The sequence below is a fragment of the Quercus lobata genome, chromosome 3 (assembly GCF_001633185.2).
Source record: "Quercus lobata isolate SW786 chromosome 3, ValleyOak3.0 Primary Assembly, whole genome shotgun sequence".
Classification (NCBI taxonomy): domain Eukaryota; kingdom Viridiplantae; phylum Streptophyta; class Magnoliopsida; order Fagales; family Fagaceae; genus Quercus; species Quercus lobata.
In genome coordinates, this window is record NC_044906.1 from 3,197,742 (window position 1) to 3,269,830 (window position 72,089).

The 72,089-nt window shown below is 36.1% G+C and overlaps 1 protein-coding gene and 1 long non-coding RNA gene across 11 annotated transcripts; both read right to left on the reverse strand.

Annotated features, from left to right (window-relative positions):
- Positions 1 to 290: 290 nt before the first annotated feature.
- Positions 291 to 40,370, reverse strand: LOC115981724 (disease resistance protein At4g27190-like). 10 transcript variants are annotated; one of them, XM_031104049.1, is made up of 13 exons: positions 39,826 to 40,370; positions 39,586 to 39,740; positions 34,546 to 34,700; positions 28,968 to 29,039; positions 28,696 to 28,837; positions 20,715 to 20,787; positions 9,633 to 9,704; positions 9,340 to 9,510; positions 8,599 to 8,682; positions 5,707 to 8,499; positions 3,710 to 4,450; positions 1,759 to 2,616; positions 291 to 771 (listed from the first exon to the last, which is right to left on the reverse strand). In XM_031104049.1, the coding sequence occupies exons 10-13, from the start codon at positions 8,461 to 8,463 to the stop codon at positions 691 to 693; spliced, it is 4,437 nt and encodes a 1,478-aa protein (XP_030959909.1). In that variant the 5' UTR covers positions 8,464 to 8,499; positions 8,599 to 8,682; positions 9,340 to 9,510; positions 9,633 to 9,704; positions 20,715 to 20,787; positions 28,696 to 28,837; positions 28,968 to 29,039; positions 34,546 to 34,700; positions 39,586 to 39,740; positions 39,826 to 40,370; the 3' UTR covers positions 291 to 690. The 10 variants fall into 10 exon arrangements, 6 of the variants coding, with proteins under 6 accessions (XP_030959909.1, XP_030959912.1, XP_030959913.1 ...); XM_031104052.1 differs by lacking the exon at positions 9,633 to 9,704; XM_031104053.1 differs by lacking the exons at positions 9,633 to 9,704; positions 20,715 to 20,787.
- A 25,994-nt stretch (positions 40,371 to 66,364) lies between these two features.
- LOC115982410 lies at positions 66,365 to 67,739 on the reverse strand. The gene is made up of 2 exons (XR_004089614.1): positions 67,618 to 67,739; positions 66,365 to 66,991 (listed from the first exon to the last, which is right to left on the reverse strand). It is a non-coding gene; the product is annotated as an uncharacterized LOC115982410 (long non-coding RNA).
- Between the last annotated feature and the right edge of the window lie 4,350 nt (positions 67,740 to 72,089).

The following is a 72,089-nucleotide window of genomic DNA, read 5'->3' on the forward strand; positions in this document are numbered from 1 at the left end:
TTTATGTTTTAATACTGTATTTGATGTGTATAGAAAAAGATACAAAAAACAAACAAAAAAAAAAAAAATGGCGGATGTTGTGGTTGCTCCACCAGCTCCTGAGAAACCTATCACAATTGCCGTGAGTTGTGAGTGGTTATTTAAAATACCATGCCGTGAGTTGTTATTTACAAGGTGAATGTCCTAATTTTATTTTTGAATGTTAGGTACTACATATAAAGTTATCAAACTCAAGATCTCTTATTTGATACCATTGGTAGTTTGTCATAGTTTCAGAGTAAGAGGTATTTGTTTTTCGCTCCTTAGATATGAGTTAGAGATCCTACTATATGTTTTTCACTCCTTAAAGATGAGAATGAATGAGTACAAAATGCATTAATTTGTCTATGAAACTACAAGATTCACTAATAAAACTTCATATGATTTCTTCGACTATATAATAGCCTTGTCTTAGTTCCAAAGAACCGTGACAAAGCTACTACGAGTCTATATATGAGTCTCAACCTTATCCATAACACACCAATACATTCTGACAAATTTTTTGGTCCAATCTAATAAAGTCTACATCACACCTCAAAAAAAAAAAAAAAAAAAGACTACATCACACGTTCAACAGTAGAACCTACGTTGAACAACTTCAATATAAATTATTTAAATGTTCTAGAATTGAATCATTAATAAATTAAAAGATCAATCTTCCTCTGAGTCATCCTCCGAGACATCCACTGAGTCATCCTCTGAGTCATCCTCCGAGTCTTCAACACCATTTTCCTACAATAAAGGATCAATTCAAAGTAATGGCCCAAATGAAAAATTAATCCAAAAACATGAGATGAAAGAAAATTAATCCCAAAACAACACAACACTACATCATAATCAAATAAACAATAACATTCTTAATTTCTTGTCTACCAAATATACATGCAATTGACACCTAAGTCAGAAGATCCACAAGCAAAAAAACAAATATCACTGCTTTTCAAACCAAATTCCTTAGAAGCAAAAATAAGAAATTAAGAAGATTAAATTTGAGTTTTTATATCAGTGATTCAGTGATATAAGCGAATGATACAATGCTTATGTAAAAAAGTAATATCATTTTGTGATTACATATGGGAGAGATGAGCATTTTCATTACCATAGAAGAAATAAAAGTTCATATATAAAATGGAAATTTATATAAGTCAGCTTTTTTTTTTTTTTTTTGGTTGAGGGAATTATATAAGTGAACTAATTGGTAATTTGAAAGAAAATAAAAAAGCCAAAGTGGTGTGTGTATTTGTCATTTATTTATTTATTTTTGATGCAAAACTTAAGACTAAGTTAAATTCACTGTTTTAATTTAATATATAAAGAAATCCAATATCAAACAAACTCTGATTAAATTAGGTTTAATGTTCTCCTAACAAATTTTAATTAAATTAGCTATATTCTTTCATACAAATTCTCTATTTTAACTTTTTATTTATTTTTTTATGGGAACTTTTTTATTTTTTAATACTTAATAATTAAATGTATATCATTTTTTTTTTATATATATAAATATTTACTATTCTAGTGCATTGTACCTATTAGCGACCATTAGTGACAAAGCAATATTAAGAATTGCAAGTGTTATGCATATATTTAATAACCTTATGTTACCTTAGAAATTAGGATATGTGACCATTGGGTCCACAGCGCATGCCACTTTCCTTATGTCTACTCCAATGAAAATGCTTTTAAAAATTACATAAAATAAAAGCATTAGAACATTACCTTCTCAGTGAATAGTTGTTGCACGCATGGATCATAGTTTTCCTCCCAAAATCTTTTTATGGCGCTATTCACATCTTCCTCTGGTAACAGTTTTCTATACACTGACCATCCGTTTTCGCCCAGTCCAACTACCTTTAGCTTCGGCATGCTTAGGACTCCATTAGAGAAGATCTTCATTTCCGGGCATCTGGTCACATATAGAGATTCCAGTGATGGGAATTTGATGGTGCGATTACCCAAGTGGAAGCTTCTCAGACTGGGTAAATCATCAAGATGCAAAAAAATCAATTGATTGAAACAAATCTCATCTCCTGCTTCACCTTCTCCCTCGTTTGTGACTATTTCTCTCATTCTTTTGCATTCAAATATATTCAATTCTTTGAGTTGGACCAAACTTTTGACTGTTGAGGAAGTTGCTAAATTAATCAACCCATGACATTTCCGTACACTCAAAAAGTTTAAATTTCGGAAATGCATTGAGGATGGAACTAAATTTTTTAATCTGCCGCATTCTGATACACTCAGAATCCCCAAATTTTGAAATGCCCTACCTTGTTCAGAGTTTTCCTTCCACAAAAGCATCAACTTGGGCATTTTATATAGATTCAACTCTGTCAAACGATCAAACGTCCCAGCATATTGTCCTTCGTTATCGAAGAAAAGATTACTGACGGAAAGAGACTTAAGATCGCGTAATCCTTCAACAAATACCGAAGGGCCTGCTATCAATTTATCATCTTTGCCGTCCAATCTGAGAACTTCTAGTTTGCAAAAGAACTCTCCAAAAAGTCGACCATTTGTCTGATTCATGGTTTCATACCAATCAAAATTCAATTCTTTCAAGTTAGGGAATGTATCCTGGGAAAGATCGAAGTATTGAACAAAAGAAAGCAGAAGTTAGTGTTCTCTAAGCAAGTTTGGGATAATATTCCCAACAATTTCAAGTGGGACTGAATGTATGTAAATCGAGTGGCTATCTAGACTCTAGAGAGGGAGAGCAATGTGCATCGATGCATCTCCATTTATTATCCTATGTAATAATTATATATAACATTTTCTCAGGTGGATGTGAATTCTCATCTCCCCCGTAAAGGTAACCCATTTCTATATAGTTGTTATACAAGATACTATCTCTTACATGTTTTATAGTTTCTTTTTAAGGGATTTGCTTCCAAAAAAGATAACTCAAGCACAAAAGTAGGAGTACATGAATGCGCACAATTTTTTATTTTATTTTTTTTAAATTATTTTTTGGAAAAACAAATGATAAAAAAGGGTCCCATTGATCAATTCAATATACTAAATTTATTTTTAGTTTAGCTCAAATTTCTTATTTAAGAACAAAATATTTTATCAATTAAACTAATTGGAATCTACTAGAGAAATTCTAATTTAAAGACATTAATAACCACATATGAAATCCTAATTAGTTTGAAAGAAAATCTTCTTATATAAGGTTTTATCATTTAGACATCTCAATTAAGTCTTCCTTAAATTTTCCAAAAAAGAAATCTAAAATTTATTGGTTTTTTGGCAAAACAATAAATATAAATATATATATATATATATATATAATATTAAGTGGTCATGGACTTCCCCAATACATATCTGCTAATTTCTTGTTCCGAGCATTTACTTAATGTAGCTTTTTTTTTTTTTTTTATTATAATTTTATTTTGTTTGGAGGTTGGCTAAATGTAGCTATGTTTGTTTGAGCAAGAATTGCTCAGTTAAAAGTCAGTATGTAATAGCTTCAACACAACTATGGTACTATATCCACCAAAAAAAAAATACAACTAAGGTACAGCTGGAAATTAGTATGTAGTCCGACTAGTCTTTTTGTTTTTTGTTTTTTTGGTAAGCCGACTAGTTTTTTAAGTATTAACAAATTGTTATTAATTTTAATTTCTTGGATATCCATGTTAATGAAGAAACAAGTACAAATCCATACCTTTTGAATAAGAAAGAGCGGCTGCTGAACTGGAACATGATGGTCCAAGCCATCTGTATTTGGGAAGCTTAATTCTTTTGAAGCAACAATCCTCACTTTGTTGCATTTGCATATCTTCAAAATTTTCAATGATGGCCACCTTGAAGTGTGCTTTCCGGGATAGAAATACTTGAGTTCAGGCAACAATTCAAGACTTAGAGAGGTTATTCGCGTGAACACAAACTCAGTCGTTGTTTCCAATCCTTCTTCCAAAGCAACAATTTCCTCCATTAATCCACAATCATTTATCTGTAGACTCTCAAGCTGTTCAAGATGTTTGGCCAACGAGATTGGAAAAAGACTTTTTAGAGTCTCACATTTAGAAACTTCAACTTGTCGCAGATTTTGAAATGTTAAAATCGCTTCAGGATCTGAAGTCCATACATGCTTAAGTTTCGGTAAATTGTTTAAAGTCAGGTGTCTCAACTGAGTGGATCCCTTATCACATATTTCATCAACATTTTCCCCTCTAACCTCAAAGACCTCTTCTACCAAATTGCAATCCTCTATCGTTAATTCTTCAAGATTCCGGAGTCTTCTCAACATATTAGGAGGAAAAATGTTCATTAGATTTTTACAACTGCCAACATGCAACTTTTTTATTTTGCAAAAGGAATCTGGAACGACTTGATGATTGTGCCATAACATCTTCAGGTTATCTATGCCTTCGATGTATATTTCCTCCAAGTTAGAAATTGCAACCTACATTTCCCATGTATTTATTGAGTCAATAGCAAACCTTTATATTACCAAACATGGTGAAAAATAATAATTAGAAGATAGAGGCAAAGTTGTTAGGAGTTGATTAAATTAGATTAATGTTGGAGATAAAGACATAATAAAAATAAACATCGGAAAACGAACTACATTATATTCTTAAAAAAAAACGAACCTACAAGAACAAGAAGTAAGCTAATAAAAAAAAAGCAGGAAAAAATAAATAAATAAATCAGCCTTCTAATTGAAGAGACTAGAAAGATTGTTTGGCTGTACAAAAGGTTCATTTCTTCAGGTTCTTTCTAAAATGTGATGTTTGTTCTCACAAAAAATTTAGATAATAATATTTCTTTCGAGGATAAAAATTTGATTGAAATCTCAAGTAAAATCTGGTTTGGGCCAAATTATTTAGCACAGAGATTATATATATAAAACGAATATATTATGAATTGGGTTTAAGTCACATAATGAGAATTTGTTAAATCGGTATGCACTAATTTTAGAAAAATTATTTGGGATATGATTATCAAATGATCACTAATATTCTTCTCCAAAAATAAAATGATCACTAATATCACATTTACTCTAAACCATTATCTCTAATTTTTTATATCCAACAATTATTTCTAATACAAACTTCATATAAATTACTAATATTCTGTAAAACGAAAACCCATTTTAATTTTTTTCTAAACAAATAATTTGTGGTGTGCCACACTGCCACCCACCAGCATTAACCCATTGGACGCGTATCTATGATTAAGGCATTACAATTTACAAACAACATACATAAAAGTACCAACGGATTCAATTTGCCATCTAGCCAAATGTGGTCTTGTAACTTTTGTTAAACACCTTGTGGGCACTATTTTAGGAACCCTGGATCAACAACATATCTTCAAAGGTTTATGAAAATCAATGATAAAGAAATTTCAATTGTGAAAAATCTCGAGAATACATGAAGAGAGAAGAGGAGGGGGGAAAAGGGCAAAACTGAAATATTGCCAAAAAAGAAAAAGCAAAATAGGAGTAGAGAATGGCTAAAATGATAGTTATGATCTAGTCTTGGTTTTTAAAAAAGAATCCATCACGATCTTTTTAATCTTATTGACATTATAAACATATGCATGAGACGCTATTAAGTATTAAAAAAGCAGTCAAATTCTGGTCTCATGCTCAACCAAAAAATGTGCATGTGGAAAGGTCATCAAAATCGGTGAGGAAATCAATCATAACAATACCTTTTCATTGAAAAGCAGCTGAGAATCAGCATCAGGATGGAAACCCACCAAATTTGGTAAGTTTTGCAGATACAAAGAACGCAATTGAGTGAAGTCAATTATATCCGTTCTGATGTCGTGGTTGACTTGTATCTCGTGTTTTCTTTCCTTTGAAAAAATTGCACACATGACCTTGCAATCTTCAATCTTTATTTCTTGAAGTTGAGAAAAGCATCCAAACATAGTTAAGGAGAAGACAGATGTCAACTTTTCACATTTCCTTACTTTTAACTTTTTCAAGCTAAGGAAAGACCCCATAGGAACTTGGTAATGGCATATTTCTTCAAGATTTTCTATATTATGTAGAGAAAGTGACTGTAAAACAGGAAATGCAACACATTTAAACTCCATCAAGTTAACGATGTATTGAATCTCAGTGCTGTTTCGAACGTAGAGATGCTTCAATTGTGGAAAACCTTCCTTGTCAACTTCGTAAAGAATATTTTTAATACCCTCCTTAGGAGTCAGTTCAAGATATTCACAGCTTTTCAATAAAACTTTAATCCCGTCCTCTACTTGCAAGCCTCTATCAAGTTCAAGTTTCAACGTTCTTGAGATTCCAAACTCAACACTACCAAGATACCAATACTGATCCCAATTATTGCCTATTAATATTTCATATCTTTCCAATTTCTCAAAAAGCGAGGCTTTTGGTAGAATCTTAGGATTGGAAATATTTATATCTAATGTGGTCAAGAGTGGCATATGGTCTAACTCAGAGACCCTAGTATTGTTTCTTTCTGTGATTTCTCCATCAACATGCCATTGATTGAAGCTGCGACTCATATACAGTTCTTCTAACCCTCTCAAATGTGAAAATACATTGGATGGAATGACTTTAAGTTCGGCGCGCTTCAAATTCAACAATTGAAGGCGAGTCAACTGCCTTATTTCCATGGGTAACTGCTTTATGTTGGAACCTGATAGGGTAAGAGCTCTCAAATTCTTCAATTCTCCAATTAAAGCCACGTCTTCCAACTCACAGCTATCCAAAAATAAACTTTGGAGGTTGTGAAGGCATGAAATGGATGAAAGATGCGGAAGACTTGCGTTAATCAAAACTAAAACTCTAAGCTCTTTCATTCCTTCAAAAACGTTATTAGGAATTGGTTGCTTAGGAAATTTTTTATTAGCCAAAAAAATGAACTTAAGTTGTGGACATTCGAACCTTTCAGGAAGCTCATTAAAGTCAACATCAAAAAGTGCGATTCCAAAAGAATCTTTCCATTTTTCCAGACCTTCTAAACTTCTTATGGTTAACATTTTCTCCTCTTTGTCTGCAATATAAATGGCAACATCACGAATGACGTCATGCATTTTAAATGTACCACTTCTATTACCTTCCAACAACAAGCAAGCATCTTTTAGACTATTGACCAATGTGTGGACCATATTTCTCACTTCTTCCATTTTATAAACATCTTCAAAGAAGTCCAAACCCACCAAATATCTCCATAAGAGATCTATTTCTATGACCTTATCTTCTTCAAATATACTGCAGAACAAGAATAAAGATTGCGCTTCCTTAGTTACAAAATCGTAACTAAACTTTATACTTGAGTATACCTTCTCATGCATCCCTTTGATCTGTGTTGGATTTGCCCTTTTTAATTGTCGCACGGCATTCTTCCAAACATTTGGGTCCTTTTTACTTTTCAATGCATTTGCAACTGTTGTAATCGCAATCGGTAAGCGGGCACATTCTTTGACAACGTCAACCATGGTAGATTGTAAATTCAAATTTTCAGCTAAATCACCCACTATCTTTGAAAACAAGGATCTTGCTTCTTTGTCTGATAAAACTCCAACCTCAAATTTCTCTTGAACATCCATATCCGTGACTAATACATCAAGAGATCTAGACGTCAACAATAATTTGCTTCCTTTATGATCACCCTCAAAAGAAATTCCAAGAACGTCCAAGTCAAGCTTGTTCCAAATATCATCTATAATAACAAGGATCTTCTCTCCCTTCAACCTCTCACGTAGCAAACGTGCTTTTTGAAAGTCTGTATTCTTATCTTCAAAACTCAAACCCAATTCATTCGCAATGTCTTTCTGGATCTTTTCCAAGTCTGGAGTTTGAGATGCAACTACTGTAATAACCGTTTCAAATATCTTGTCTTCTATGGCTTGTGTGGCAACTTTCCAAACAAGCATGGTTTTGCCCACGCCTCCCATCCCATAGACCCCAATGGCACGGATATTATCAGCTTTCAGAGCCCTCATAATTCCATTCAAAGTTGACTTTCTTGATTCAAAGTCCTCATAACCTTTAGTGAAAATTGTGGTACCTCCTCGCAGATCGACACGATGACCAACTGTATCGAACGTGTCGGCCGTATCCTTGAGTTCCTTGACGGCCAATCCCATCTTGTGTGCTCTTCTTCCGATCTGATAACGGGCCTTCAAATTAAAACACTTCAACTTTGCTTGACCTTCCTCTTTAAGGAATTTGGGGGCATCTTTAGTGATCGTTTCAACACGTTCCAGCCACCTCAGGACCTTAGCATCAATTTCTTGTACGTTCTTTCTAGCAGCTTCAACCTTATCTTCCACACTCTTTCTAGCATCTTCGAGATCGTCAACTTTGTTGCTGAGTTTCTCAACATTTTTTTTGTAGCTAATCAGATAATCCATCTGACGTCCCACTGCTCCAGTTGTGCAACCCACAATTGTTTCAACGATCACTTTAACGGTCTCCGTAAGAATCTCCATTTTCTGCTTTTTTGTGTTTTCGGGTCGGGCTGCTGTCTTGAGAGTACATGGCAAAAGAAAGGCCCAATAAAAAACGATGACAACGTAAGTGTAATCAAATTGAAGGACAAAAGAAGCCAATGTAATGATATATACCTCTGTCTTTGGAATATTAATTAATGAAAGATAATTAGTCTTCTAGACTTCTACTGTCTTCACGCAGGTCGGGAAAGCTGAAAGCTGACAATTAATTTAATTAAGAAAAAAAAACCATTAATCTAAAATAAAATGATGTAGTAAGGTGGGGAGCAGATAGAAATGAATATGGATGGTAGGCAGTAGGCATCTACTTTGATCAATTTCTCACTAGTTTCATTACAAGGGGAAAAAAAGTTATGTCCATGTTTTGATGTGGAAAATGGAACAATTTTATTATTCATTGGAACTACCTGTCTCATGGGAGAACTAGAGTATTAATCCTTAATATTCCTTCTCTCCAAAAAACAAAAACAAAAAACAAAAAAAAAAAATTGAAAAACAAGAATTACTTCATTTTTTTTCCATGAAATAATGTTTGATGGGGAATTTGCAAGATTTTCAAAATCATTCATTCCTTTTTATAGGTGTCAAGAAAAAACAATCTCTATTCTTGCTTCCAATCTTTCTTTCCTCATTTACTCTTTTGCCTTTTTTTTTTTCTTCTTTTTAAGGGCAGCTAACACAACCATAATTAATTAAGCACCAACTTAGGAACAGTTATTAGAATCACAATTACTCAGCCAAAAAAAAAAAAAATTACAACCACAATAAACCAAGAACAATGTCAAAGGAAGAATGAGAAATTCTATCTTATATAAAAAAAAAAACAAAAAAAAGAAAAAAGAAAAAAGAAGGTACCTCTCTCTTTAGGATTTCAAACTATTCCAGAGTAGCTTGTTTTCACCTTGGACAGTCACTTTTTTTTTTTAATCACTGGGACAGTCACTTTGCTAATGAGTATCAGTAAACTGAATAGTTGACGATACCCTTTCCTTTTCCCTTTGTACAAGTCTTGATAAGTAGAGCAAACTAAAATTAAAGGAAAAAAAACAGTAAATCAGAAAAACAAACTGCAACAAAAAATCAAATTGAGGAATGAAAGGATAGCATAAGTGAAGAAAAACGAGCAAGGACAAACTAAAAGGAAGTACCTCTCTCCTTCACATTACAATTTTAGCAGGTTTCTCTTCTACTCCTTTGACTTGGCATAACAAGGATGGTCGCTATAATAAATGAGAGCAGTGGTGAGAAGTTGAAAATAATTTACTTTTATTTATTTATTTTTGGGTAGAATTGGAGGAAAGTAAAACTAAAACGATAGGATACTAACACAAAAAACTGCAACGGAAATTAAGGTAAAAAGTCGGATTTCTTTTCTTTTTTAAGAATCGGATCGAGCAAAGAAAATCCAAACTAGGAGGATGACCGCAACGAAACTTAATGGCGTAAAGTAGAAAGTATTAAACTCTTCTTCTTCTTCTTTTTTGTGAGAAGTGGAGCAAAGTAAAACCAAAATGAGGGTTTCTTTAAGACCTTCTCCTCTCTATCTATGTGTATGTTAAAAATACTAGTGTACTTTTGACTTCAAATTAAAAAGTCAACTTATTTTACTATTCAGCTTATTTTTGCTACTATCATGAGCCCCGCTACAATTTTGATACTATTCATGGATCTCACTATATTTATCTACAGTATTTTTAGTAAAAAGTTTTCAATTTCAGCAAAATAAGCAGATCTTTAGTATTCTCCCAAAAAAAAAAAAAAAAAGAGTGGGTGAAGAGTGACAACACAAAAGCTACTGCGAAAGTTAATTTAGGCTATGAGAGAAACGAATGAAAGTAGAGTAGGAAAAGGTTTTTAACTGGACCTCAACGGAAGAGGGTTTCTTTCTTGCTCATCCAATTTTAACTTAAAATTAGATGAGCAAGAAAGAATTTTAACTTAAAATATCTGCTTTATGATAATTATTTTTTATCATCGTGTTTGGTTGGGGTATTTTCATCTAAGAAAGTCTTAGTGGACACCTTGGCCCATCAGTTGGATCACCTTGTCTTCAACTCATCAAGATAAATGCTTGCACCAATGGACCAACCATTCATGGACCCGTCAGGAGGTCCTTCCCCATTTAAAATTCTTAAAGTCCCAACGAATCGACGTCCCACCCTCCTTGAAAACCTGTCGGATAGCTCATGTATGTGCCCGATGATTGCCTCACACCAAACCCTCCACTCACATACCGACGAATGAAGGACCATATTGATGGTTGGGTACACTGGGTCCCACATGCCTTTGCATATTCTCCACTCATGAGTCCCAACAAGGAAATAACTTACACATCATGTTCAAAGACCCTACTACACATGCACATCTTCCCTATATGGGAAGGAAAGCCCTAAGATCCTAGAGCCATTACTCCAAAACTTCTCTACAAGGGAAGCTCCTACGTTCAAGGGATCTTGGTTAGCACCACACCTCCTCTTCTTCAAGGTACGTGAAAATCTCTAGCTCTCACACTATAAAGTTCTCAGAGGTTTTCCAATCACTCTGACTTAACCTTTAGAGGGCCTTTGGCCAGCACCCAACCAGTGCTCACTGTAGGTTCTTTGTTCATTTGTTTTTTAGGTAACCTAATTGGTGCACGTGTGGATAATCAGCTCGTTGACGATTTTGTGCATCATTAGTTGGCATCGTTTGTGGGAAACGAGTGATTAGCCATATCATCGCTTCTAAGACAAAGAGTTGCATGGTCCAAATGTGATCAATGACTACCATCAACCAAGAGACCGGAAAACCCCTCCAACACCTTGGAAAGGCAAGTGCAAACCCTCGCCGCAGCAGTCAAGCAGCTCACCCAATGCATCAGGAGTTGGAGCAATAATTGAACCAAAGAGATGAACGACGTCCCAATGACCAACATGACGAATGGGACAATGATGAGTTCAACAACAACCAGCTCCCGACAAGGGATCGGCAAGAAAGGGAAGATCAGGAAGAAAGCAACGCCACCAGTAGGCGGGATCGACAAGAGAACACTAACTGCCCATCCAAACTGGAGAGCGGAGTGGGATGTGTGGCACAAGAAATGCAAATGATGAAAGAGAAGATAGATATGTCATGAGAGGGTGAGTGTCCACCAACCTAGACGAGCCACTACATCAAACCAATTCACCCTTCATGACGTAGGTCACCTCTTGCCCCTTTCCAGCTAAGTTCCAGATGCCACAGGTGAAGAACTACGACAGATCGAGGGATCCACTCGACCATCTAGAATCATTCAAGACCCCAATGCATCTACAAGGGGTACTAGATGAAATCATATGCAGAGCATTCTCCACTACAATCAAGGGAGCAGTCCCCAATACTATCTCCACTTTCAAGGAATTAAACGGACATTTTGTCACACATTTCATTAGCGAACAGAGATATAAAAGATTCTTAGCGGGGCTGCTAAATATCAAATAACGGGATGACGAGAGCTTGAGCTCATATGTAACTTGGATCAATAAAGAGGTCCTTTTGATTAACGAAGTCGACGACAAAGTCTTGGTCATGGCTTTCACCAATGGACTCCAATCCAAGGAATTTTTTTTTCCATTTACAAGAATGACCCCGAAGATGATGGCTGACATGCTGTACCGAGCCAAGAAGTAGATGAACGCTGAAGACACCATGATAGCCCGAGGGGGCAGACCAAAGAAAAGGGAAAAGCATGATGACCCTTGCTCGGATAGAGAAAGAAATTTGGCCCGAACGAGTGACAAAAAGGATGACAAAAGGTCGAGAACCCCTCTTGGCAGGATTGCCAACTTCACACCATTAAATGCTCCCCTCAACCAGGTCCTCATACGGATAAGGGACAACCCAGTACTAACATGGCTAGATAAGCTAAAAGGAGATCCAAAAAAAAGGCCAAGGAACAAGTATTGTTGCTTCCATCGAGACCATGAACACGACACCTTTAAGTGCTACGACTTAAAATGGCAGATAGAAGCCCTAATCAAGCAGGGAAAGCTACAATGATTAATCAAGACAGAAATATCCGGTGAAAATGCACCTAGGGATTCAGAGCCCAACCAACGGGCAGAAGAGTGCCTAAAAGCCCCACTTGGAGAAATAAGGATAATCAGAGGAAGAAGGACGATGGCTAGTTCCTTTAGGAACGCAAGAAGAACTTACCTATAGATGGTACAAAGCGTTCAGATCACTGATCGTCTACCCAAGCCCACAACAGTCAATGACCCACCTATCAACTTCACTAAAGAAGACGCTTTTGATGACTCCACCATCCTCATGACGATGCCCTGGTCATCAACTTGTCAATGGCTGACTTCAATACCTGATGGGTCTTAGTGGACAATAGGAGCTCAACTGACATTCTCTACTATCCCGCCTTCCAACAAATGAGGATCAACAAGGAAAGACTTCTACTGTCAGACACGCTACTTGTAAGGTTCGGCGGTACCAAAGTGTTCCCCGTTGGATTAATCGCCTTGCCAATAATCATTGGCACCAATCCTCAGCAAATCACCAAGGAAATCGCCCTGCCAGTGACCATTGGCACCAATCCTCGCCCAATCAAGAGAAGACTTCATTTATCATAAGCCAATGGCTGTTTTGTTATAAGGTTATGTTGTTTGGCTTAAAGAATGCAAAAGTGATGTATTAAAGACTTGTGAACAAGATGTTTATCCAGTAGATCAAGTGGAACGTGGAAGTGTATGTAGATGACATGTTGGTGAAAAGAAAGAGGCAAGAACACCACCTAGACGACCTTTGGGAGACGTTTGAAACCCTTCGTCTCTACAATATAAAGCTTAATCTCAGCAAGTGTGTGATCAGGGTGTAGTCAAGAAAGTTTTTTGGCTTCATGGTGTCTCAACAGGGCATTGAAGTCAACCCCGACAAAATTCAAGCCATACTAGAGATGGTGCAAGCCTCAACAAGTTCGTCTCTCGAGCGATGAATAAGTGTTTGTCATTCTTCAAGACATTGAAAATGCCTTTTGAATTGACCGACGAATGCCAAAAAGCCTTCGAGGATTTAAAGGCATATCTTGCATCCCCACTGCTACTCAGTCCATCTAAGCCCGATGAAGAGCTCTCCCTTTACCTAGCCATATCCCCCATGGCCATCAGCTCAACTCTCATCCAAGAAGAGGATCACGTGCAATTACCCGTGTTCTACACTAGCCAAGCACTCAAAAGGCAGAAGAAAGGTATCCTCCCATGGAAAAGTTGGCTTTTGCTCTAATTACAGCCACCCGTAAGCTTAGGCCGTATTTTCAAACACACATTATAGTAGTCCAAATGGATAAACCTCTACGAAAGACAATGAACAATCCAAAGGCAGCCAGACGATTGGTATTGTTGGTGATAGAGCTGTGTGAGTTCGACATATAGTACAGCCCGAGGACTGCAATTAAGACCTAAGCATTGGCCGACTTCGTTGCAGAGTTCACAGTAATGGAGAACACCCATGGATGGTCCAAACAGACAGTTCATCCAATCGACATGCCAAAGGAATCCCGGTGGTCCTGCGATCTCTAGAAGGGGACCAAATAAAGTGTGTGGTCTGCCTCTAATTTCGGACAACCAATAATGAGGCCGAATATGAAGATCTACTAACAAGCCTTGACCTAGCCAAAGCAACGGAGGCAACATCAATAATTATAAGAAGTGATTTCCAAGTCATCATCGGGCATGTCAATGAAGACTACAAGGCCAAAGGTGAACAAATGAAGAAGTACCTAAGCCTAGTCAAGAAGCGGATAGGTTTGGGCTTCGCAGTGGAACTCATGCAAATCCCAAGGGAAGAAAATGAGCAAGTTGACCGTCTAGCCAAGGCAGCATCTGCAGAACATATGACCATCAATAGTTAGGTACTATCCTTCATCCAATATTCTCCTGCCATTGAGAAAATAAATGTGTAGGTAATCCCGTTGGGGTTTGACTAGACGACTCCAATCATCTCCTACCTCAAAAAACAGAACACATCCTAAAGACCACAACTCTTCCTAAAGGTTGAAGGTGCAAGTATCACGTTTCGTGTTAATAGGAGATATTCTTTACAAAAGAGGTTTCTCTCACCTATATTTGAGATGCTTAGTTCCCAACGAAGCTAAGTAAGTTATGAGAGAAGTCTATGAAGGAGTATGTAGGAACCACTCAAGGGCATGCTCACTAGTTCACAAGCTTGTACAAGCAGGATACTACTGGCTCACTATGTATAAGGATGCCCAATCCTATGTAAAAGCATGTTATAATTGTCAACACTTTAGCAATATTGTACGCCAACCATCAGAACAACTCACTCCGATGAACGCCCAATGAGGACTTGACATCATAGGATCCTTTCCTGTGGCAATACAGCAGCTCAAGTTCCTTGCCATAGGAATCGATTACTTTATCAAATGGGTTGAAGCGGAACCCTTGGCCACCGTCACTGAGAAGAACGTCTGAAACTTTGTCTAGAAAAAGCATTCTCTGTTGCTTTGGGATCCCTAAAGTCCTTGTCTCCAATAGTGGAAAGCAATTTGATAACAAAGCATTCAAAGATTTCTACCAATAGCTGCGGATCAAGAATCACCACTCTTCACCCACCCACCCATAGGCCAATGGACAGCTTGAGGTTACAAATCAATCATTGCTCAAAATAATCAAGACTCAGCTTAAGGGGAAAAAGAGGATATAGTTGGACGAATTACGCAGTGTCTTATGGGCATACAAGACGACGGCTCGAACTCCCACAAGTGAGACACCCTTCTGCCTCGTATTTGGAAGTAAGGCTGTCATCCCAACAGAAGTAGGGCTAACGAGCTACAGAATAGCTCATCATGACGAAGGGAGGAACAGAGAAGGAATATGCCTACGCTTAGATCTACTAGATGAAGTTCAGGCGATTGTTGAGTAATAGATGGCTCGCTACCAGGACCTTATAGCTAGACACTACAATACTAAGGTCAGGCCTTAACACTTTAGGTCTTAAGGAATGCGACAACGGCTACTAAAGATGCTACATAGGGCAAGCTAGGCCCCAATTGGGAAAGAACCTACAGGGTTGTTAACTGCTACAGAAGGGGAACTTACCACTTGGAGATGCTTGACGAACAAAGGCTACATCACCCTTGAAATGTCGAGCACCTAAGGAGATGTTACCGCTTTTCTTTTAGCTTTTAGACTATTGAGTTCTTCGATTTTTCAAATTTTTACTTAGTGAATTCCAAAGGCCCAACAGGGATGATTGCCAAAATTTTTTAGCTCGATTAATTTTTAATGAAGCATTATTCTTGAAGAATTGTTTGACTACAACGTAAAAAGCTCAAAAAATATTAAGTCCTACCTATAGGGTGGACCGATGACTAAGGACACCGATGGGTGCCTAGTCATTTATAAAAAAAATCTCTTAAGTCCTACCTAGAAGGTAAACCGACGACTAAGAATACTGACGGATGCCTAGTCACTTAAAGAATCTTAAGTCCTACATACAAGGTGGACTAACAACTGAGGACACCGAGACGGATGCCTAGTCACTTAAAAGATCTCAAGTCCTACCTACAGGAGGGACCGATGACTAAGGACACCGACGAGAGCCTAGTTACTTTAAAAATCTTGGGTCCTACCTACGGGGTGGATCGACGACTAAGGACACCAACAAGAGCCTAGTCACCTAAAAAATCTTGGGTCCTACCTACGATTAAGGACACCGTTGACCGCCCAATCACTCAAAAAATCTCAATCCTACTCTAAAGGACCCGTCGGCCCAATCTAATATCGACGAGCACAAACACTTAATATTTTTATTAAAAAGCACCCTCACTTCAAGTGCTCCTGACGAATGCTCAGGCTACAGAGTAAGCCAAAACTGACGGGTATAAACACTTCAAGAGAAAGAACCCCTTCCCTTCAAGTGAACTTGACGAATGCTTAAGCTATAGCCTAAGCTGACAGGCATAAACACTTAGCATTTCTTCATTATCCTTGTTGTTCGACGTAAATAAAGCATTCATAATCGATAGTGTGATATTCAAAAATGATATAGGCAAAAATAGAAATTATCATAAAATTACTGAAATCTAATGTCAAACCCAACGAGGGATAAAAGTTGCTTGTGCTAAAACAAGGCACCTGTATTGTTTTAAAATTACATACTGATATTAAAGAAAAAAGAAAATTTTTTCTCAGGCATGTGGTTTGTCGGTTGGCTAGTTTGGTTGCTTGTCAGTCTCCTTCTCTCTTAATCCGTCGGTTTCCTTGCTCTTTGGCCCGACGGCTTCCGCCTCTTTAAGGTCTGTCTCCTGCTCATTAGGGACATCATCGCCAGTAGGGTCATTGGGACTGAAGTGTTTATCTGAATTTGGGAGAAATCCAAACCAAGGAACAAGAGGATGGCCTACTTACGAAAGTCCTCAAAGCTGTCACCATATTGGACCCCTATCTCATTAAAATAGGCTTGGGACGTTTGTAACTCTATAACAGCCTCATCCTTAATCTTGTCCATATGCTTACGAAGAGCAGTCAATTTGGTCTTAAGATTGGAATTCTCCTTTGTCACCTCCTCAACTTGATGAGCGCTCCCTTGCACTTTATCCTTTTGCTCGTTATGCTCCATATTCAAGTTCTGAAGGGATTCCTTGAACTCCTTCAAGGTCTCCTCTTCGGTCTCTAGACGGCTCCTTAGGCACTTGACCGACACCTCCTTAGCAGTCCACTTGATCTATGGGACCTTCATCCTTACCAAGCCCTGAAAATGGATGGGCCAAAAAAAAAAAAAGCGTTAAAACGTACCCAAAAACAGATAAGGAACTAGGGTAGGAGATTGCAACTTACCTTTATCATGTTGAAAAGGCCCGAATTGCCCAAAGCTTCGGTCTCGTGCTTTGAGCACTCGTTGAGATCAATGTCCTAGACAAGTGAGTGAGTCGTATCCACTGCATACTCTCTACTTTTCACTAGCAAGGGTCAGGGATCAGCATCCCCCACTTAGCTGACCCCATAATACCTTGGTGCATATGAAGATTCTCCAAGCATTGGGAGCTATCTGACAAACGGATACACCTACATAATCTGCTAACCGATGATAGAGGTAGCTAATAGGCAACCTCAGCCCAAAAATAAAAGCTGCCTCATAAAAGCCAATCTCATATGACTCCCCCGTATAGCATTTCTCCCCTTTATCAACCTTTCTGATGGGCACATCTTCGGGGATCTGAAAACAAGGCCTAAGTCTATTAAAGACCTCATTCGCAGTGCTCACAAAAAGTCATTGATTGACTAGACGTCAGGGAGGACAATTTTTCTACGAACTCGTTCTAGTGGATTGGTTTCCACCTATTCCTTAGGGGGTGAACTTGCTAACGACTCCCTCTTAGAGCCAAACGGCTCATCTGACATATACTCAAATCCTAACGGGTAGGCCTCTTCATCACCCGATTCTAGAAGGATGGACAATGAACGTTCACTCGTCGCTTCACTACTTCTTGATATTCCCTCACCTACAAGTGATGAATGGAAACTAAGATTCTACTCACTCAACTCCCAAACATAGGACCGATATCTACTTATCAAAACAAAAATACGAAACAATAAAGCAACAAGGAAAGAAGAGGAACTTACGTAGTTGCTACTGTGGGGGAGTGAGTGACGGATGAATAAAAGTGACGGTCCTCCTTAAGGCGATGAACGAATGAGACCAATGTAAGAAAAAAGCTCTAGATTAAGCGCTTGAAAGTAAAAAATGGCAAGTGAAAGGCTAAGAAAGGAATTGAAATATTTATAGAACGAAGAAGCATGAGAAACGAAGTGACGCTACAACTTGAATTTGCCCAACCAAGGATCGCCACATGTGACCTAGCCTCTTTAAAAGACATTTCTGCCCCTATAGGTGGCACGAACCTTTACACAGAGTAATTAATGATTGAAATATTCCCCGTACTCCGCGGCCTGTCAGTTATCTCGACAACAACGAAGTAGGGGGCAGCTAATAAGGGTATTTTCATCTAAGAAAGTCTTAGTGGACACCTTGGCCCGTCGGTTGGATCACCTTGTCTTTGACTCGTCAGGATAAATGCGCACACCAATGGACCAACCATTAATGGACTCGTCGAGAGGTCCTTCCCCATTTAAAATTCATGAAGTCCTGACAAGTTGGCATCCCACCCTCCTTGAAAACCCGTCAAGTAGCTCATGTATGTGCCCGACAATTGCCTTACACTGAACCCTCCACTCACATATTGATGAATAAAGGACCATACCGATGGTTGGGTATGCTGGGCCCACATGCATTTGCATGTTCTCCACTCATGAGTCCTAACATGGAAATAACTTGCACATCATGTTCAAAGAACCCACTACACGTGCACATCTTCCTTATATGGGAAGGAAAACCCTTAGATCCAGGAACCTTAACTCCAAATCTTCTCCACAACGGAAGCTCCTATGTTCAAGGGATCTTGGTCAACTCTACATCACTATATAAGCACCACACCTTCTCCTCTTCAAGGTATGTGAAAATATCTAACTCTCATACTATCAAGTTCTCAGAGGTCTTCCAATCACTGAATTAACCTTCGGAGGGTCTTTGGTCAACATCCCACCAGTGCTCTCTATAGGTTCTTTGTTCTCTTGTTCTTCGGGTACCCTAATTGGTGCACATGTAGACGATTAGCTCGCTAAAGATTTTGTACACCATCAGTGTTAAAACACTAATTAATTTTTAGTGTAGCTAGGTTTGAATATCATATCTCTTATTGAAGCATAAAATATTTTACCAATTGAGTTAACTAGAATCCACCAACTCATAGAATCACTTAAAATTAATCATAGAATCATATTCTTGGTCAAAATTCTCATTCCATCACTTACCAAACTAATAAACCTATGGTTCAATATTTTGCATTTGACAATCCAATCCATCAAGATAATTGACGAACTTTATACAGAAAATATTTTAAAAAATATATTGAAGAACGGGATGCAAGTTGGCTGGATCAAGTCTAAACTCTTATAAGCAATCTTATCCTCATTCTCATCTCCCTAAAACAGGGTAAGTGATCAATTTAGGGAAATAAAAATAAATAAATAAGCGAGAGAAATAATAAAAACAAATAAATTGATCTTTTATGGTTCAATAAATAGTAAAAATCATTCCTCAAACAATTATTTTGCTCTTTTTTTGTGCTTCAGAAAAAAAAAAATGATATTTTGAAAACTGAAAGAAATATTAAAAGTAAATAAATAATAATATTTTAATGGAACAAAGTAAAGGACAAAGAATCAGATATGAATGTTTTGAAAAGTGATTAACCGGTATTGGGTCAACCACTAGCATTATAGCGGAGTTTTGGACCCTAAGAGATGGTCTGCAAATGGCTATTCTTCTTGGTGTTCAAAATTTGGAAGTGGAAACTCTCCTAATGCAGCTTACTCATCCTTGCTGTTTAATTGCAGATTGTTGCTGGACAAAATTCCCCACACCACAGTGAAGCATGTATTTCGGGAAGCAAATAAATGTGCTGATGCACTTGCTAGGATAGGTTGTAATGTGCAGGAAGAACTTGTAATTTTTTATTTTCCCCCAACTGATGTAATTGCTGCCTTAGTTAGGGTACGTTTGATACACTGAATGTAGATTACATTAGAAATAGTAATCTTTATTACTAGAAATAGAAGACATTATAATGGAATAACTATTACTATTCATAAGTTTGGTTGTTACATATGGAATGTTTGTAAAATATGATGTATAAGGAAACTTTATATTTTTGGAAATATATTAATTTTAAAACCTATTATATATACTAAGGAATAGCTATTACAATCATTTTAAAGAGAAATAGCTATTCTTCAATTTAAAGAATAGTCATTACAATGTAATAACTAATCCATATAATAAAGATGCAACCAAATGACCAAATTACTATTACATATGAATAACTATTCCATTACAGGAGCTATTACAGCATACCAAACGTACCCTTAGTGCAGACAAAAATGGGGAAAGCTTTTGTAGGCATGTTGCCACAAACTTAGCCATTTTGGCTGTCTAGTTTAATTATATTTCCTTTTAAACCAAAAAAAAAAAGAAAAAAAAGTGATTAACTAAATTGAAAACGTAGGCTTTTTTGGGTTGGGCTGCTGTCTTAAGAGTAGAGGCAAAGAAAAGCCCAATAAAAAGCGATGACAACAATGGAAGTGTAATTAAATTGAAGGACAAAAGAAGCCTACGTAATGACATACCTCTGTTTTTTGGAATATTAATGAAGATAGTCTTCTACTGTCTTCACGCGGGCATCCAAAGGAAAGCCGAAAGCTGACAGTCAAATTTAAAAAAAAAAATAAAAAACCCAAGTTAATCTAAAATCAAATAAAATGATGTTTGATTATTTTATTTTAGGGATTTTTTTTTTTTGGTTTCTAGTACTAAGGTGGGAAGCAAATAGCAATGAATTATTAACGTTTGGCAGTAGGCATCTACTTTGATCAATTTCTCACTAGTTTGATTACAAGGGGGAGAAAGTTATGTGTCTGTTTTGATGAGGAAAATGGCACAATTTTATTCTTCAGTGGAACTACCTTGTTTATCTCAATTCCTTCTCTCCAAAAAAATAAATGGCATAGAAGTTCATTGTCTATGAAATGATGTGTTTGACGGGGAATTTGCAAGATTTTCAAAATCATACATTCCTTTCTATATATCTCAAGAAAAAAACATATCACGAACATCCAAACTTTCTCTCCTATTTACACTTTTGCCCTTTTTTTTTTTCTTTTTAATGACAGCTATTACAATCATAATTTAGCACCAATTTAGGAACAGTTATTAGAACCACACTCATAGTTGTTAAAAACGTTAATCAATTTTTATTACGGTCGCTCTCTGACTTCTAGGGTCTCTACCAAAAACCCTAAAAACAGTGGAGCTTTTTAGTCCTTGTCCCTATACAAGTTTACTTTCCTCCTCGGTGGTAGGCCATCCTGTGGGGCGCTCGCACATTAGATTCCACACACATTCTCAAACCATGGAAGCACTAGAAGGATTATGGAGAAAACTTAAGCTGTCTGATGAAGAAGAGACCGGAGTAAAATACTCAGAGAACAACGCCGCTCAGCCACTTCGAATCCTAGCGGCAAAATTCCTGACCAAAAGAATGGTGAACATAGAGTCGGTAGCCCGTACCTTTAAACCGCTCTGGCGTCCCCAAGGCGATCTAAAAATCAAAGACATGGGAGACAACAAAAATTTTTTCACATTTGAAGACGAGTACGATCTCGAGAGGGTACTAGAGTATGAACCCTGGACTTATGACAAGCATCTAGTCATCTTTGAGCGAGTAGAGGTAAATGTTCCCATCTCTGCCCTTTCTTTTCAATACGTACCGTTTTGGGTCCAAATACATGACCTGCCAGTTCACTGCCTCACTCCCGAGTTTCGAGATTCAATTGGGAGCTCTCTGGGAACACTGCTGCAAATGTCTGAGTCTGAAGGTGAAGGCAGCACAGGGAATTTCCTCCTCGTCAGGGTTAAGATTGACATCACCAAACCTCTCAGTAGAGTCCGTAAAGATTGGTCGGCAGGCAAGGTAATTGGTTGGGCTGCATTAAGATAAGAACGCTTACCTAACTTTTGCTATTGGTGTGGGAGAGTGTCACACGACGATAGAGACTGTGAACTCTGGTTGAAGAGCAAGGGATCTTTGAAAAAAGAGGACAAACAGTATGGTGAATGGATCCGAGCAGAGGGAGATCAAAACTTCTGAAAAACATCCATGGTGGTTGCTGGTTACAGACCATACGCCATGGGAAAAAAACAGCAGGCAGAAGACAATAATTACCACCAGGCCAACGTGGAAAAATCTTGTACGATGACTGTGAGTCCTGAGGAAAGCACAAGCAGTCTGCAACCGGCGGCGGTGGAAAAGACAACCCCAATCCCACAGCCCACAGAAAAGGAAAGTCCAAAAACTGACACAAGAATCCCGGATGTTGTGGATACGTTATCGATAACTGATTTGGCCATGATTAATTGTAGAAACAATGCAGAAGAAACGGACATGAACTCCATTAAAGGCGAGGTAAATGTCAACCCTTTTACCACTGAACCACGTGAGCCAAGCCACTCACCCCTTAACCCCACCACAAATCACAATCCATTAAAACAGGCCCATCCCAACCACACTCATGAACTCGGCCCAATACACTCAGTAGACCATATGACCCCAACCCCACCCACTACCAAGCCCAACACTCCCACCAAAGCCCACAAAACCACTTGGACAAGACTGAAATGTAACACAAAAAATCCCATGCATGAGGAAACCATGATAGACTTTGAACCTCGTAGGGACCCCATTCAACCCGAGGACCTCAGGCCTTCCAAAAGGCTAACCTTAACCAAGTTTGAAGATGCAACCCAAGCTTTTGAGGCGGGGCTGCGTACAACCCAAGCTTTTGAGGCGGAGGCTGCTACGCAGCCCCGCTAGGAGACATGAACTGCATAAGTTAGAACTGCCGTGATTTGGGGAAATCATGTGCAGTTCTGGAACTCAACGAGATGGTGAAAAAGTATTCCCCAAACTTGGTTTTCCTCATGGAAACAAGATCGAAGGAAGGCTACCTAAAAAATCTTTGTCGCAAAATTCATATGGAAAATCTCTTCATAGTCCCTCGTCACAATACTGGCGGCGAACTTGCCCTTTATTGGAAGAAAGAGATGAACATCCAGGTGCTTGACTCCTCAGCCACTTACATAGATGTTGTAGTTAACCCAAGAGTGGATGACGCCTGGCGGTTTACCGGTTTCTATGGAAACCCAATAACAGCCAACCGGGAACACTTTTGGGCACTACTAAAACATCTTCGGCTACAAATGGATCTACCCTGGTGTTGTGTAGGGGATTTCAACGAAATAGTAAAGGCGGAAGAAAAAATGGGAGGTGCAAATAGACGTGAACGTCAGATGGTTGATTTTAGAGCCGCATTGAATTTTTGTGGATTCCGGGATCTGGGCTTTGTAGGTTCGCCTTTACATGGTGCAATAACCAATTTGATGGGGTAGTTACTTGGATAAGATTGGATAGAGGGGTAGCCACCCCATCATGGTCCGCGATGTTTCCGTCAGTCCGGGTGCACCACATATCTGGATCCCTGTCTGATCATTGTCCATTGTGGCTATGCTCAGGTGATGAATCCGTCCGGTATTACAAACAGAGGCGACCTTTTCGTTTTGAGGCCATATGGATGAAAAAGAACGATGTGAAGGGGTAGTACGAAATGATTGGGAGAGACAACCCGAAGGTAATCCTATGGAAGTAGTGGTCAACAAGATAGAGAATTGTAGCACACAACTGAAAACATGGAGTAGACTTTCCTTTGGTAACATCAGACGTCTTCTACAACAAAAAAAGAAGCTTCTTGCGCAAGCGGAAGCCTCATCTATGACTGGGCATAATCATGATCAGGTTCGAATCTTAAAAAGCGAAGTCTATGACCTCATGATCAAGGAAGACTGCATGTGGCAACAAAGATCACGAGTAGACTGGCTCAAAGCAGGGGATTTAAACACAAGCTACTTTCAAAGTAGAGCAAATCAACGGAATAAACGGAATTTCATATCCTCGTTGACTCTTGAGGACAGAACCATTCTGACAGAGGAGAATCAAATTGGTGACGCGATGGTTGACTATTTCCAAAAGCTCTTCAGTTCGGCAGCACCCTCTTCCTTTGAACCCATTCTCTAGGGGATTGAGAGTAAGGTTACTGAAGAAATGAATGTAGAACTGACCAGAGCATACACGGCAAAGGAAGTGGAACAAGCCATCAAGCAAATGAAATCCATGACTGCACCAGGCCCCGATGAAGGGCTACACTCTCTTATGCAGTAGGCGAAAGAACGAGGCTCTATAAAAGGGGTCTCCTTATGCCGAGATGGCCCGAAAATCTCTCACCTCTTCTTCGCCGACGACAGCCTTCTGTTCAGCCAAGCAAATGTTCATAACTGCACTGCTATATTGGAGCTACTGGACATATACGAAAAAGCCTCTAGCCAATGTATAAACCCAGAAAAAACCCAGCTCTTCTTCAGCTCCAATACTGATCCTCAGACCCAATCCACAATCAAAGGAATGTTAGGTGTCTCGGCCACTTCCCACTTTGAGAAATACCTGGGACTCCCCTTATTCATGGTCGGGCAAAGAGACAAAGTTTCAGCTACATACGTGAAAGAGTATGGCATAAAATCCAAGGGTTGAAAGAAAAACTCCTATCTCAGGCAGGTCGTGAGGTACTGTTAAAAGCCGTATTACAAGCCATGCCCACCTATACTATGAATTGCTTTAAAATTCCCAAGAACTTATGCAGGGATATCGAAGCTCTTTTTCGAAAATTATGGTGGGGATGTAATGGGGAAAACAGGAAAATTCACTGGTTGGCATGGAACAAGCTATGCAAGCCAAAGGTCGAAGGAGGACTAGGATTTCGGGACATTGAAAACTTTAACCTCACGCTGTTAGGGAAGCAAGTCTGGAGACTCATTCATAACACAGACTCCCTACTGTATAAGGTTTTCAAAGCTCAGTACTTCCGTAGGTGCACAATTATGGATGATGAGGTAAACTTGAATGGGTCGTATGCGTGGCAAAGCATCCTAAAGGCGAGACACGTGATTTCAATGAGTGCAACTTGGAGAATAGGCAATGGTGAGAGTGTCTTCATATGTGGGGACAGATGGCTCCCTGACCCACACTCAAACAAAGTCATCACCACAAAAAATTTTTCCAGGGAACACTCGGGTCTGTGCATTGCTAGAAGAAGATGGTTCACGTTGGTTAACGGAGAGGGTTACAGAGGAATTTCTGCCTCATGAGGCTCAAATTATTCTAAGCATCCCCTTGAGCAGCCGTCGAATCAAGGACACTTTAATCTGGTCAGGAACGAAGAATGGGGTTTACTCAAACAAAAGTGCATATCTAATGCTCCAAAGATCAGAGCGAATAGAAAAACCAGGTCCGTCACATCTCTCGGGCCAGGACGTGATATGGAAGCACATATGGGAGCTCACTGTACCAAGCAAAGTAAAGCACTTTCACTGGCGGGCTTGCAATGAATCACTGCCAACAAAAAAGAACCTTTTTCGGAGGCAAGTAACAAGAACTACAACATGCGACGGATGTAGAGAAGAGACGGAAGATACAGTGCACGCACTATGGGGATGTCAAGTAGTCAAAGAAACATGGTGGGAGGTTATACAATGCTGTAACCAACTTTGGGAACGCTTTCATTCTTTTCGTGACCTTCTGACAGGCATCTTCAATATGGGAGTCCCATTCCTAGCAGAAAGATTTGCATACGTTGCATGGAGTCTTTGGAACAAACGTAATGCAATTCGAATGCAATCTCATTATTTACCATACTCCATGATTTTCTCGGATGCAGTGGATCGCCTAAATGAATATCGTTTGTGTCTTGACCACCATGCAGACATGGTCCCACACCCACCCTTGGTCAAATGGCAAGCTCCATCAAAGGATCTTTACAAAGCTAACTTTGACGGAACACTCTTCCATGACATACACTCAGCTGGTATAGGTGTGGTAATCAGGGATCACTTAGGCCAGATAGTTGCCTCTTTGTCTGAACAAACTGCACTACCCTCGACAGTGGAGGCCGTGGAAGCACTAGCATGTCGCCGCGCAATCACCTTCGCACAAGAGATAGGCCTTCGAGATGTCATTTTTGAAGGTGATTCCGAAACTGTCATCAGCCTCCTAAATTCCAAAAGCCCATGCTTGGCTTCTTTCGGTCACATCATTGACGACTCTAGATCCATTGCTTCGTCCTTTAGATATTACTCGTTCAGTCACACGAAACGAATGGGTAACAATGAAGCTGATAAATTGGCCAAACTAGCAAAGTTTTGTAATTTTCCTCAAACTTGGTTAGAGGACATCCACCGTGATGTTGCCAATTTTGTAATGATGGACAGGAGTCACAATTGAATCAATAAAATAGCAGTATTCTTTCTCAAAAAAAAAAAAAATTTATTTTTATGCATCTTATATCTTAAAATACACATCTAAAAAAATTATAAATATACATATATAAAATGTATGTTCACTATAAATTTGGAATTAGCCAACGAATGACTAATTTAATTATCATTTGTGTAATAATATTTAATAAAACTAACTAAATAAATCAAGTTAGCATTTTTTCTTTTTTTGCACTTAAATTAGCATATATATATATATATATGTGGGGCCCAATAATTTATGGGCCAGGCCCACTTGCTCATGGGGAGTCCAAAAGCCCAAGCCGAAAAAGGTTATGGCCCGAGCTCAAAAATATAAGGCAAAAAATGGTCCGGAGATGCAGCCGAGGACAGTTTAGTCCTCGGCAGACCCAAAGCTCCATTGAGAAGAGGGGTAAAAAAGGAGTATAGGAACAAATTTGTAAGGAGATCTAAAATATCTTGGAAAAGTTACCCTTACTACCCTTCCCAAATAAGACTCTGCACCTAACAGAGCCGTATTCTTCAGCTTTATCAACCATCCCCAACAATTCTGGGATTAGACTGATGGGACAAATATCAGTCTTGTAAAGGTTGACCCTACACGTGCACGAAGGACAGCGAACGCAGGCTAGTATAAAAGAAAAAGTAAGCAAATCTGGGAGGGGGTCTCCCATCCCACCTCCAGAAAAAAGACTCCATGGGTGAAAATACCTAAACAACACATGCACATCACAGAAAAAACCCACCGTTGGGTAACCGGGGTAAGACCTTAATGATCCTCGGATCAAGTCCGAGGAGTCCAACCCCATGGGATGCGACGCTGTAGGGTTTAAATGTTTAAACCCAACTCTTTTTTCTATATGAGTTCCTCTAAAATCAAGACCGGAACATCGCCCCGTGACCAAACGCAAGCTTTTCAAGCCCACTCTCTACAAATCATATTGTGAGGGATCTTTCGTGTGCGAGCCCAACATCATTATTGGGCCGCGAAAGAATCGTGTCCCTACAATATATATATATAGTAATAGGTGAAACTGAGAAAAACTTAAATTAGAATTTCAAATTAGAGTTTCAATTTTGTGTCATGTGTCCTAAATTATTTATTCTTAATGAATTTTATTTCTTAATTTTAAAATCAAATGTAAGACCACATCATAAGTATTTATCCGACTAAGTTATTAAGTACAAAAATAAATGAGTCTAGAATAAATGAATCATAGAAAAAAAAGTGTTTCACAATAATTTTTTAAAAAAATAAAAAATTTACATTTTATACTTAATAATATCCTTACAAATTTTTTTAAAAAAATTAACAAAACATAAAAATGACTATCAATAGTATTTAAATTATATATATATATATATAATTTATATTATTCATCTTATTGTATATTTTTAAGTGTATCTATACATAAGCATGGGTTGCATAAGCATAGGTTACAAGCTAGTGTTTATAACATATATATTCAGGATGTCCAAGATTCAATTCCTCCTCCCCATTGCAACTATCAAATTATCAAAAAATAAATAAATAAATAATCAAATTTGAAAGTGATAATACATCATACGTGACATATGTGCCAAAATAATAATTTTATTTTCATCATATCCATCATCTTACATAATCAATTCCATCAAAATTAATGTTGTCATGATGCTCATCATGTTGCAAACTTATTTTTTCATTGACATTTTCTTCATCATCATCAAAATCTACTATTTACTCTTCTTCTTCTTTTTTCCTTTTTTTGTCATTCTAGTTTCTTAGACTTATGACCAATAAAAAGATAATTTTATTGTCATTTAAAAATAATTCTAATTATATGACTAATATGAAAGTGAAGTGTCAATTTTATTATCCAAATTTTGTTGGAGAAAAAGAGAAAAAAAAAGGACATTTTATTTTATTTGGCTCAATTAAGTAGCTCATTAATTGTGTTAAAAACAAGTCTAATAACTTGTTAGATTCGAATAAAAGTACATATTTTAACCCCAAAAAAAAAACAATTTTAAACCCACATATCTTTGTATGATGCAATACGCACCTATGTATTGTGCAATTCATGAATATTTACCATATGTAATATTTTGTACACAATACGATACAAATGACCACAATTACTCAGCCAAAAATAAAATAAAAAATTTACAACCACAATAAAGCAAGAACGATGTCGAAGGACCAATAAGAAAAAAGAAATAAGAAGGTACCTCTCTCTTTAGGACATCAAACTATTCCAGAGCAGCTTGTTTTCCTTTCTATGCTGAGTATCAGTAAACGTGAACACTTAGCGATACCCTCTTCTTTTCGCTTTGTTACAAGTCTTGATAAGTAGAGAAAATTAAAATGAAACTTAACAACAACAAAAAGGTTAAATCAGGGAAACAAAGTGCAAAATCAAATTGAGCAATATTGAAAGTATAGCATAAGCAAAGAAAAAGAAGCAAGGACAAAATAAAAGTAAGAAAGTAAAAGGAAGTACCTCTCCCCTTCACACTACAATTTGAGCAGGTTTCTCTTCTACTCCTTTGACTTAGCAGATCAAGGATGGTTGCTATAATAAATGAGAGCAGGCAGTGAGAAGCTGTAAATACTACTCTTTTTTTGTATTTTTTGGAGAAGTCGAGCAAAGGAAAACCGAAGTGATAGGATACTAACAAAAAAAAAAAAAAAAAAAAAAAAAAAAAAAAAAAAAAACTGCTACGAAAATATCACTCTTTACTATAAATTTTTTTTTTTTTCCCTTAAAGAACCGGAGCAAAGCAAAACCAAACTAAGAGGATGAGGATGACTGCAACGAAAATTAATGGCGTAATGTAGAAAGTATCAAATTCTTTTTCTTTTCTTTCTTTTTTTGAGAAGTGGAGCAAAATAAAACCAAGATGAGAGGATGAAGAGTGATGACACTAAAGCTGCTGCGAAAATTAATTCAGACGAGAAATGAGGGAAAGTGGAGAAGGAAAAGTCTCTTTAATTGGACCTCAACAGAAAAGAGGTTTTTTTCTTGCTCATTAACTTTTTGTTTTCTAATAGGAATTAGGAATAATAGAATTTGAACCTACTTCTTGATAATTATATTTCATTATCATGTCAAAATATCAATTAATTTTTTTATGTAGGTAAATTTAAATAGCATATCTTTTATTTTAAAATAAAATATTTTACTAGTTGAACTAACTGAAATCAGTGATAAAACCAGAAATTTGGACCGGGGGCAAGAAAAAAGACAAAATTGGAGTGTAGGTCTATTTATGAGAAAGCATTATCATTGGTGGTACTAAAAAGCCATATTGTTATTTTTAACACCATTAATAATAAAAAGCCTGCTGCAATGGTGAAGGAAAAGCCAAAAAATTTGGCTATTGAGCTACAGTGCATAACCAAAGATATCTGTGCACAATAGCTAAGATAGTGAAAAAAACATATTTTATTAAAAGTTATATTATTTTATTATGTTGATGGTAGTGGTTGTTGTTTATTGTAGTAGATATATTATTTTATTGTGTTAAATACTAAAATAAAATTACTAATATTTAGTATTTTGTAAAGTAGAGTAATAAAATAGATATAGCAGATGTATCAACAAAAAAAAAAAAAAAGATATAGCAGTTTTTTTCGGTGCCAAATTGTGAAATTTTTTACACCAATGATGCATTAAGAGAAGCTGCTGTGGGAATTGAAAAAAAGAAAGAGAAAAGTTAATTGTCCCTTTTGTGGTGTAAGGGGGCAAATAAGACATTTTCATACATTATAGTAATATTATACCATTATTAGAGAAATATTTGGAAGTTCGGGTAATTGGAATTCATCAGCTCGAAATAAAATATTTCATTCCACGTTAGTTGTGTACAAAAAATAAAGATAAAAATGCAAAACTGACTTTTTTAAGTTTTATTTTTTGTCAATTCAGTCCTTTAAGTTTTAATTTTGTCATTTTAACTCTTTAAGTTTCAAGTATAATCAATTTAGTCATCCGTTAGTCTTCCATTAGGTGCTGCCATTTACTAACCAAAACGATGCCATTTTGGATGATTTTATTTATTTATTTAAATTTCTATTAAAAAAAAACTGAAAAACGTTATTTACCAAGAAAGTAAAAAAAAAAAAAAAAAAAACTAAGGTGAGCGACGTCGTTCCCCAACCCACTGGAAAAACAAAACAAATCCTCAGTGACTCGAGAAATTTGAGGAACTGAGGAATAAAGAAAGAGATGGAGGAGAGACGGGGAGGGAGAAGAGACCCTGTAGACCCACAACCGTTTCATCCCACAATCACACAAACACAGCTGACCCATCATTGTTGGCCTGTCACCAGTGACTCACCACCTCAATCCGTTACACATTACACTCCAAAACCACCGTACAAACCACCAATCCACCCCAAATAACACCACAAAGTTTCCGATCGGGTCAATTGATCAAATACACAACACAAAAAAAAAAAGGCCTTTCTTTTTTTTTATCTGACGTTGGGTTCTAACCAGGTACCATAACAATCTGTATTGTAAGGCAGGAAATAAGTAGAATTCCTAAGCTTTGAATGACGATGAGCTTATAATACACTAGACCCGCATAGCAAATCAAGACGAAAATCCTAAATTCAAAACCTTGCAAGTTGAAAATGCTAGAAATGAATACTCTATATCATTTATATAGCATAGAAATCAGAATCTAGTACACTTCCTGATCAGTGGCAATATCAGAATTACAAAAATTATTTAAACCATGGTTGACAGGTACAGCATTCCGTGGTGCTATGGTGTGTGTGGGTGTACAGGGTCACCATTCTTGAAGCAACTGAAGGTTTTGTTGGGAAGTGATGAGGCTCTAGAGGAAGAGGGACTGCGAGTAGACCCTAGCTCGACGGTGTTGAGCTGCCAAGTAGACCCTAGCCCGATGGAGCGGAGCGGAGCCGCTGTGAATCTCTCTTCTCCCTCTTGGTCTCTCTTCCCCCTCTCCCGATCTCTCTTTCTCTCTCGGTCTCTCCCTCTCCCAATCTCTCGGTCTCTCTCTTTTCCCCCTTTCTTTCCCTCCTTAGTTCCTCAAATTTCTCAGGTCAGGGCTGGGGATTTGTTTTGTTTTTGCAGTGGACTGGGGAACGATGTTGTTACCCTTACGGTTTTTTTTTTTTTTTGGTAATTAACGTTTTTCTTTTCTTTTCTCTTTTTAATTAAGAGAAGTTAAAACAAAAAACAAAAATCATCCAAAACGTGGTCGTTTTGGTGGGTAGACAGCAGCACTTAATGGAAGACTAATGAAGAACTGAATTGACTATATTTGAAATTTAGAGGACTAAAATGACAAAACTAAAACTCAAAGAACTGAATTGACAAAAGATGAAATTTAGATGATTAGTTTTGCATTTTGGCATTATTGAGAATTGAGATAAATACAAAATTTGAACAAAAGAATTGGGTACCTATAAAGTAGGTCAAATAAATTTGAGATTTCAGTAGGAAGGGAGAAGACAAATATAGGTTTTTATTTTTATTTTTTGGCAAAAATACATATACATAAAATGTCTATTGAATCCACAATCCTTTTTAAATGCCATTTGAGCTCATATTAATTCGCTACAAAGAGTGGCATTGGTGTTTACATCATTCCCTATTATTGTTGCGGCTGGATTGATATTATTGACATTATAACTCATAATACTAAAGGTTTGTTTGGTTGGAAATGTGAAAAAGTAAGAGAATAGAAAAAAAAATTTATTTTCATTTTTTTTTGTTTGATTGAGTGGAAAAGTGAAAGGTGAAAAAAGTGAGTTTGTATAAATTTACTCATATACTCTTGATAAAAAAAAATGATACTCAATTAAAACAAAAATTGACAAGCAAAAAAAAAAAAACACCTAAATTTATTAAAAAATAAAAATCATGTTTTGAAAAAAAAAAATCATATCTAGTTAAACAAAAAAAAAGACAAACAAAACAAAGCACCACGTCACAGCAACAGGAAAAAAAAAAAAAAAAAAGCAACGTCCAAATAAAGTTTAAAAAATAAATAAATAACAATGTCACAGGAAAGTTTAAAAAATAATAATAATAATAATAATAAAAATAAAAAAAAGAGGCACAGCCAATAAAGCAAAAGCTTTAAAAAAAATTTAAATAGGGGGGGGAGGGGGAACTTGACAAAACCCTTGTGCATTACACAAGGACAATTTCGTCATTTACCTCTTGAATTTCTCCCTACCCAGTTTTCTACCTATTTTGGGAAGAAAACTTTATGGTGGGTCTAGGAAACACCCAAGTCCTTGCATCTTTTTCCCTTGTCTTCCTTCCAACCAAACACATTCCAAAAAGTATTCCCTCCTCATTTTCTCTCCTTTTATTTTTTTATTTTTTTTTTCTATCCTCCCTAAAATCCACTCTTCCAAATGCACCCTAACTTTTTCTCATTGGCATTGAACACCTCCGAAGTTAGTTTCACCTAATACTATATTGATAAATTCATACATTCAAGTTAAAGTCTACATGTATATCTTGCCAAAACGTATGTATGGGGAGCATAATCACATATCTATCCTCTATATAAAAAAGGACAATTGAGCAGCTTGTGTTTGACAAAACGACATTGTAAAGATTAAAACGCAGAATCGGAGATTTCCTTTTACGTTTGTTTGTTGTGTGCAGGTATATTTATGTTTCTATCCTTAAAAACTTTAAATTAAAAGAGTGAAAAAGCACGGGTAGTTTCATCATTTTGGCTCTACCTTTCTTGTCTTATCTCCTTGTTTGAAGTGTTTGACAGCCAACTACTTTACTGATAGACACAAAGTGAAGCAACACGGTAAGGGAGAGAAATAGTGAGAGATAAGAACAAAGTAAAAAAAGGGAGACAAACATGACCCATGAGTCAACTGCTTCCATCACAAGAGAGAGAAAAGAGAAGAAACAATAAAAAGAAGTAGGTTGGAGAGAAAGACCATTGGAGATTTTGTTTTGGTTTATCTCATTCATTTTATCTTCTTTTTTTTTTTTTTTAATGAAAGTATATTTATCTCATTTAGATGTAGCTTCTGTACATGGGTTCATCTTGCATGTGAATTATTACATTCTTTCTTGCTGGATTTTTTGTTTTTTTTTTTTTTTTTTAAGAAAGTCTTGGTGGTTTGTTTTAACAAAGATGGAGATTTTGTTTTGGTTTAGCTCATTAATTTTATCTCTTTTTTTTTTTTAATGCAAGTATATTAATTTCATTTAGATGTAACTTCTTCAAATGGGTTCATCTTGCATGTGGATTATTATTTCTTTCTCGCTTTTTTTTTTTTTTAGAAAGTCTTGCTGGTTAGTTTTAATGTTTTAATTTGTTATATGTAGTCATGTTTCTTTTTTTGGGTAAAGATATATGTAGTCATGTTGAAATTACTGTGTTGCTGCTAAAAAGAAGTGGACCCCTTTTTGGTACTTTTGTCATCAGTTCTAGAGGACCTTTGGTTTACATTTTTATCCACCCAAAGTTTTCTGGTCAAGTCTAGGTTGGGCACAAATACGACCTGGTCCAACCCATGGATAGCCCTACTTGGGATAATATATGGCATTTTATGGACTATGTAATATACCAGATGCACTATGTGGTAACTGATAAGTTTCGTTTTAGTTCCCCAAAAAAAATGATAAATATTTGTTATTGACCAAATTTTGAGTATATACAATTTAATTAGGATCAAAGCATCTTCTTCAAACTATATGATAAAAAATTTAAAATAAGTGCTTACAAAAAATTAGATGAAATTATCATTACAGTAAAAAGAGTTTTTTTTTTTTTTTTTAAAAGCACAACCTAAAAATATTAGAATACTATAGAAAAATATATGATCTATAATATAACTTTTTATTTTTTTTTTAAGAAAATGATCTACAAATCTTTTAGTGTATATATAGAATTGTAGAAGCATATACTTCGGGCTACATGCTAGTTTTCCTTTTAAGGGTAACTATTGTAACCATAATTAAGCACCAAATTAGGAATAGTTATTAGAACCACAACTACAAACCACAACAAAGCAAGAACCATATCAAAGGACGAATGAGAAAAAAGAAAAAAAGAAGGTACCTCTCTTTTGAGGATATCAAACTATTCCAGAACAGCTTGTTTTGTTTTCCACTCGGATAATCAATGTGCTAAGTAACAGTAATTGTGAACAGTTGGCGATACCTTCTGCTTTCCCCTTCGTTACAAGTCTTGATAAGAAAAACAGAACAAACAAACTGCAACAAAAAATCAAATTGAGGAATGAAAGGACAGCATAAGCGAAGAAAAATATAAAAGGAAGAAACTAGAAGGAAGTACCTCTCTCCTTCACACTATCAAGGTAGAGAATTATTTTATTTTTTTATTTTTTTTATTAATATACGGCAGGTTGTAATAAGGTTTGATGCAATACATTTTTTGCGCATATAAGATGATTGGCACTTCGCAGGAGTGTGGGTGCAACCGCCCGTCCAAAATGAAGTTTCTACGCGGAGGCATTTACTAATATAGCATACTAAATGGAATATGTGGCTGTCTATAAAACAAAAATAAATAAATAAATATATGAGGTGGCATCACTTTCACTCTAGATTTTGTTCTCGTACTTTGCAGTATTTATTATCATAAATATATCCTTTATCTTTTTCTTTTTTAGAAGAAAATATATCCTTTATCTGAACCATCATATAACAGAAGTTGGTCTAATAATAATTCTCAAAATCGAGTTAGTATTTTTTTTTGGATAAATATAATTTCAAATCTTTTTTTTTTGAGAAAAAAAAAAAAAGCTTTGAATTTTATTAAGAAGTTGGAAAATCAACATAACTTTCAAATCTAATAGGAAATTACGCTCTGGGCAATAGACAATAGTAAATTCTCATGCCGTTTGGTTTCTTAAGTCCTAACTCCTGTTTTTAAATCATGGACACGGTTAGAACTTACAAATGATAGACATGATTAACCACTTTCATTCAAGGGGAAAAAAGTTAATTAAGTTTCATTTTTTACGAGAAAAAATTGCACAATATTATAACTTTATTATACAGTGGAACTACCTGGTTTTTCTTCTCTCTCTCTCTCTCTCTCTCTCTCTCTCTCTCTCTCTCTCTCACACACACACACACACACACACATATTAGCAGATCCAAGATTATTTTTTAGGGAGATCAATAAGAAACATAAATTATACAAAATTTAAAACAAAAGAGAACTTGAATATATCGACATCAAAAAAAATACAAAAAAATAAAAACTGAAATACATAAAGTTTTACAATTATTTTCTACAATGTTTCATATTTTGAAACCATTGCATGATATTCTTATTATCAATCCTACGAGCTACATCTCTTTCAATGTATACAGCCAAACAATCATTTATTCATTAATCTCCCATTTGATTGATTTATTTCAAATTTACTAAGATCTAAATGGACTTTTTCTAAGGTTTAAGATTAACAAACTTCTGTGGGTTTCAGTTAGCTCAACTTGTAAAGTTTTTAATAGTTGGATAAAAAATCTAAGGTTCAATTCTCGCCTACACCAAAAAAACCGATTGATGTCTTGATCTGATAATAAAAAACTATCATCAAGATCAGACATTATAAGTTGAAAGTCGTCGTAAAATAAAAGAATAACAAATTTCTACTTTTGTTATTGGGCTTATTAATTTTTTTTCCTAGATTTTAGATCAAATTCGTTTGTTATTGGACCTTTTTTGTGTTTAAAAATGTCAAGATATTGTTAAAAGGATCATATTCAAAATTATTTCAATTGGGCTTAAAAGAAATTATATGGTTTCAATGTTCAAATTTTTATTTTGGGGAGTCAAAAAAAATTATATATAGTATTTTTTTGGGCCTGTTGAGGGGGTTCATTGAACCCCCTAAGCTCCAAATGGAGCCGCTCATGTTTATATATATATATATATATATATGATGTTGGACATACTAAAATTGAGAATTTGGTGGATAACAATTTATATGATTTTTTTTCTTCATTTGTTTCAAATAAACTTATATTTATTAATAGTTATTTCATATATTCAAATACATAAATATTATATATATTATATATAAACTTGGTAAAATTTTAATACGCATTTAGTTATGCTTATGTAGGTTCTAGTTAGCTCAATTAGTAAAGTCTCTTATTGCCGAACAAGAGACTTGGGGTTCGATTTCAATCTTAAAAATCAATTATTGTCTTGGTCTAATGATAAAGAAAAATCATAAGGAACGAACATCACACGTTAAAACTATCTCTTAAAAGAAAAGTTTAGTTATATTTACTCGTATATGTATCTCATGCATATGCATGAAGTTACAAACTAATTTCTCTAATAGGAGAACCTAAGTTTTAATTTTTAATTCCTTCTCTAAAAAAATGAAAAACAACAAATAGCAATATAACACAAAAGTTCATCTTGCTTCCAAACTTTCTTTACATAGTACGCATGTATATATATAGACAGAAAAAGTTACACCTTATGCAACTTTGTAAGAATTACACATTTTATAAGCCATTATTTTGTAATAAATCTAACAGTAGAAACACTCTAATGGTCTTGTCATCAACCTTCTATAAATAAGTGATCTTAGAGCATTTACATCCCAAAATTCTATCACATCCTATTTTGCCATCTCAAAAAACTACTTTATCAATTATATCATGCAATTTTACAATACTCCCAGCATCCCAACTTTTATTTTATAATACAATATATTAAAATAATATTTCTACATAATAAAATAATATATCTCAAAACCCAAATAAAACCAAAAACCCAATGAGAAAGAGAGAGAGGAATTGATAAAGTAATGAATAAAATATTAGTTTTTTTTTTTAGAATTCAGCTACAGTGCAATTCTTCCTTTAGAATTGCATTGTAGCACTATTGCAAAATTTTTTGCAATAGTTGCTTTTCACAAGTCCGGGTGTTGGGGGTTTTTGGGATTTAATGCTAAATCTGTCATACATTTGGCATTTGACAGTCCGGATGTGAATGCCCTTATAGCTAGCCCCCAAACTAGGGTGGTCACAAAATCGCCCTCACTTGCCCAAAAAAAAAAAATGTATATATAAACTTGCCAAAAAATATATATATTGTAAATAACATATTGTGACACCTTTATAAAAATGTTGAACATTCTAATATGAGAATTACAAAAATTTTGGTTCAACAAAAATAAGAGTAATACTACACTCATAACATTTTCACAATAATTTCATAACAAATTCAATATGATAAGCTGTTACTGATTCTAATTTGGCCTAATATTAATATTATTTTTTAACCACCAATAAACAGCTTTTTGTATAAAATTTATTATAAAAATGTTGTGAACATAACATTACTCCAAAATTAAATCTCCCCCCCCCCCCCCCCCCCCAAACATAATCCTTAATTTTTTTTTTTAAGATATAAATAACAACAATAAATATCAGCCCAAATAACAACAAACATAAATCAAACAATAACAAAACAAGACCAAACAACAACATGTGAACAAATTATTTAACAAAAAACCTATTATAAAACAAAAAGATAAAAATTGCTAATCATTCAAATTTGTAACTCATTCAACCATTCAATAAAAATAATTTATAATTTCATTTTTCCTTAAAAAATGGTACCAAGAAAAATATTGTGATTTTGACTTTTTTTTTTTTATGGTGACAACAGTTATATTCTTTTTGGCTTTACAGTCGTATCAATTTTGCTTTCCTTACTTTCCTTATTGCTTGGCTCGCAATTATAGAAAACATTCAAGGTATCGCTTTATTAAATTTTGTATCATGTCAATTTTTTAGTAACCACTCTAGAGCTGCCACTGCTAATAGCATTAATTATCTCCAACTATGAAATTAAATGTTTTGTACCCTTATATGGAAAATTTATTACGGTTAAAGTTTATCTTCTTCATTCTGCACAGAAGAATAATACATCTCCCACCTCACCCGATCTCCGTAGCAATTGAAAAACAATAAAAATTAGTGGAAAACATATATTACTGGTATGGCACTCCCAAATCCTAAACTCTCTCCTAAATTTGCATCTTTGAATTGCTTGGCGAGGATCGTGGCAGGACCTTTTTTTTTTTTTAAAGAATCAAACACCGGCAGGATATTGTCCAATTCTATGAAAATATCTTTTCACCAATTTAGTACCTTGATATGATCCAATACTATCAACTATCAAGAATATTATCCAATAAAATCATAGTGGTGATTAATGGCCAATTTGGGTACGATCAGAATCAAAGAAGCTAAACGCCAATCAACTGGGGAAATAATCCCCGCTTCCACCTTCACCAAAATCCCCAGAATCACCACTATGATTTTATTTATTTCAATAAAAACAAAAATTCAAAACATAAAATGAAAATTTATCTATATCAACATAAAAAGAAAGTGAGAGTGAGCCACTTGATTTGCTTCACCTCTCTCTCTTTTTATCTGCATAATTAAACATAAATTTTATTTTTTTTCAACATAGGTTAAACATGGAAAATTAATTATAGGTTTTACATTTTAGATGGTATCAGTTTAATCGAACATTCTTAACGGTCTAATCTATATGAAATATTTACCCTTTCTCTTAAAAAAAACTCAGGCATGTCTTGTCTTGTGGTTTTTAATATGGCAAAAATGAGATATTACATTATTTTCTTTTCTATTCTTATCACTCAGTAATCAAATCAACTGATTCTCAAAAAATTAAAAAAAAAAAAAAATCAACTTATCGAAGCAATATTCATAGAAACGAAAGTCTTTGGTTATCAAAAAGATTTCCTTGTTGACCCATGTCCGTAGACTAAAAAAACACAACCTAAAAATATTGAAATACCACAATTAAACATACGATCTACAAATCTTTTTTCTTTTTTTTTTTTTTGAGGTAAAGGATCTACAAATCTAAAAGTGTATGTAGAATTATAGATAATGCAGGTTACATGCTAGTTTTCTTTTTAAGAGCAGCTATTGTGACCATAATTAAGCAGCAAATTAGGAACAGTAATTACAACCACAATTACTTAGCCAAAAAAAAAAAAGGATTATAACCACAACAAAGCAAGAACCATGTCAAAGGACGAATGAGAAAAGAGAAATAAGAAGGTACCTCTCTCTTTAGGATCTCAAACTATTCCAGAGCAGCTTGTTTTGTTTTCCACTCGGATAGTCACTTTGCTGAGTAGCAGTAACTGTGAACAGTTGGCGATACCTTCTTCTTTTCCCTGCGTTACAAGTCTTGACAAGTAAAACAAAGCAAACAAACTGCAACAAAAAATCAAATTGAGGAATGAAAGGATAGCATAAGCGAAGAAAAAAAATATAAAAGTAAGAAACTAAAAGGAAGTACCTCTCTCCTTCACACTACAATTTTTGTAGGTTTTTCTTCAATGACTTCACAGATCAAGGATAATCGCTATAGTAAATGAGAGCAGGGGATGAGAAGCTTAAAATACTTAACTACTTTTTTTTTTTTTTCTTTTTTGGAAAAGTGGAGCAGAGTACAACTAAAATGATAGGATACTAACACAAAAAACTGCAACGAAAATTAAGGTAAAAAGTTTGATTTTTTTTTTCTTTTTTAAAAAAGGAACTGGATCGAGTAAAGCAGAACCAAACTAAGAGATGGCTGCAACGAAAATCAATGGCGTAAAGTAGAAAGTCTCAAACTCTTTCTTTTTGTTTTGAGAAGTGGAGCAAACTAAAACCAAGATGAGAGGATGAAGAGTGACAACACAAAAGCTGCTGTGAAAATTAATTCAGAGGACAAGAGTCAGACTCAAAAGAAATGAGGGAAAGTAGAGTAGGAAAAGTCTCTTCAAAAGTGGACCTCAACGGAAGATAGTTTCTTTTCTTGCTCATTGACTCTATGTTTTTTAGTAGGAAATAGGAATAATAGAATTTGAACCTAATGAGAATTATATTTTATTTTCTTGTCAAAATACCATTGATTTTTTATATAGGCAAATTTGTAACACAAATATTTTGGGCCTATTTTGGTAGGTGAGTTCAAACTCACATTTTTACATTTTAAACAATATTACATATATTTTCACGTATATTTTTATTCACACATATTTTAAAAAATTCTAAACAATAATTCTCAAACTACTCTACCAATCACCTCCGTTATTTCAAAATAAGATATTTTACAAATTGAAACTTATCAACTCAAAATAAAATATTTCATTGCACGACTAGGTGGGTACAAAAAATAAATTAATTCACTACAAAGAGTAGCGTTGGTGTTCACATTATTCCCACCTTAATTTAAAAAACAAAAGTTGTAGGGCCCATTTGGTAGCCTATTTTGAACACACTTTTGAGCATTTTAAATAATATTACACACATTTCTACACACTTTTTCATCCACATATATATCAAAAACACCCAAACAGCATTACTCAAACTTCTCTACCAAACACCCCCGTAAAATTTAAAAATCAATGAGGCATGCTATGGCTAGATTGATAATATTATTGATGTCAAAACTCACAATACTAAAGGCTCGTTTGGTAACATTGTTCTAGTAATGGTGTTTATATTTTTTGAAAATACGTATGAATGAAAAAAGTGTGTAAAAATACATATAATGTTGTTTAAAAATAAAAAACTTTTGTTTAAAATGCCATACCAAGTGATCCTTAACTTTCTTCTCGTTGGCATTGAACATCTCCGAGGTTAATTTCACCTAGTACTATATTGATAAATTAATACATTCAAGTTAAGGTGTGTTTATATATTATTTATTTTGCTAAAACTGAAAAATTATTATTGAAAGTACCGTAAATAAAAGTAAAAGTTAGTTGAAATAATACAGTGAGACTCATGAATAGTACTAAAAAGTGCAATGAGCCCATGAATAGTAGCAAAAATAAACAGAATAGTGAAATAATTTTCATTTTTAATCTCTTTCCAAGCGCACACTTAGGACCTGTTTGAATACCGCTTATTTTGTTAAAACTGAAAACTTATTGCTGAAAGTATTATATGTAAAAGTAAAAGTTAGTTGAAATAGTACAGACCCATTAATAGTATCAAAAAATATAATAAAACCCATAAATAATAACAAAAATAAACTGAACAGTAAATTAATTTTAATTTTTCATCTCTATCCAAACGGAGGCTTAAAGTTTATGTGTATATCTTGACAAAAAGTATGTACGGGGAGCATAATCACATATAACTTAAAAAGATTGAGTATACAGTTACATATGTGAGATTTATACTACTACCAATTTAAGCTAGAAAATCTCAAAGAATTGGTGCAGAAGTTTTCCAGGCCTCTTGCGATTTATGAAGTCCTTGTTTTAAATATTTTTAGAGCATATTAGGATCATTCATAAGAGATTCATTGTTATAATTACCTAATATATTTTTGACGGCAGATTATATACATATGGAAGAGAAGTTAAGTATCAAAGAGGTCTAAACACTAATGTGAACAATAAATAAATAAACAAAAAAAATAAGGATGGAAGTCTTTTTTCATTACCATTGTAAGGACGCGATTCGTGGCGGACCGTAACAGTGTCGGGTTCGCACGTGAAAAGGCCCCTAACAATATCACTTGTAGAGCGTGGGTTTGGAAGGCTAGGCCTTGATCGATAGACGGTGGGTTTTTCGCGGTGTTCGTGCAAATTTAAGTTTCCCTACACCCCTGGAGTCTTTCTCCTGGAGGTGGGCTGGGAGGCTCTGGTTTCTGGCCATTTTTCCCAACCACCCAATCGGTGCACCTTCCTTTTTATTATATAGTCCGTCTTGGCTGATCCTGACCCTCCACTTGTAGGTCAGGCAGGAGCTTGCTCCTGTGTCCATCCCATCAACTGTCCCGTCTAACTTTCTATTAGTTGCATGGATCGACGTTTGCACCGCCCAAACGTCTTTTCTCATTAACCAGCTCTGGGTATTGACAGGTACATTTACTGAAGGGGGTGGGACGCACTTTCCTTGGTCCGAGTTCACACCCTGCTTCCCTATGGGCCCCATTCCGTTCACATCCCCTTGAGGGGGCTGTTTGGGGATTGCCTACACCTGGGTGTTGGTCTTCCTGTTGAAGCTATTGAATGCCGAGGACAGGGTAAGTTCTCAGCCGTTCCCCTTGCTACCTCGGCCACTGAGCATTCGTCTTCGGCAAGGTACCTCCTCGGCACGGGCTCTGGGCCCAGATAGAGTTTGGGTCGGACTGCAGAACTCTCGGACCCACAATAGCCCCTCAAAATCCTGCTATCCGTCCTCTCGGACGGATAGGAGGGTTTTGATGACATCATGGATCTGCCAATGCCTATCAATCCTTGTCATCTAGCGATTCCCGAGGTTTTTCTCAGTACTAAGAGATACTTGGGCATGGTAAGATTTCTTGAAACCTAACACTTTACTAATTCTTGTCACCAGTTTGTCACTCACTACACGTTCATCTTTCTTGACAGGCTCTCCAGGCAACCTATAGGATGGAGGAAGAAGTGCATGACAGGAGTAAGGTGGCCGAGAACGAACGCAAGAGGCGCATAACGGCCTCAAAGACTCTCGAAGCTACTGAAAAGGAACTTGCCAAAGTCAAGGATGACTTAACAATGACCACTCGCGAGAGGAATAACGTCTCGGCGGGCCTTGCTGGTGCCCAAAAACAGGCCAAGGACCAAACCAAGCGCGCAATTGAAGCCGAGGACCAGCTGCAAATAGCCAGAACTCTGATCGAGGATTTAAATAAGCAGCTGGCCACGGCTCTGCATGAGAAAGGAGTGGCAGAATATGCCCGTGATGAAGCCGTAAGGGCAAAGCAGGAGGCCGAGTTTGCCAGGAATGAGGCGGAGGCTGCCAAGAATACGGCCGAGGACGATGGTTACAACATGGGAGTAGCCGAAACCCAGGCCACCCTTAAGGCGCAGATCCCTGGTGTGTGTAGGTTTTATTGCTCCCAGGTTTGGGAGGAAGCATTGAAGCGAGCTGGGGTGGATGCCTCATCTGATCTGTGGAAGGCGGAGAGCATATTCTACCCGGCAGCCATCCGCGAGGCCACTTCGACCAGCCCCACGGCTACACATGATCAACCCGAGGAAGAGATCCCCCCGTTGGAAGACTTGCAGGCCAGCGGTTCTTCTATCAAGGCGCCCAAAGAAGGAGAACTTCAGGATGTGACAGTGATATCCCAGCACACGGATTTTGAGGTACCTAAAGAGGTTGCTGAGCCCGTGGTCGGCATTCAGGTGCCTAATACAGAGGAACCCACCACACTTGCAGAGCCGCCACAGGCCACTTCCCTTGCGGTGGTTCCCCAGAGTACCAGTGCTGGTCCTGTTCAGCCTTCCCCAGAAGGGACCATCCTTCCAGGCACCGAAGCTGAATCTGCTCCCATCTCCCAAAGTGTCACCGACAAAAAAGTAGAAAAGTAGAAGCCTTCGTTGGGCTTTTTGTATTTGTTTCTATTTGAACGATTAACTTGTTTCTTTTCCTTTCACAAACTTCCTAATTTATTGATGGTTTACAAGCATTTGGACATGTATATGTGAAATCTTGTTTTTCCTTTTTCCTTCTGATTACCTCGTTAACCGCCCTCGTTGTTGCGCACTATTTGTCTATGAACTCTGCGCTGATTTATTTTAACATGTACAAATAGCTATGTATGTAATACATTTATCATCATGTTCCCCGAACCCTAATTTACTTGCGCCCATAGAGGCCTTAGATTTATTCCTAACCTTCGTCTTATGAAGCTATAAGCACCATTTTTAACGTCACGCATAATAGCTAAAACCCGCTTGGTGCCTGGTTTTCCTCATCCAAGTAGTTGGTTTCCCCAGAGGCTCGAGTCCGAGGACCATGCAATGCCTCGGTTCTATCCAAAACCTAGTTTTCCACATCCAGGTAGTTGGTTTCCCCTGAGGCTTGGGTCCGAGGACCATGCAATGCCTTGGCTCTGTCCAAAACCTAGTTTTCCACATCCAGGTAGTTGGTTTCCCCTGAGGCTTGAGTCCGGTGGACCATGCAATGCCTTGGTTCTGTCCAAAACCTAGTTTTCCACATCCAGGTAGTTGGTTTCCCCTGAGGCTTGAGTCCGGTGGACCATGCAATGCCTTGGTTCTGTCCAAAACCTAGTTTTCCACATCCAGGTAGTTGGTTTCCCCAGAGGCTTGAGTCCGAGGACCATGCAATGCCTCGGTTCTGTCCAAAACCTAGTTTTCCACATCCAGGTAGTTGGTTTCCCCAGAGGCTTGAGTCCGGTGGACCGTGCAATGCCTTGGTTCTGTCCAAAACCTAGTTTTCCACATCCAGGTAGTTGGTTTCCCCTGAGGCTTGAGTCCGGTGGACCGTGCAATGCCTTGGTTCTGTCCAAAACCTAGTTTTCCACATCCAGGTAGTTGGTTTCCCCTGAGGCTTGAGTCCGGTGGACCATGCAATGCCTTGGTTCTGTCCAAAACCTAGTTTTCTCATTGTGTGGGATCTTGGTTTTAGGGGAGTTAGCTCCTCGGCCAAGCCCCTAGAGTTTATCCATACGGTTAACGTTGCTAAGCGCCTAGTTTGCTCTTTACGGGGGACATCGGCTTGAAGGGAGTTAGTTCCTCTACCCAGCCCCTAGTCAAGAAACATAGTCCCTAACAGAACTTTATACTAGAACTCTATAACCGACGGTTAGATATAACGAAGAAACTCTATCGACCCACTTCCTATACCAACACACAAGCCTTTCCCACAGACGGCGCCAATTGTAAGGACGCGATTCGTGGCGGACCGTAACAGTGTCGGGTTCGCACGTGAAAAGGCCCCTAACAATATCACTTGTAGAGCGTGGGTTTAGAAGGCTAGGCCTTGATCGATAGACGGTGAGTTTTTCGCGGTGTTCGTGCAAATTTAAGTTTCCCTACACCCCTGGAGTCTTTCTCTTGGAGGTGGGCTGGGAGGCTCTGGTTTCTGGCCATTTTTCCCAACCACCCAATCGGTGCACCTTCCTTTTTATTATATAGTCCGTCTTGGCTGATCCTGACCCTCCACTTGTAGGTCAGGCAGGAGCTTGCTCCTGTGTCCATCCCATCAACTGTCCCGTCTAACTTTCTATTAGTTGCATGGATCGACGTTTGCACCGCCCAAACGTCTTTTCTCATTAACCAACTCTGGGTATTGACAGGTACATTTACTGAAGGGGGTGGGACGCACTTTCCTTGGTCCGAGTTCACACCCTGCTTCCCTATGGGCCCCATTCCGTTCACATCCCCTTGAGGGGGCTGTTTGGGGATTGCCTACACCTGGGTGTTGGTCTTCCTGTTGAAGCTATTGAATGCCGAGGACAGGGTAAGTTCTCAGCCGTTCCCCTTGCTACCTCGGCCACTGAGCATTCGTCTTCGGCAAGGTACCTCCTCGACACGGGCCCTGGGCCCAGATAGAGTTTGGGTCGGACTGCAGAACTCTCGGACCCACAACCATATTTATTCATAATAGAAAAAAGTATTTGATATCAAATAATATCACACTATAAATTTAGGCTCCGTTGATACAATAATTTAATAATATATTTTTAATTTTTAAATAACATTATATATATTTTCACATATTTTTTAACTTATTCATGTTTCTAAAAAAATACAACGCTATGAGCAACCGGTCCAAAGGTACCTTAATTAGGAAAACGCGTTTGGTTTGTTAGTAATTTACTTATATGGGCCACCAATAAATGCTGTACGAAAAAGTTTACTGCAGCCTGTGTGACTGCGTGTAATAAGCATCTCCGTACAATTATTACCGTATTGCTTTTTGAAAATTCTGGATCAGAGTGTACGTGAAACGAATCTTTTGAATTCTTACCAGGAAAACGCCAAAAAGTGATGGGACAAGACAACGTGATCGAGGGAAAATAATTGAGTAAGAAAATGACATATCATTAAATACTGAAGGCATCATTTTGGTTATTTATTTTTTTAAATATTGAAAAAATTATTAATATTTTTTTAATTTTCAAAAAAATTTCAAAAAATAAAAATTATTGTGTGCCATATATTAATAAAATCCATCTAATTAACCAGACTCTTCAATCAATAAATAAATAAATAAATATGACTCTTTCGTTTTTGAGGAACAATAAATCCGACTCTTTTAATGTCTGTTAACTAGGTTTGTTTAGAATCCAACTAGCGCCGCTAAGTCAAACTAATCTGATTGTTTCCAAGCCCACTGTAAGTGTCTAGCACGGTGGTTGGCGGTGATTTAGGCAAACCGAAAACGTCTGGTGCAGCGAGTAGTGGATATTTTGCACTCCAATAAGAAACCACACCACATCGGCATATATAGGGCCTGTTTGGTAGTAGTTTTTCAACAAAAGATTTTCGTGTTAAATAACAATAACACTTTTTATAAAGTTGTTATTTCTAATTTTTTGTGTTGACTTTAATTCCGTACCAAATTTAATTGTATGTTTGTTCAATCATTTGAACCCTGTATTTTATGTAGGATTTTATTGTATGAGTTATGCGTGAGAGAAAGTGTGAAGACTCAAGTACCTATTGAAGAAAGTGTGGATTTCACGAGTATTTCGTGAGAAGCCTTCCCGCGAAGTGAGTCACGTGCAAAGCACATGGTTGGAATGCGAAGAGTCATGATAGGTGGTTTTTACGAGTATTTCGCGAGTAAGGCTTTCCTGCGAGATACCCGTGAAACTTTTTGTTTTGCTATTTTGGCATCTCTGCTACACCATGTCTTCACCCACACTATATATACTCACATCACCCACATATTGGAAGAAGTGCTTTTAAGAGAGAAAACTCTAGCTATAACTCTTGAGAGTTAGAGATTCTCGTACCCACAATCCTCTACACAATCATTTGTGGTTTTTTCTCAACTCCTACCTCTCTATATCAAAATCCTTGAGAGGTTGATAGTCCAAACACTTACTACACCCATTCTAAGTGTAAAGTGAGGTTTGGTGCTACTGGGAAGCATTGGAAGAAGCAATTTATTTGATGGATGCAATCAGACTGTATTGTGTGATCTGAAGAGCTAGAGGAGACAAGTCTTCGTCAAGTCAATTGTAGAGATGGAAATTTAAACCCGATCCGCGGGTACCTGGTTTGGCTCGACCCTAATGGTTCGAATTTTACCCAACCTGATAAATATAGGGTCGAGTATGGGTTAAAAAAAACAAAAAACAAAATGGGTCCGGGTTGTAGTCATACCCGGCCCAAACAATTATTTTGTTGTTTTTTGTGTTTTAGTTTTTTTAAAGATAATACATTAAAGAAACTAAAGATTAACAATAGTCTCGAGAGTAACTGAAATAAAGAAAAATTGATATTTTAAAAAGTGAGAGAAATAATAAAAATAATAATCATAATATTCTCATGTAATCAAAAATCAAATATGGATGTTTTGAAAACTAGTTAACTAAAATGTAAAATATACATTCTAAAAAAAAATACAAAATATATGTTTGTATCTAAAAATTGAGAGGAAATTTTAGGAAATTTATTAATGTGAATCTTCTGATGGCAGAACATTTAAAAGAACTTATGGGTCCGTTTGGATTGAACTTATTGTTATTGAAACTGAAAACTGAAAACACTGTAGCAAAATAATTTTTAAATGTGTGAATAGTACCGTGGGACCCATTTTTAATGAAAAAATTACTAAAAAGTAAGATTTGTAGATCTCATGAACAGTACATGGACCCACTGACAGTGCCATAGCAGAGCCAATTTGTGGACGTTAGAAGTGGTGTGGGTCCCATGCACTGTGCATGAGACCCACTGGCAGCTGTGTTCACGTGCTTCTGGTAAAAAAAAAAAAAAATCAAAAACGCAAACGCAAACGCCGGAATAATTCGAATCCAAACACATACATAAAAGCACATGTATAAGGAGAAAGTTTATCTGCAATCTGAATTGGAAGAAGTCTCTCCAAACTGTGACGTGTCATTATCAGAAAGTGACATCTGTCCCACTCTAAGAAAACTCAAATTCAAGAGATAACTCTGTTACCTCAAACGTTAGCCATTTTTTATTTTTCTTTTTCTTTTTATTAAAAAAAATTAATTATTTCTCACCACCATCACCTAAACGATCCCACCCATCCCTCACCCACACTGTCGCCGCTGAGAACCACCCCTCCAAACCCTTCTTTTTGTGACAATCCCTGTGTGATGAAGATGATTATTTTCGCGGTTATATTAGTGCCGAAGACAAAGACAATTCTTTTCGCAGCTATCTCTATGACAAAAACAGATGAAAGACATTACTTTACCAATTTTTTATTATTCTCTTGATACTTTTTCTTTCCCAGTTTTTTATCATTATTCTTCTTCCTCAACCAAAAGCTACCGCCCCCGTCAACCAAAATTTCTAGCTGATTAAAGCCAAACAAGCATGAAAAACCCAGGCAAAGCTACACCAAAACAAAATATCAGTATCCAAAGTTTTCTTTAAAAAATTAAAAATTTCTTAGAAATCAAACATAAGCTAGAAATATCAAAGAAAGATTAAAACAAACCCACAAACCTGACAAAATCAAATTCTAATTCTACTGCTGCTAGTAGCCAAGTTTATCATTAATCCTCAACAAACCCACAAACTTCTCAAATATCAAATACCATACCCAAATCTAAACCAAAACAGAAACCCAAAACAAATCCATTGATCTCACCCAAACTTCAACTTCAACCTCAAAAATAATTTGCATTATCACAACGCCTATCTCACTAGATCAACAACACAACCATGAAACACAAATTCCATGGAGAAAATCGAAGAAGCCTTCTATGTTCTTCTAAATCTTGGTTTAAGTTCATTCTCAACCATTAAAAGAAGCCGATCTGGGTACAGAGATGTATTGGGCATTGAGTGATTGTTGTTTAGAGGAAGAGGGAGAGATAGATGAAGAAAGAAGAGACTTGGGTGAGAGCTGATCATGGGAGAGAACGAAAATAATGAGGAAGAAGAAACCGGCTGGAGAAAGTTTCTCTGCAATCTGGAACAAGACAGAGAGATGGGGAACCGATTTGCGTTGAAGGATAGAGAGAGAGAGAGAGAGAGAGAGAAAGGACTGTGTTTAGGTGATGGTGGTGAGAAATAATTAATTATTTTTTTAATAAAAAATAATATGAAAAAAGGGCTAACATTTGAGTTAACGGGAGTTACCTTTTTGAATTTGAGTTTTAATGGAGTGGTACAAGTGTCATTTTTTGATAATGACACGTCACAATTTAGAGGGACTTCCTCCAATTCAGATTGCAAAGGAACTTTCTCCCATGTATAAAAGCACGGAAGTCTTTGTCCCGTTACCTTATAACTTATTTATTCATAATATTGGTGATCAATCAATGCGACTCATTCAGCAAAAAAAAAAAAATCAGCAAAAAAATCAATGCTACTCGATTCGTTCGCTTCACAATTATTTTATTGTTTTGCTTTTTGAAAATTTTGGAACAATGTGGAACGAATCTTTTGAATTCTTGCTAGGAAAATGCCAAAGAGTCATGAGGCTGTGGGAGTGAGTGAGACAGCAGCTATGAAAGATAAGAGCATCTCCATCCGGAAATGCCATCTCATCCTATTTTACAATCTCAAAAAGCTACTTTACTACTTATACCATACCATTTTTCAATACTTCTAACATCCCAATTTTTATTTTCTAATCCTACTTACTAAAATAATATAAATTATATAATAAAATAATATTTAAAAGTTATCTATCCCTTCTCTCTCTCTCTCTCTCTCTCTCTCTCTCTCTCATCCCTCTCCCTGCCTCTCTGAGTCTCTGTCCCTCTCTCAACAACCAAAAAACCCGATCATCACCGACCACCACCACCATTCCTACCACGCCACCATGCCCACCGGAACCAAAAACCCAAATTAAGGAAAAAAAAAACCCACCAGATCACTGCCACATCCACCGAGCGAAACCATCATCGGCGACATCAGTGATCTTGTGCGAAACCATCATCAGCGGTCTTGAGCGAAAACATCATCGGCGACATTGGCAACCCACCAATTTCCACCGAGAAACCCACCAATCTGCACCGATCCATACCCACCCCAATTGTACGATCCAGCCACCTTTCTCTCCACCAATCCCCACCACACGTCCATCATGATCCCCTCCACTCCAGCGCTCTTCAGCACCTGCAAACTCGCGTTCATCGCTTTCCACCTATTCACCGCGTTGTTCATCGTCACGCTATCCAACGGCATCATCAAGGAGAGATCGGCTCGTGTCTCGGCTCGTGTCACGGAGAGATTGGCTCGGAGTTCCGGCGAGAGCTCTGATGTGGTGCGTGATGCTCAACGCCATGGAGTATCTGAGAGTGTGAATAGAGAAGAGGGAGAAAGAGAGGAAAGTGCGAGAGACAGAGAAAGACGGAGAGATAGATGAGAGATGAGAGAGAAAAAAAAGCTGAATAAAATATTAATATTATTTTTGGCATAGTGCTACAGTGCCATCTTACATGTAAGATGGCACTGTAGCACTATGCCAAAAAAATTTGCAATTTCCAACTTTTGACCTTCCAGCTGCTGGGTGTATTTTGGGCCTAAATGCCAAATGTTGCTTACATTTGACATTTCCAAGGCCGGCTGGAGATGCTCTAAGGGCTTGTAACTTTTTCTGTGTTTTCCTTTGCTTTTCTTCACAAGATTGGATAGTGGGAGGCAGAATTATTGAATTGATTGAAGTGTACTATTTTCTTTTCTATTCTTTAATATTTTCCCCTTGCTTTTCTCGATTTGTTCACCGTAGTCATTGGTCGGTGCCATAGAGGGAGACTGAATTATCGAGTTGATTAAAGTAAACTGTTGACCAAAGCTGGTTCCGGCTTCTGTCCAGTGTCACATGACATGTGTCCTGCGCCCATCAAAGCCTACGTTTGCTTTTGATAAGATTAATGTAGACAGATTTTTAAATTATGATATAAATATTAAAATGCAACTTTTGTACATCAAGTTTTTGTTATTTTTTATGTATTTTATATTTCAAAAATTTTTTTTTTGAGAGGTAAACAGTTTATTCACACACACACGGGGAGTGGGAGGCCGAGTTTAATATCACACAATTCACTCCTTACAAAAGCCGGTAACTCTTATAAAAAGTGTGAAGGCTTTAAACCCTTGTGGACACACACACACATATTTCAAAATTTTTATTCTTCATTTTGATTTTGTTTCATATTGGCGTATTGTTTATTTTTACTTGTAATTTTGTAATCTGGTAACACTTATCATTGTAGTTATTTTATTTAAGGAATCAAAAGGCAGCCTAGACTTATAAAGTGCCTGAGTTGGAGGGCCAAAGTTGTTTATACTTTATACTGGGGAGGTGGATTTGTGACAAATGAGTGACTCTGATTACTTGTTTTTAATCGGTAGGAATTTCAAAGGAAATCCTACAACAATTAAAATCCCACTTTCCCAAGTGGAGAGATTGAACTCCAACTCAATAAGAGGACCGGCAAGAATTTTCCTTAAAAATCCATAAGGAAGTCAGTTGTCAAACCAAAATAAAATTTTCCTTAGTGACTAATTTCCAGGAAAGTAAAGTGAGCATGTCTTCGGCAACTAGAGTCCCCTTTGGGGTAAGACCTGTGACTTTTAGTTAATCCGCTCACACACTGGACTAAAGAAAAGGATGGTTTGTACTATATACATAGGTATTGTCAAGAAAACATAGTTAATAAGAGTGAGGTGCCTTGCCATAGAGAGGAGTTAAGAGTTGGACATGGGCTGCAACTATGCATTCCATTTGAGGAGAAATATCTCGTAAAACTGTCTCATAGAATGTTTCTCTCATATTTGATAGATCCTATAGATATGTAGTACCCACAAGTTACAAGAAGGAACACTACATGAGACAAGCTTATAAGAGAATTTTTCACATTTGAGACCTAAGAGAATATGTGTTTTATTTGATCCCAAGTTTCTTTCGGTTGGCTCATGTTACTTCCTAAAGTTTAGAGTCAACTAAGCCCATTTCTCAAAATCTTCAAAAGCATAGATCTTTTTATTATTATTATTATTTACTTAAAAAGATTTGCTAGGACTTAATTAGAGTCCTCTAAGGTTTTTAGCATGACTCTAATTTGAAATTTATAATATCTTATCCATCTATTTTGAAGTGAATTAAATTTTACTAGTTTTTTTTTTCCTTTTTTTATAAACTAAGGTTGTTAATATATAAACAAACCTTAACTACCATTCTTTTAATATATGTTTAAATTAATAATGATGCGATAATTTTATTTTTTATTTTTTATTTTTGAGAAGAATGTAAGCAAAATATTATTAAGAACCAACACCAAAACAAAACAAGCTCAAGGTAAATCCGATTGGAATACGTCTTCCACATCTTTAGGTAGAGTTTCTACCCATACATTAGTGTCTGTTGATAAAATTGCATTTCTAGCTAAACTATGAGCTAGCCTATTTCCCTCTCGCTGAACATGCTGGAACATATAGCTCCTCAACGTTCCTCCAAGTCAATTGGTTTCATCAATGATGTGGCCAAACAGTGTACGATGCAATAAAATTTAATCCATTCGTTACAAAATTTATGGATAACATTTTTGGAATATATATATATATATATATAATAGAGATATATATATATATATATATAGAGAGAGAGAGAGAGAGAGAGAGAGAGAGAGAGAGAGAGATGAGTTCAAGTTACACCTTTTTTTAAACCATTGGATTTAAGTAGATCCAACAGTAAAAAAAGACCCTCATTAATGCTGATATTCTAATTGATATCATTTATTATTACTTATTTAATACATTCCATACTTACTTCTAAATTTCTCTATGCACGTTTCTCTCTCTATCTCCTCCGCAGCTAGGTTGCTGGCAGCCAAAAAAAAAAAAAAAAAAAAAAAAAAAAGCCACAGCTTGCCTAACTTTGATTAATAACAAAACTATTGCTGTGTCGTTTTGCTATAATGGATGAGAACCAATTATGCACAAATACCCATGGTTTTGCTATGTTGTGTTATTGCTTGGTCCTTTGACATATAGATGATAATTATAGTTGGAAAGCATTACAATTTGACTCCCTTGATGGTGTAATGCTTTCTAGAAGCAAGGTCCATAACCCAACCTTGCTGTAGGACATCTGCATTCGCCAACCAAAATCCCTTTAGCAATGGAAAATCAAGGATCTGACAATATATCTAACATGTATTACTTCTAGATGACAGCCAATTCTATCTTGTCAACAAGCCTACGGAATTGCAAGCAATGTGCTTGTATCAGCAATTCTAGCCAACAACAATTTAACAATAGTTGCAAGAGAACAACTGAAATTAAGCATTGCACAACTGATGGTATTACATCTAGATCACTAACTATTTTTCTAATACAAGAATTTAAATTAAAAACTTTTCTTCTGCAGAACCATAATGAATGTCCACTAATCATACCAATAGTATCTAAAACAACATAATTAGCAGGCCACGATGGGATTTATACATAAACTATTACTATCTTTGAACAATCATGGAACTTCTTTTTTCTCAAAGGACTTCCTTAGTTCCTTTACCTGAATCATCCAACATGAGTTCTAGAATGGGCTAATTAGGCATTGCTGACAGTTTTTTTTTTTTTTTTCTTTTTTCTTTTTTCTTTTTCTACTGAGCAACAACAAAGATAAGACCTAAACTACAACCAACAAAACATACACATTATCAGCCAACATGCTATGAGGCTCAAAAAGACAATTTGAGACCTTTCACAAAAGGCTTTATAAAGCTTTCGTGTGGACTTAAGAAACATAGGAACCAAATAAAATTTGAAATAGAGGGGGGCCATCCACTACTAGTGTTTGAAGTCATCTATAAATTTGAGGTTCTGGTTGTATACCCCTTTGGATGGTTATTTATCTTTGTATTTTCTACTTGAGCAGCACAACAATAAGATCACTATTTGGAAGATAGATAGGACCAAGCAATAAAATGGCATAGCAGAACCATGTGTATTCGTGCATAATTGGTTCTCATCCATAACAGTAAAATGCATAGCAATAGTTTTGTCATTAATCAAAGTTAGGCAGGTTGTGGCTTTTTTTTTTTTTTTTGCCAGCAACCTAGCCATGGAGGTGGAAGAGCCGTGGAGGAGATAGAAAGAGAAACGTGCAAAGAGAAAGAGAAAGAGAAAGAGACGTGCAATGGAGAGAGAAAGAGTCAAACGTATAAATATTTTTTGATTTATAAATAAGTATAGAATGTATTAAATAAGAAATAATAAATGAGATCAATTAGAGTATTAGCAATAATGAGGTTTTTTTTTTTTTTTTTTTTTAATTTACTGTTAGATCTATTTAAATCCAATAATTTAAAAAAAGTGTAACTCTTTAGAGTTACTCCAAGTGTAACTTGAACCTATCTCATATATATATATATATATGTAGAGAGAGAGAGAGAGAGAGAACTTGTTCACATGTAAAATTCATATTATATAATTAATTATATAAAAATGAAAGTGCAAAATTACTTTTAAATTAAATCTCATCCAATTTAATTAGAATAATGTTGTCTTTGGGGTTTAATGTGGGTCGGGGTATATTTTGTTAAATTTTCAAAGCTCAAGATTTAATTTATTACTTTTAAAATTATACTATGAATTATTTTGTTATACATTCTAAATTATAGAGTTTGTTTTTACTTTAATCCCAAATTTCATTGGTTTCAAAAAAAAAATCCCAAATTTCTTTTGGTTGGGTTCACGTTATGTATTTCTCAGTTTTTAGCCTACAGTTCCCTGCACACATGTATTAGACCCATTGTCTAATAATAAGGCCTTCAATCAAAAGTAACCAATTTAATAAGTTGTAAAAAATGTTAAAAATTTATGGGTTTGTGATTATATCCGAAGAGAAAATATAATTTAACCTCTGGGCCATATTATAAGCCCATATTCTTTATGAAAAATAAAATTATGATTTTTTTTTTTTTTTTAGAAACAAGCTAACTATTAAGCACACACTTAATTACACTCTCTCACAAAAATAAAACACATTACTTAACTCAAAGTACTACTACAAAAGGGAAAAGAGAGTTAGGTTTTTCTTATTTCTTTTTTCATTTTATAAAGTACATATGTATAAAATGTCTATTTGAATCAGAATCCACAATCCTATTTGAATGTCATTTAAGTCCAATTTTTTTTTTTTTTAAGAAGATGAGTCAAGATTAATTGGCTACAAAGTGTAGTGTTTCTGTTCACATCATTCTCACCTTAATTTGAAAAACAAAATCACTATATGATCTTTTGAATTCTTACTAGGAAAATGCCAATGAATAACGGGATTATGAGAGTGGGACAGCAGCTATCAAAGATACGGAGCTTGTAACTTTTTTTTTCCTTGTCTTTTTCCTTTCTTTCCCATTGCTTTTCTTCACCATATTGGATAGTGGGTGCAGTCGTGCAGATTGATTGAGTTGATTACAGTAAACTATTTTTTTTCCTTGTCTCTTTCCCTTCTTTCCCATTGCTTTTCTTCACCATATTGGATAGTGAGAGGCAGAATTATTGAGTTCATTCAAATTTACACTATTTTTCTTGGTTGGAGCATCTGGAAGTTGATCAAAGCATACGTTTGCGTTTGATAAGATTACTGTAAATAGGTTTTTAAATTATGATATATATTGATAAGGATAAAAATAGTACTTATTCATACAAGGCATAAAGCTGACGGTTTTAGATAAGCCATCAGGCATAAGCTGACGGATACAGTTACAACCGTTAGCTTCCTCATGTAGGAGTCAACGACTGATGTTCTAGATTGAGGGAATGAGGGAAGTCTGTCAAAAACACACCTAAAGGCTGACGATATCAACAAACTGACGACAGTAAGGCTGAAGGAAATAAATAAACTGACGACCCTGATGCAAGTTTACTTGCAACCCACAATTGCATATATAAGGAAATATCTTGCCCTCTATGTTTGATGCTACTTAAAAGATCCCTATAAAGAAAGGATCCCACCAAATACGCCCAAAAAAACTCCTATAAGGAAAAGACTACCGCACCAAGGAAGAGATGTCAACCCTTTACTACTATAAAAGCCCCAATACCCTCACTAGCCAAGGTACGCATAATTCACCCCTCTCTAGCACTCTAGAGTTGTAAGAAGTTCTAACTTGACCTTCGGAAGGTATTTGACCGGCACCACACCAGTGCTTTCTGCAAGGTCTTCTCTTTTGTGTTGTGCAGGTGCTATCTCGGGTGCGCAAGTACTTGTGGCTCACTGGTGACTTTTTCGGCATCATATATATATATATATATATATATATGTATTAAAATAAAACTTTTGTACTTAATTTTTTGGGATAATTACACTTTACCCACCTGTGGTTTGCCTCTAATTCTATGTGCCCACCCGTGGTTTAAATTTTGACACTTTGCTCACCTGTGATTCTGACCGTGAGTGCTTCGTAACCCACCTTAATGTTTTCCGTTACTCTAACACCAAATAAGTAAAAAACACATCCCAAAATGGATCAAAACTCACTCTCACTCTCAAAACTCACTCACTCCCACTCGGCTTGCTCACCAAACTCATTCACTCCCACTCCCGTGGTTTAAATTTTGACACTTTGCTCACCTGTGATTCTGACCGTGAGTGCTTCGTAACCCACCTTAATGTTTTCCGTTACTCTAACACCAAATAAGTAAAAAACACATCCCAAAATGGATCAAAACTCACTCTCACTCTCAAAACTCACTCACTCCCACTCGGCTTGCTCACCAAACTCATTCACTCCCACTCGCTTGAGACAACTGTGGCAGACCCAAGCCGAGGAAGAAAGACACAGTTGCTCCTCTGTTCAGCTATGGTAGATCCTACAATGGGCTTTGATTAGTGCATGCTCCTGCGTTTTGATTGTGGGTTTTGATCGTGCATGCTCCTGGGTTTTGATGGTGGGTAGCTTAAAACAAATTCTAAAAAAAATTTCTCTTATATATTTTTAGTTTTTACCATATATATCCTCTATACCTCAAACACATCAGTTACCCAATAATGTGAGAAACAGGAGTTACTATCCTCATCTGAATGGAATCTCCTATATATAAACTAGCTAGATCCTATAGTCTTTTTCGACATAAACCAAATTCGCATGCAGCACCAAATGAGTACTAAAACATTGTTGAGAAGTAAACTCAGTAAAGACAAAATTCAAGTTCACTAGCACATGAAATGCAACAACGAAAGGCAGCAAAATTACCTTTGTCAAGTTATAACATACAATGTAACTGGCTCATATAATAGGCTTGCATATATTAGCTTGTTCTTGGCAAGTTAGGTTCAGGAGATTCTGTTCACTTGTTTGTTGGGTAAGGTCATTAATATCTGGGTTGCATAGCTCGTGATCCAAATAAAATGTGGAGAGCTAACTTTTATACTGACTGGATTTGCTTGTTCCCTTCTCACAATAAATGAAAAGAAATTCAAAAACATATCTCGTCAACCATCGATCCAATCCAGCATATGTCCCACGATCAAAACCCAGGATCATGCATGATCAAAAACCAGATTCAATACCCACGATCAAAACCCAGGAGCATGCATGAATCGAACCCCATTGTAGGATCTGCCACAGCTGAACAGAGGAGCAACAGTGTCTTTCTTCCTCGGCTCGAATCTGCCACAGTTGTCTCAAGCGAGTGGGAGTGAGTGAGTTTGGTGAGCAAGCCGAGTGGGAGTGAGTGAGTTTTGGGAGTGAGAGTGAGTTTTGATCCGTTTTGGGATGTGTTTTTTACTTATTCGGTGTTAGAGTAACGAAAAACATTGAGATGGGTTACGGAGTACTCACGGTCAGAATCACAGGTGGGCAAAGTGTCAAAATTTAAACCACGGGTGGGCACATAGAATTAAAGGAAAACCATAGGTGGGTAAAGTGTAATTATCCCTTTTTTTTTTTTTTTTTTAGTCTTTTATAATTCAAAATTGTTATTTTTCATATTTGATTTGTTTTATATTGGACATATCGTTTATTTCTAATCTGCTAACACTTGTCATTGGGGCTATTTTATTTATCGAATCAAAATGTAGCCAAGACTAAAAAATTACCATTTTTTTTTTTTTATCTTGGGAAGGTGGATTTGTGACAAATTAGTGACTTGGATTACTTGTTTGTAATAGTTAGGAATTTTAAAGGAAATCCTACTACATTTGAAATCCCACTTTCCCGAGCGGAAAGATTGTCCACCACCTTAAGATTGAACTCCAACTCGATAAGATGGCCTGCAAGAATTTTCCTTACTAGTCCACAAGGAAGCCAATAATTGTCAAACCAAAATAAAGTTTTCCTTAGCGACTACTTTACAAGAAAGTAAAGTGAGCATGTCTTTGGCAATCAAAGTTCTATGAGGTAAGACCTGTGACTTTTTATCAATCTGTTCACTCACTGGACTAGGGAAAAGAGTGAGGCACCTTGCCATGGACAGGAGTTAAAACTTGGACGTGGATTGCAACAATTCCCTCCATTTGAGGAGCATTTCCTGAGACTGCCTCATGGAATGTTTCTCTCATATTTGATGGATCTCACATATCTATGATACTCACAACTTATGAGAAAGAAAATTACAAGAAACAATCTTATAAGATATTTTTTTGGCATTTGAGATTTAAGAGGGTATGTGTTTTGTTTAATCTTAAGTTTCTCTCTGTTGGGCTCATGTTACTTCCCAATGTTTAGAATCAACTAGGCTTATTGTCAAAATCTTTAAAAGCATAAATCCTTTTTTATTATTATTTATTTAAAAAAGAGCAAGACTTAGGTACAGTACTTAGGTGTTATTCCTTAGGTTCCCCTTTTAAGATTCTGCCATATGAATTTTTTCTCATGTGATGGAAGTGTATTTTTTAGTTAAGTAACCACATGTCTGAATCTTAAGAAGGAAACCTAAGGAACAGCAACTAAGGTGTTGTACCTAAGTTTTGTCCTTTAAAAAGACATGCTAGAACTTAATTAGAGTCCTTTAAACTTTTTAGGATGACTCTAACTTGAAATTTATGAAATCCTATTTATCTATTTTGAATTAAGTGAATTAAAATTTTACCAGTTGTTAATATATAAACAAATGTTGACTATCATTGTTTTAATATAGTATTTGCTTAAATTATTAATGATATAATAAAATTCAATCATTCATTACAAAATTTATGGATAAGGGAATATAGAATTTATATTATAAAATTCATATTATAAGAATTAATAATATTAAATTGAAAGAGAAAATTAGATTTTAAAACCCGTAATTTAGGGGTGTAATAAATTTAATCTAAGCCAATTTAGCTAGAATAACGTTGTCTTAGGAGTTTAATATGGGTGACCACCGCACACCCTTGGTTCGGTGGTCATAGGGTGTGCGGTGGTCATTCCACAAGTATAAATTGTCACGCCCCAAACCCGATATCCGGATTTGTGACCATGACCGGCATGCTAATATCAAGTTTAAACCTAATATTAATAAGAACCAACTTAACTTTTACAAAAGCTTACCTCTTTCTTTCCATCCTGATTTCATTACTTAAATGATATAGCTTTCCACTTGATATTCAGAGCATCTACATTGTACTTCAAAGGATAACACAATCCACTAGTTATTCCAATTCTAAATTTCACATAATACATCTCTTAATACTTTAAGGTACACACTTTCATTATATCCTAAAATACACCATACTACAATCTAAACATCCAATACTAATTTAGGATCTATACATATAAAACTAAAACCAGCTCCTTCCAAAACTCGATAAGACTCCTTCTGCTCTAAAAATAAAACCTGTTGATTGAAAGAGTGGAAGGGGTGAGCTACACAGCTCAGTAAAAGTAAGATACATGAGAATTTAATAAGGATGCATGTAAACCAAATCATTTCATTCTATGAATATTTGAATAGGAGAACATCTTTTCATGCATAGTATTTTATACTATTCATAATAATAATTTATACACTTTTCATAGGAAAATAATTATTCTCCCTTTTCTTATCAGAATAATATTACCAAAACTTTTTGAATTTAATTTCTTTCATTTCTTACAAAGTCACCAAATATAATATTGATTGCTTAAAATCAATATATATGTATTCTCATTACAAAATAATCATTTTAACTTAAATCAGATAATTGGTAACTTTGTCTTAAACTAGAAACATCTTAAAAAATAACAAAACTTTTCTTCATAAACTTCTTCTTATAAAATATTATAACTTTCATAGTCATAAAACTTAACGTTTCATAAAGAACAGATATCTGATAACTTTTTAAACATAACTTGTACTTTCATCAGAAGCTTTATCTTTTCAGAACACTAAAACCTTTTCATCTGATTCTTTATCTTTAAAGAATAGCTTTTCTTTTCATCAGAAACTTCTTTTCATCAGAAACTTCTTTTCATCAGAGCTTTTAACTTTTAATGATGCATTTAAACATAATCATTCTCTCATGATCAATAAAATAATATAGCTATTCATAACATATTGGTTAGTCCATATCTAATAAGTCTATACTTATTTGGGAGGCTTTTAGCACCACGGTGCTAGGCATCCTGCATTCCCCACAATACCAAGTATTCCCGGGATCACATCATAATACATATATTCAACCATGGAGGTAGGTTGACTTCCTCCACAAGTTGGCCGTAACCAACAAGAGCGGATACAACAAAGCCAGTCCCACTTAATGGCTAATCAGATAACATTTTCCATGAAAAGCTAGTAATTAATCCCTACAAATAGAGTTCAGATCACTAGAGGACATAATCCGAAAACATTTCATACTTATACATCATACTGAAATTTCTTATTTTGCATAACATTTCATAATAATAGCATTTCCATTCTTTTCTTTAAACATCATGTTCGTGGAAATTATTAATGGCATCAATATGTTTAAATCATATACATAAGGTTTCGAAAGCTTACGAACATATCTTTGTTTGAAACATGCTTATACGTCATATCTCTTATAAAAAACCTTTTAATACATAATATACTTTAAAATAACCTCATGACTTACCAAATGCTCATATAACTTATCCATTACCCGAAAGTAGAGGAACCGAGAGCCTAAAGTCGAAGGAGCTTAGACTTGGGTACTGATAACACTTAAACCAAATATCAAAACTTATTACTATCCATAATTGCTTATCATAAACTTACACATTCATCTCAAAGCCTATCTCTTAGAATCAAGGAAAACCTAATCTCACCTTAACGAGACTCCCACAAACATATTATGTACACATCAATAAATGATGTACCAAACTAAAAAAAATCATCATTCTCATATTTATATCATATCTCCAGAGGTGCAAAATTCATTTCAAAATGTGCTTGAGATTAAGGAAATAATGCATGCATAAACATAAACTCTTTTAAACATGGTCATATAACCATATACACTCACATGGCAACATACAATGCATTGAACAAGACAGCTTCATAAAACAATAGGCGGATGGTTTAGAACCCCTCCTTTGAGTACTAAACCTTGAACCAAATTATAAAGAATTAATCTATGATCTAGACATACCAAACGATAAGAATATTAAATTATAATTCAAAACATTCACCCTAACTTGAGAATTAAATCCACAAAATCAGGTGTAGTATATGTTCTTCACTGCTCATTTCAGTAGCATATGTCTCATTTGTAAAATACAAATGAGCTGTCTAAACACATCCAATATTTATGAAATTTTACATAACCACTCCACTATATGTTTAGTATATACCATAAAAATTTTGGAATCAAAACATAAAACCATGATTTATTAAAAATCATATAAAACAACATGTTCAAATCTGTTCTGACAGAATTTCATGCAACTTAGAAATTAAATCATTATTTTTATATTGATCCAAATGTCGTGAGACCAATTCAATAACAACCAAGAGTGTCTTAGGTTTCATAGGAATTATCCCTAGCATCCAAATTCACTATATATAATTGGCGAAAAACACATTTTGGTCCCTACATTTTCAGCCGATTCCCGTTTTAGTCCCTAAGTTTTTTTTTTACCGCTTTTAGTCCCTATCCTGAAAAACGCTTCCGTTTTGGTCCCTGCCGTTACTCATTTAACAGAAATATCCTACGTGGCAAACGGTCCAACAGTAAATGCTGACGTGTCTATTAAAATAATATTAAAAAAAAATATTTGCATTTTTAAAAATGCCATGTCAGCAATTTAATTTTTGAAAAAAGCCACATCAGATAAAAATAATATAAAAATTTCTAACCTAATTATTTTAAAAAAAAATTAGTTAAATTAATTTTTTTTCCTTTTTTTTGGAAGAACATGAAGAACGTGTTCTTCATTTTTCTTCCCCAGCTAAGCTTGCCCAGAAAATAAAAAATAAAAAATTTACTTTTCTTTTCTTGCATTTTCTTAGCCAATGTAATTAAGGAATCTAATGTATTACATTTTCTTCATTTGTATCGCATTACAAATTTATTTTTAGACTACACCATTCTTGGAGACCAAATAAAAATAGAGCAAAGATTCAAATTTTAACAATCATTTCTAGTGTTCTCTTTTCAGTCAAGTTATCAAAATAGCAAAAGAGTAAGCACAAATAGAACACAGAGCATTTCCATATCAGATCTGATACAAAACCCAAAAGATAAACTAGATCTAACCCTCTTCTCTGCCGTTTGTCTCCACTGCAACCACCTTGAAGGCGACGGTAGCCACCATCTCTTTTTCCTTTATTCTCCATAAAAGATTATGCTTTACTCTACACTGGCTTGCTTTTAATGAGTCACTTAGATCCCTCTCCAAATCAAACCAAAACCAAAACCAAAACCCAATCTGAGAGACAGAATCGGAGTGAGAGAAATAGAGAAGAGAGAAGAGAGAGAATCGGAGAGTGAAAGAAGAGAGAGAGGCCGCTGTTCCCAGCCACGCACCACTTGCCGTCGACGTCGATCCCTAGCCCACAACCCACAACCCATATGCTACCATGGCCCGTGACCACTCCACCACCGCGCCTCAACCATCGGACCGCCCTATAACCCAGCAAAAACCCATGCCACAAAACCCACAACCCTCCTGCCACCATTGCCACGACCAAGCCACCAACACAGCATCGCCACCATCGAGAGAGATTGGCAGAGAGAGCCCTGATTTGATGACAGAGGTTTGAGTTTTTAGAGAGAGAAGTCTGAGTTTTTTGAGAGAGAGTTGATGAAACCCAGTCAATTTTCAAATTTAGATCTAGTTTATCTTTTGGGTTTTGCATCAGATCTGATATGGAAATGCTCTGTGTTCTATTTGTGCTTACTCTTTTGCTATTTTGATAACTTGACTGAAAAGAGAACACCAGAAATGATTGTTAAAATTTGAATCTTTGCTCTATTTTTATTTGGTCTCCAAGAATGGTGTAGTCTAAAAATAAATTTGTAATGCGATACAAATGAAGAAAATGTAATACATTAGATTCCTTAATTACATTGGCTAAGAAAATGCAAGAAAAGAAAAGTAAATTTTTTATTTTTTATTTTCTGCGCAAGCTTAGCTGGGGAAGAAAAATGAAGAACACGTTCTTCATGTTCTTCCAAAAAAAAGGAAAAAAAATTAATTTAACTAATTTTTTTTTTAAATAATTAGGTTAGAAAATTTTATATTATTTTTATCTGATGTGGCTTTTTTCAAAAATTAAATTGCTGACATGGCATTTTTAAAAATGCAAATATATTTTTTTAATATTATTTTAATAGACACGTCAGCATTTACTGTTGGACCGTTTGCCACGTAGGATATTTCTGTTAAATGAGTAACAGCAGGGACCAAAACGGAAGCGTTTTTCAGGATAGGGACTAAAAGCGGTAAAAAAAAAACTTAGGGACTAAAACGGGAATCGGCTGAAAATGTAGGGACCAAAATGTGTTTTTCGCCTACTTATTAATAGAAGCTTGGTTTTGAAAAAAATTTCCCATCAAGGGAACTCATACAATAGAATAATAATTATTTAAACACAACACAATTCATATTAAATTAAGTTATTTATGACATCACCGGTTGGACCAAAAAACTAGTAGTTACTTCATTTTTTGGTTTTTTGACATAGATCCTGTAAGCACCCAATTCAGCTTTAGCCCACTAGGAACAATGGATGTCAACCCAACAATCCCTCAACAATGTATTTGTAAGAGGAGAGGTTTTACAAGATAAAGTCCTAGCAAATCCAATATGGGCTAGAGTTGATAGGAGCTATAATAGTAAGATTGAATAGGTAAAAATGATAGAAATAACGGTCCTCGATGGAGTCCGAGGATGTGTTGTTCTTGTATTTAATCAAGTTTATTTGAATATAAGGTGTTCTTCTTTTTTTCTTCCTTCTTAGATTACATGCCCCATTTTTGTGATGGCTATTCCCTTATATAATCCCTCTCACTTGCATCTCAGCCCTCTATCTGTTGATTTCTTAAGAAATTGCTTGGATGCTTGTCTCATCTAGACATCCTGGAAGTTTTGTGAGGAGATATTAGCTAGGATGACACTGTTCAGGTGTTATTTCTTCATAAATGCAGTTAGTTCATTTGGTGCAGTGCATTTAATGTGGTAGTGGTAGCTTTCTTCTTAGATATTTCTCCTTTTGCTGCTGGCCCAGATCTACTACTTTCCCTAAAGTTTATATCCTTGAAGTAATTAACCCCTTCAAGATCTCCCGAGGTAGCCTGGCTCCTTGGAGCCTTGGTCACTCCATCATCCTCTTCCTTTCTCCTCAGCCTACTCTCCTAGGCCCATACAAACCTTTCAATCATCCTTGGGTATTCTCTCGTCCTCGGGCATGGCCCATAATCCAACGAATCTGCTCAGCTTACCTATCCTCATAGATCCATTTCTTACAAAAATTTTAGAGCTTTATTTATTTATTTATCTTATGAGTATAGTGTTTCTTATAAAGTTATACTAAGAAATTAACAAAAAAATCCAAAACAATGTGTATTCTAAATTACAACAATCAATTGTTTTTTTAGGAACCTGCATCCCATTCCACTAGCCCCTTTCACCCTTGCTTTCCATCTTTTGGCTGGGATAAGTGAGAGAGCAATCCACGTGCTTGAGTTAAGTTCTTGGATTCTCAAAGAAATATTATAATCTTTTATATATTTTTATGAATATCCAAATTATAAATTTGGATTCACCTAATAAAAGAAACCATTTGAAAAGGTATAGTGTTTACAGTAAGAATTCAAAGCACTCAAACGATGCCATTTCCACAAGTCCACCCTTTAGAGAAAAGGATTCAAACAGTGTCATTCAATCCTCCCACGCATGCATCACTTAATCAAACGCTGTCATTTGTATGGTAGCTGTTAGTTCAGAAGCAGTTACGGATTCTATTACGGAGCACATAAGAAAATTCTGAGTTTGTTACAGTGATCTAATTATGGTGTAAATGATTGTATCAATGATTAAGTGAGTGTTTTTTACTTTTGATGAACTGTGAGTGTTTTGTACTATACATTGAGAAGTGTATCTGATCTAAAATTAATGAAAAAGATAAAAATTTCAGTCCAATTCTAATCTCTCTCTCTTTCTTTCTCTTCTCTCCGTTGCACTTGATATTTTCTCTTGCTCATCTGTGATATAGAGTTGGTTAGATTCAATCTTTGTCTTTTGTCAAAGATCAAAGATACTTTCATATAGGACATGTTCCATAGTTGATTCTATTGATGGTCAAGCCACTTTGGAGAAGCCCACACAAGAACGCTATAGCAGCTTGGAGAGCTGAACTTGACGCAATACAAGTTTCTAGTTGTACTACCACCATAAAGAGACTACAAAACATGAAGCTTGTTCATTTTTAAAATTAAAATTAAAAAAACCACGTTGACCGGTTTGCATGAAACCACCAATGCTACTTCTATTTTTCTAGGTAGAACAATGCTACTATTAAGTGCTACCATTAATACGAAATAAATCTTTCTTTTTTAGAGAGTTTTCCATAAGTAGATCAAAACTTACAGTGCAGCGACATGACACTTCTTCCTATCACATAACAGTGAATTTCAATAATTAAATTTATGATGAGATTTTCTGTATTTCACTACCTCAATTTTTAGCATGCAATGGACCATAGCCATAGATTATAGTTCCAATGATAAGTAACGCAGAAAAAAGCTTCTCATTTACAAATTACAATCCTCCCTCAGAGCTCTTTAGCCAGCCATCTACAAATCAGCAATTTCAGGAACAGGCTAACCCAGCCACCAAAGCATCTTAAGAAAACCCAGCCAAGCAAAAGAGTAAAGGAAATTCAGCCCGACTTTGATTTAGATTGCAGAAATGAGGATCTCATTGAGGGGGGAAAGATGATCTCATGAAGATTGTGAAAAAATCCTTTATCATAAATGTTATTTTTAACAACCTGCACATCTTCCAATGGGGATTTTCGAAAGAAGGCTCTCCATTTGCTTTCTGGAGGCTTTCCTTTGGTACTCATCCCATTGATACTCGCTTTGAGGGCTGCAGCACTCGCCTTTGCTTCATTTATCTTCCCCTGCCAAATTATGTACTCTTGCCACTTGAAAGTCTGCAGTTCCAAGGAAAAAGTGCTACAGTGAGTTTCAGGGTTTTCAAGAGAATATGATTATAATAGCATCTAAATCACAACAAATTAGTTTATAAAATATTACAAAACCATAACTTAACAGAACTGACGGTTCCCACTATTCTGCCTCAACTAATGATTAATCACAGGAACAACCCAATTGGGTGAAACAATGAGAAAATGATATCACAACAGCAAATGGTATTCATCTCCTATAGGAATCTTTGTTTCCAAGCTACCTTCTTAATCAAGCTGATTTCCTTCCTTTTCCTTTCTTTAGTATTATTAATATTATTATGTTTTTGTAAAATCCAAAAATGTCAACTAGGTTTGTGCCTAGGAATTCTTCTTACAAATTAAGTGATGTTCTTCAGAGATCAAGCAAAAGTCGTGATCAAAATGAAGAAAATTGCATGTCTAACCACAGCTATAACAATTTGAAGCATCCTCAAGCCACCCAAGCCATGGGTAGTGATTCTGTAGCAGCAATGCAGCCTCACGAGCTTATCCTATATTATTACTTATTCCCCACATCCTTCCCCTTCCATGATTTTATAAACATAAAATAAATAAAATTATTGAGAAACATCATGGTTGAAAAATAAAACCTCATTTGTGGTAGTATTTGTGAGACAAAGCTTCGCATGATAGCTAAAGAAACCCGCCAATAGCAGTGAAACAATTGCAAGAAACACCATAAGAAGTATTTGTGTATTGTAGGAGGCCAATAACCACTGTTAAAAAGAAGAAAACAATTAAGCAAAAAATCATAATGAAAAGAGACAAACAAAAGCAATGAACTATGTAGTATAATTAAAGACTTAATAATAAAAAAAGGTAATTTGATTAAAAAAGAGTAGATAAATAGAAATTTTTTAAAGCACACCCTGATGCACAGAAAAAGGTTAAGCACACTATCATAAATGGCTCAAGTATGGAACTTTAACAATGTGCAGCTGTATTATTGAACACTCAATTTAGTAGGATGGAAAAGTGGGAGGACAACGAAAGTGGGAAGGAATATAAAAGTGAGAAGATGTAGAAGATGTCAGCTTTCCATTATGTGTGTTTGGTAGAGGGATAAAGATTAATAAAAAAATTCCATTGTTCTATTAAAATGAAAAAAATTGGTCCCTTGTGCGATGGTAGGATGATCTTTCTTCTGGAGAATTATCGAAATTCACGTATTGATATTCTTGGAAGTTAATGGGAAAAGAATGGAAAACACAGCTGCTGTTTGATGTGTGATGCTCAAGAACCCTTGTGCAATGCTAGGTTGATCTTTCTTCTTTTGGTTTCTGTAATCCGGACCCTTAAGTCAGATTATTATTTATTCCAGTACTAATATGCCAGCCCCGAGCTCAACCAACAAACCTAATCTGTACAGATGTGCACTGGATCAATCGGTTTCCTCTCAACCATTACCAGCCACAAAATTCTTAGATTCTCCTTAGATTGTTAATTCCAAGATCCTGCATCATGCAGCCTTAAAAGAAGGGCTATTTGACTCACACCAGAAACATGTTTAACAGCTAAGAGTATGGTTATGATAAATCTGCTTCACACACACACACACACACACACACACATATATATATATATGTTGCATAACATGTTGAAAGTTATATTATGATCAGCACGAAAAACTAAAATCTTTAACTGAAACTAATAATCAAGTTATCTATTTACAGAGAAGAATTCAAAAATGCCTTTTAAGTTTCATGAGAAGTTGATTGATCTCTATAATAGATTTTAATGATGCGACTTTGTAAGAATGAGTTATCTTGTTTGATTGACAGTGTATCTGTCAAAAGATAATAATTTGTTTGGTAGTCACTCTAAGAAGAAGCATCAATGAAAAATAAAAAGAATTTTTCTTTCTAGTGGTAGTGGTGGGGCTATTATATAATTGAAGTCTTTTTGCAGAACTAGGGAAGAAGTGCAAAATTGTATATAATTCATGGATAGAAGTGGTGGTTCTTTAATACAAGTAAGAAAAGAAATTGAGAAATTGATTAGTGGATATTACAATGAAGGAGTTTCAGAGAACTTGAAAGTTGGTCTGGGTGTTGTAGTTGGACGAAGATGAGATATTGTTAGCAGGCTGATGATATGTATGCCTATTTGGAGCTATAAATGATCAGCCTCAACCTATTTTATTCTTAATAAAAATGGGCTTTGAAGGAAAAACCTCCCTTCTCTTTCTTTCTGTGCTTTTCAGTTTTACAAACTGGGGATGAACACCCTCTGCCACTCTTTCTTTTTTCCTAGCATGCGCATTTGGTGCAATATTGAATCAGATTCCTGTAAGCGGTTAAAGTATCTTCCCATTTAAACGCAGTTTGCTTCAAGTTTCTGACTTTCTAATTTCGATTCTGTCTCTGTTTTTGTTTCAGTTTCATTTTATTGTAGCTATTTAATCCTATTTTTTCTGGTAATCTGCAAACAAAGAAAAATTATTTTCATTTGCAATGTGCTTGCAGGGGTACATCTTGGTTGGGAAACCTGGGTGGTTTGTAGAGTATGGAACAAGAAAATAACAAGGAAGCAGAGACTCCCGTGAAGACATTACCAGAGTCTAACATGAACAAACAAGAAGAAAACAAAGAGGCAGTGGAGGCACCTGAAGAGGCATCTAGTAAACCAGATTCTAACAAGAACGAAGCAGGGACGTCAAGAAATAAAACTCCAAGATCATTAAAGGCCAAATCCAAAATTTCAAAGAAGCCTCTTGCTAGTAAGTCGTTGAACACAGGAAAAGATAATGTTGGTGCACATGTTCGGAGAAGACAAAGGAGGAGGAAGAAGAAGCAAATATGGAAGGGCAACAAAGAAAGTAGCAACAATGAGGAACAAGATGTTAATAAGCTAAGGTCTAGAGAAGAAAGCAAAGTGTTAAAGATCAGAAACGAAAAACAGAGCATCGTAATCAAGCAAAAACATCAAAGAAACTTATGAGAATCTTCAACAATGAAGAGAGAAAATTTTCTGAATGAGAGAAACTTTATTGCTCTGAATTGTGATTACAAAAGAATGAATTGAATTACAAAGCATGTCTGTATATTTATACAACTAATCTCTACTGTACCAGAAAAATAAAAGAGCGGGAAAGCTAACAACCATCCTAACCGCCTGTAACAACTTCCCAACGACTTCCCAAATTCCACTCCTCCAATAACCTTAAGCCATCTGTCCAGTAACAGCTCCACAGATACCCCATGTGCATCTCTCGTGTTTTAACTTATTCCTTTCAATGCTACAAGTAGCTTTCTCAGTAATATACCAATGCTACTGTCGTTTAATCCTTTTTTCTTCTTTTGTTCTTTACTACTTCTTGCACGACTCTGTCTTCCTTCACTCATCATTGCTTCAGGTTTATTCCTTTGTTTGATCTTCTTAACAGCCCCCCTCAAGACCAGAGCTGCTTCTGCTGTGGAAATAGCTTCTGAGTCTTGCAATGATTGTGGATAAGTAATGTTAGGACTGAAAAGGTTAAGTAATCCCAATCTACTAATCAAATCCAGGAATGCAGGTGCACCGAGTGCTTTAGTAAACACATCAGCTAGTTGTAAATTAGTCCTGACATGAAAAGTCTTAATCATCCCTGCCTGAATTTTTTCCCTGACTAAATGACAATCTACCTCTATATGCTTGGTTCTCTCATGGAACACTGGGTTTGCAGCTATGTGCAAGGCTGCCTTGTTGTCACAATAGAGTAGTGCAGCCTTGGAGTGCTCAATCTTGAAGTCTTCAAGTAGATACAGCAACCAAGTGATCTCACAGCATGTTGAAGCCATTGATCTATACTCAGCCTCTGCTGAGGATCTCGATACTGTGTTTTGTTTCTTGGACCTCCAGGATATCAAAGTATCACCAAGGAAAATGCAATATCCTGTCAAAGATCTCCTAGTGTCAGGGCATCCTGCCCAGTCTGCATCACAAAAGGCCTTCAACTGAAAATCTGAGTTAGCTGAGAAAAATAACCCCTGCCCTGGAGTACCCTTGATGTATTGTAAGACTCTTAGAGCTGCCACCATGTGAGGATGCCTAGGCTTGCTCAGAAATTGACTTAGCCTATTCACTGCATAGCAAATGTCTGGTCTTGTCAAGGTTAAATACATCAACCTGCCTATAAGCCTTCTGTACTGTGAAGGATCATCAATTAACTCTCCTTCATCCTTTGACAATCTAAGATGCTGCTCCATAGGAGTTTTCATAGGCTTGCAACCTATCATACCCGAATCTGTCAAAACTTCTAAGGCATATTTTCTCTGATTAAGAGTAATACCCTTATCACTCCTTGCCACTTCTAACCCCAGAAAATACTTCAAGGTTCCTAAGTCTTTTATCCCAAACTTAACATCTAAGAGTGCTTTCAAATCTGCTACACATTGAGCATCATTTCCTGTGATCAATATATCATCTACATAGACCAAGAGGGCAGTGAAATTAGAGCCTTTTGAATGTACAAATAGTGCATAATCAGATTTTGATTGAACAAAACCCATTGCAGTGATTGTTGTGGACAGTTTAGCATGCCATTGCCTGCTGGCCTGCTTCAAACCATAAAGTGACTTTCTCAACCTGCATACAAGAGGTCTAGCATCTGTTGAACAGCCCCCCTTGCTGTGATAGCCCTGTGGTAGGGACATGTATACTTCTTCCTCTAAATCACCATGGAGGAAGGCATTATTAACATCCAACTGATGTAAAGGCCAACCCTTGATAGCAGCAATACACAGCAACACTCTCACAGATACTGATTTGGCAACTGGTGAGAATGTCTCAGAATAGTCCAGCCCCTCCTGCTGTGTATACCCTTTAGCTACTAGTCTGGCTTTGTATCTCTCCACAGAGCCATCCGGATTATATTTAATCCTATACACCCACTTGCAGCCTATTGGAAACTTCCCATGAGGTAAAGGAACTACATCCCAAGTATGATTAAGTTCCAAAGCACCAATCTCCTTGTCCATTGCTCCCTGCCAAGCCTTTGAAAGCACAGCCTGATGGTAATACTCAGGTTCAACTTCAGCACTAGCAGCAAGAACAAAACTTTGATAGGAAGAACTAAGGTTAG

Bases quoted from the DNA above. Each gene is read 5' to 3' on its own strand.
- LOC115981724 (XM_031104053.1), bottom strand. From the start codon at position 8,463: ATGGAGATTCTTACGGAGACCGTTAAAGTGATCGTTGAAACAATTGTG. The intron at 4,451-5,706 runs GTATTGTTATGA...TGGGAAATGTAG, and splicing joins AGCTGCTTTTCAATGAAAAG to GTTGCAATTTCTAACTTGGA. The intron at 772-1,758 runs GTAATGTTCTAA...CCTTTATTGTAG, and splicing joins AACAACTATTCACTGAGAAG to GAAAATGGTGTTGAAGACTC.